This window comes from Furipterus horrens, unplaced genomic scaffold, assembly GCF_987537825.1.
Source record: "Furipterus horrens unplaced genomic scaffold, mFurHor1.1.pri manual_scaffold_9, whole genome shotgun sequence".
NCBI lineage: Eukaryota > Metazoa > Chordata > Mammalia > Chiroptera > Furipteridae > Furipterus > Furipterus horrens.
This window is the reverse complement of record NW_028327179.1, coordinates 31,085,387-31,157,475: the sequence shown is the minus strand read 5'-3', so window position 1 is coordinate 31,157,475 and position 72,089 is coordinate 31,085,387. Positions and strand designations below refer to the sequence as shown.

Genomic DNA, 72,089 nt, shown 5'->3' with positions numbered 1-72,089 from the left:
CACGCTTTAATGCCTATACAAAGACAAACACACACACACACACACACATATCTTGCTTCACCTATCTTTCTCATCTCAAGTAATGACATCAACAGCCACTTAGTAGCCTAAGGCAGAAAATTCTCCATTTCCCATATTTAATTGATCACCACGTTCTATCCATTTGAATTCTTAAACAGCTCTCAGATCAACCCTCTTTTCTCTGTCTTCACTGCCTTAGCCTTGCATCAGGCCCATATCATCCCTGAGCTATTACGACACTTTCTAAGTGACCGCTTGGCCTCCAGGCTCTTGGCAGTGCTGCTTGGTTATCTTACTAAAACATGATTCAGATAGGATCATTCTCCTGCTTGAAACCTTCCAGTAGTTCTACCCGTGGACTATATATTAAAGGGAGGATCCATGAGATAGCACAAGATGCCCTTCATAATTTCTCTTTATCATATTAATAGCCTTATTTTCCCACTACTTTTTAAGTATACCCTAACTTCTAACTCTGCATATATATTGTAAGTTCTCACTTAAAGCCTTTGATGGTTCTTGGAAATTGTGACTTTTAAGTGAAAAGTTGTAAAACAAAACCAATTTTACCATAGACTAATTGATATAAATCAGAGTTAAGTTCCTAGGGCATATTTCCAGTCACAAAAATCACCAAACTTCTAAATAAAGTCCAAAAAAAACCACAAGCAGCACAAAAACTCCTAATATTAAACATTGAAATAAATGTGAGCTATATACACATTTAAGAAAGATGAATAACAAACAAGTATGTTAATTAATTCTTTTCCAACCTGCTTATTCCAATTTTAGGGTCAAGGGTGGCCAAACCCTATCCCAGCAGCTCATGATGCCAGGTGGGAATCCACTCTGGACAGGACACCCTTCCATCGCAGGGCACGCACACACACACACACACACACACACACACACTTCACTCAGACTGGGACAATTGAGACTCATCAGTTCATCTCACATGCACATCTTTGGGATATGGGTGGAAACCAGAGCACCCAGAGACGACCTATATAGACATGGGGAGAACAGCAAACACCATACAGATAGCTGCAATGGCCAGGAATCAATTTGTTTTCCCTCATTAACATTATAATAAAATTACATTGAGTGAAAAGATGTTATTTGAGGACCCACTGTATTTCCCCTCCTCAAACATTTCCCCTTCTCTTTCATGTCTGCATTCACTCCACAAATATTAAATGGGTACCAACTCTGCCTCCAACCATGCTAGGTCCTACTGACACAGAGGTATAATAGGACAGTGAGGCCCAAGCCTTCTTGGGACATACCTTATAGAGCAATGACAATATTGACATTTGAGGTAGATAATTATGTGTCCTGTGCATGTAGGATATTTAGCAGCACCTCTGACCTCTTACTTCAGTAGCACATCACCCCTGCTGCAGTTGTGACAGCAAAAAAATGTCTCCAGATATTGCCATATGTTTCCCAGAGGCAAAGTCAACCTGGGTTGCAAACCACTATTTTAGAGGGAAATTATAACAGAAATTATTTTTTAATTTGAAATTATGATAAAGGTCACCTGCCTCTTCACAAGTTATATACTAGTTCCTGAGAAAGGATGTTTCTTTCCTTTCTGGCTGGTGAATTGCTCCAAGATTCAGTTTCAATGTTCTATCCCCCTACTCAACGTTCCCAAGGAGAATCCACTACTTCTTGCTCTTTGAGTCTCCTTGTGGGATCCCTTAGACCCTCTTAATACACTGTTCACTGAATAAATACAAAACATCTTTGTTTTTGTCTTGTTTTATTTTAAGACCAAATATCTTTATTCTGTCTCTTTACTTGTCCATCAACCCAAGACCTGTGGCATGTTTTTAATACTTGTCTCAAAAACCCTGGGGATTTATTTCTATAATCTTGAAAGCATTGTAAGTTTTTATATTAATGTTTTATTACTTTTTTAAATTGTAATAATAATTGGTATACAATCTTAGGTTGATTGTATTAGTTTCAGGTGTACATAATAGTGATCTTACAATGTGATCGCCTCACAAATTCTAATAATCATCTGTCACCATGTAATCTCATCACAATATCATTGACTGTATTCTTCTCCTTTTCGCCTGTCTCCCAACCCCCAGCCTTCTGGGTTCCACTTACATATAGAATCTTTAAAAACCAAGCAAACAAGCCCACAAACAAACAAAACAAAAACAGGCTCATAGAAAGAGATCAAAACATCTTTATTTTAATGAGCTAATACACCATTTTCTCCTATTAGGTAAAGTAACCCCTCCCCACTAATGAACTGCCCCTAATTCAAATTTTAGTAAACAAGGGATTCCAGTATAGACAGATTTAGTGTTATATACCTTTTTTTTCCAACCACAAGAATCTTAATTTCAGTATATAAGAATTATGAGTCACTCCTATTGGGAATAATTAGGAGAAAAAACTGGGTGTTAGGAATAAAAAAGTAAAGTAAAGCAGATGGCATGGCAGTAACAGAGGTTTCTGCCTTGGGGCTCTAGGCAATAAGGGAATCTGAGGAGACATAAACCAGGACCTTAAAATGGCGCTGCTGCAGCTGCAAGGTGGGAGGCAAGGGACACGTGTGTAAGAGGGGCCTGATGGCATGTCCTCTGGGGAGTTATGTCCGGGACTCAGCACGCAGGAGTCGACAATTCCAAATCATGAAATCAGAAAGGCATTGCGAATCTGGGTGGAGAACCAGGTACAGGGGAAAAGAAACCTTTAATATGTGTATTACCTTCAGCAAAGTAAAGCAAATTTATGGGCATTTTGTTGAAATGGCAGGGGAGAAAGACCCTGAGATATGTCTATTGAGCAAAAGATGGTAAATGGAAAGCAATGGAGCTGTAATCATTATTAGTAATTTAAGACATGAAAAACGACACTGATGCTCCCCTTATTTAGCATGCTACCTTGACAGTTCTGCTTTAGAGATTATACAGAGATTTATAAGTGTTTGCATTTAGTCCCTCTCTAACCTTATTTTCCCCTCTGAAATCTTAGGTACCTCAAACTGAAATATCTCCTTATCCTCACAATTGGGAAGGATCTACTCTATTTATGATGCCTTCTGAGCTTGGATTCTATATATTATCCCTCTATGTATCCCCGCACTTACACCGGGCACCTACTAGGAACACCATCATTGTTCATTGAGCAAACACTCCAAAACAAGATGTGGTTAGAGGAACTGAAAACACCCGACCTCTCCTCTCAGATGGAGATTCTGAGAGAAAAGTGGAGCCTGGGAGCAGGTACCACAGAAATGGACTCAGCTGCAGGCAACAGCTGGAAGTCAAAAGCCAGGAAAGCATGGAGATAACCAGTATGTGCTGGGCCGAGCCAGGACCACCACCCATGAGGTCCTGCAAGAAGGAATGCAGGTGTTACAACAGGTGCCGGAATACAGCGCCCCAGGGAAGCACTGTTACAGGATCCAAGCAGGCGGGTCTGCAATGGTAACAGACATGAACATAGAGACACGGTGCTGAAATTTAGAGGCAGGCCTTCTGTGTCCAGGGTGTTAGGAAAGGGCAGTAAAGGAAAGGTTGCCAAGATCATGTTTCAGGCCAAATTTTCAACATTGTATCTTGCATAGACAGTAGCAGATGTGTTGAGGAATGAAGGAGTGAAGTAGTGAAAAAAGTGAATACAGCCAATCATAGAGGAAAGAGGCACATTATCAAAAGAGGAATTCGGGTGCAAGAATATAGAAGGTATACTATAAGAATGGACATAAAATTCAGGCTGGGTTTTAGATATATGAAGCCAGAAGAAGAGCAGTGCCACAGAATGAAATCCAAGAATAGCAATTAGGAGATTCTACAACTGGAGCTTCTTAAATTCATCATGTACAAGGACAGGACCCATTTCCGGAGTCTGTGCAGGACTGGGTCTGCAGGTGTGCCTAGGAGGCCACAGTTGTAAAATAAGGACTCTGTAAGAAAACTAGTCAGGGACTCATGGGCAAAAACAATGACTTCTCTGATTGTTTTAGTCCAGCATTTAGCACATCCTGAAATAGGAAGATCTATTCTCTTACTTAACCTCTTGGGGGCTTCAGAAGGAAAGTCCATTTTTTAAGGCTCCAGAGACCATTTTTATTCAAGTATCAAAACATGATATGTAAACTACAAGGAATAGAAGCACATGTCTGTGGTGTCAGTATATAACTAAAACATCCTCTGAGCCTTGGGGGGTGGGGAGCATTTTTGTAGAATGAGTAATGAATGGATTTGCAGTAAACCATGGATCTTTCCTGTCTCAACTGAATTGTTTAATTATCTAGGGAATTATGTACCAGGTCCACAGAGTGGTGAATTCCAAAGTACTATAACAGGGAGAAGTTAATTGGTCCATAGATGAACTGAGGCTACAGTCCAGACTTTTTTAGCACTGAGTTCTAACCATTGGGCTAATCACACTCAGCTTTCTTGAAAAGCTAATGTATGTCCTTTGGAAAACATTTTTCCACTGTAAATGTTACATTACCCAAATAACCTTAAATTGCGTTTGGACCAACAAAAAGGGGTTAAAAGTCTTCCTTTGCTGCTACAAATACTGTAAATAATGAACAATTAATAGTCTTTCAGAATATTCAGCTACCTAACCCCTTGAACCAAGGAGAATCAAGAAAAGAAAGAATAAGTCAACATACACATTAGAGAGAGAGAAAAAATGGATATGAAAGGGACTTTTCGGAGTGAAGAATAAATGAAGGGAGTTAATATTTTGTTAACTGGACTATCCCACACATTTTCATTTTATCATACAGCACTCACATCTATTCTCCATGATGTTAACGTTACATCTACCTCATTTAACCATTACTCAATACAAAATCACCTAAAACACAGATTGCTGCTAACCCACAGAGTTTCTGATTTAGCAGGTATGAGATGGGACATATGGTTTGTATTTTTAACAAGTTCTAAAAGGATTCTAGTATTACAGATGCAGGGACCACACTTTGAGAACCACCAATCTGAAGAAAACCTTTAAGTTTTCTGAGCCTCAATTTCCTTCTCTGTAGAATAATAACTCATCTTCAGAATGTTATAAAGGTTAAATATTGAAAAATATTCCAGATACATGCTAGATGTTATTTTAATTGAAAGGAAAGAGCAAGAGACTGGGAATCAAGCAATCCCCTGGTTACAGGTCTACCATAAGCTAGTTCATTACATAACCTCTCTAGGGATGTTTACTCATTTATTAAACATATTAATTCATGCAACTAAAATTTATTGAATACCTGCTGTGTACCTGACATTGGCCAGACATAAAAATATAATATAAAAACAAATTATGATTCCACACATTTATAATTATGTTTCCACACATTTATAATTATGATTTGGAATACATCTAAACTGTCCTCCAACTCTAAAATTTTGTGACTTTATAATTAATAAAATTAACTTTTTCCTATTGTTCAATTACTTTGTTCTTCCTAAGTCTGACTTAATTAAATAACATGTTTATGAGATATCAAGGAATAATTATGCTACTATTGGGTATGTTGGCTAAAATACATTCACATATTATTCAAGTAAAGTTCATGTGTTAATTGCAATTCTTACCTATGAATAAAATTTAAAATATGTAATTGAAATGGTAAACCATCAATGAAAAAAATAATAACCAGAATTTACATTTAAGCTCTATAATCTTTAGTTATGTCATGGCAAATCAGTCTTAATTTACTGAGTAAATTTTTGTTAAGTATCTATTATTCAGCAGGCACTATGCCCAGATCTAAGGTTGGAAGTGTGAATAAAATTGGCATCATCTCCGCTTTTAAAGACTTTACATTCAAGTGAAGTCAGTCCGTAAACAATTGACACCTTTAATTAATTAATCAATTATCATTGGGATAGATAGTAGATATCAAGAGTACTAGGCATTTTGAAAATGTACGACAGGTGGACTTGACCCATTCTAGGACATCTAGGAACCATTAGACAAACTGCTTCATCTCTCAAAGCCTCAGATTTTTACTTGTAAAGTTGGGAATAATAAAACACACTCCCACTAAAGTCCAGATGATTGTTGGAGGTTTGAGGTAATTTATGTAAAATTCCTGGCACAGTGCTTATTATACTATATAATAAGTAGTTATTATGTCACATAAACTAAGTGGAAGATTTTTCATGCACGTAGAGAATTGCAAAGGTGAAAATCAAATTTTAAACTCTAAAGAGTTCATCAGTAATGCCATTAACTTAATTTGTTAGTTTTTTAAAATATAAAATACAAACTGTATAAGTTTTATAAATTCTAAGTATGGTTATCATATACAAATAAATCTTTATAATTCTTTTTCTATAGTAATGTAGGAATGAAAGAGAATGTATCTTGGTTCAATTTAATGGGTAACTCAATAAATTACCAGCACCCAGAACCTTTTTTTGCAACTAAAGTCTTCTTATTTCTTCCAGTTACTTAAAAAGAACTGAAAAATATGAGCCTGGAAAGCAAGCCAACCAAACTACTAATAAGCCAGAGTGGACTTTTGGAATACATTCTGGTGCTCTACAGTTTAAGGATGAATTTAGAACTAGCTTTTTCTTCTCAAAGAAAAAGGTGAACTTAATTTAAAGCTAAAATTTGTGTGCCCTGAGAGATCCCTCTGAAATATGAACTATTGATGATGGAATAGTCAATAACAATATACCACAAAACAACTATATCCATATAATCAATATGTGGACAAGAATACTCAAGTGGTTATTTCATATTCCTAAACTCAAAAAGTGGGGCACTAAATCCCAGATTAATTCCCCAAATAAAACTGAGATTTATAACCAATGAGATAAATTGACTCTGTCTACACATTTTAAAGGACCTCCGAAAAAACTGATCATTCATTACCAAGTCAAAAAAAAGAAAAGTTGCAAGCTCTTGGTGTTCCTTGCTTTAATACTTAAAAGCAAATGAGGAGAGGTATAATGAAGGAAACCTCAAGAAGGAGAACATAAGATTAAGCATCTACTTTGGATGGTGTCAATCAAACATGCAAAATTCTCTTCCACATGGATCCTAACATCATCCTTAAACTATAACTCAGCTCTCTCTTGACTTCTGTTACATGGCCATGTGCAGAATTACAATGTTTTGATCCACATCTGATGATATGCACAGCATGGTCCCATCAGAGTATAGTGCAACTAACTTCGGGGTGGCGAACAAACAACGGAGTATACAGATATCAAATTATATTGTTGTACACTTGAAATTTATACATTATTAACCAATGGTACCTGAATAAATTTGATTTAAGAAAAAAGATTATACTGGAGCTAAAAATTCCCCATCCCCTAGCGGTGTAGCTGTTGCAAAACTGTAGTGCAATGCACTACTTAATGTGTTTGTGGTGATGATGGTGGAAGTAAACCTACTGTGCTGCCAGTCATAGAAAAGTACAGCACATGCAATTACAGTGGTAGCCTATACCATCTAGGTTTGAGCAAATGCACTCTATGAAGTTCACACACAACGAAATCACCTAACAACACGTTTCTTAGATGTGTTTATTACCTTACTCTTCCACATTCTTTCAGCTGAGTTCCATGCCAGTGGAGCCAGCCTCACAGGTGACCTCCAAGTTGCTAATTTATGCCATCGTTTTAGCCTTTACTTGGCCTTTCAGAAACACAAAACACTATGCTTTCCTCCCCCAAACAACTTTTCCTCGCCCTCTATGATGGAGACAATGGTTTTTTCCCACCCCATGTGGCTGCTGCTTCTTAATCGCTGTGACGAATTTTCTTCTTCTATTCACTGCTGACATGATAGAGCTTTTCAGGGTTTTGTGCTAGGTTTTATTATTGTCTATTTCCAAACACACATGCAGCCTGGAGGGTTTCTTCCACTCAAATGACTTCAGTAATCTGATGACTCCTTTATCCATAAATATAGGCCAAGTATAAGTTTTGGGCTTCAGGCTTACATAGCTAATCATCTATGAGACCTATCCACTTAATGGTCTGCAAGCACCCAAAACTGAACATACCCAGATCTGATCTCTTTTTCCTCCCCTCCCTCACCCAAGGCTTCTCTTCCTCAAATGTTTCCCAACTGGATGGACAATACCTGCAAGCAGCCAGTTGCTATGGTCAGAAACCTGACGATGCTCCCCTAGTCTTCTTCATCCAGCAGTTGTCACAGCCAAACTTCAGAGACTTCTTCTTCTACTTCAAAAATATTTCTAAAGCCCATCAACTTCTCTCCAACTCCACCAGCACCTAGTTCAAACATCATTTTCCTTCAGAATTACTGCCGCGGTCTCTTAACTAGTTTCTGTCTCTGCTGTGTTCCTGTTCTGATCATTTCTCTACATGGAAGCCAAAGTCATCTTTTCAAAAGCACTGTCTTGTTACATAATCTTAGCGCTTAAAATCATCCAAATACTCCCCATAGCATAGTTAAGAAAACACAAACACCAGAAGACAGCATAAAAGGTGCTGTTTGCTCTGGTCCTTGCTAAATCCTCTCTAGTTCCTTCCTCTCTTCTCCCCCATCCCTCCATAATGCCACATGCCGAAAGACTTCCATTCCTCAGAACTGCCGAATCTTCTCATGCCTCTGTGCCCAAATCTGTCCCCATCTCTTCCAAATCCTGTTCATTGTAAGGCTTGAGCTTGTTGCAACCTCCAGGAAGCCCTTCTTGATTCCACCCACGTGAATCTAGGTTAGTTGTTCACCTTAAATCCTCATAAACACAGAAGCTCTCTTCACCCCCATCACAGTATTTTCCACACTCTTCTCTCTCCTCCAATAAATTACAAGCCCCCCGAGGGCAAAGACCATGTGACCATGCCATTCTGTTTCACAGTCATACACCCACCAATTCATACAGTTATTGGCACAACACTAAATATTACTTGACTCTGTGTGTGTGTGTGTGTGTGTGTAGTCTCATTTAAATTATTAGCAAGAACTGAATAACCCAACTGATATGATAAAGGGCAGGAATTTCAATGGTTTTCAAAAAAACTTTCATACAGTCAGGTCAATCCTCAAAACTTTTCAGATACCATCTTAATTGTCGGTTTGTACCTACTTAGCAATTGCTTGACCACCAACTCAGCTAGGGCTAGAACTAGAATGAGATTGCATAGTAATAATGCTTTTCACAGAATGGGGCCTTAATAAGTATTTGAAAGAAAATGTCAATCAGATGCTTGCTCTGATCAAAGAAAGGAATCAAAGTAAAAGACAATATAGCCTTATCAGGCTGCCCTGCATTCCCTTAGCAGTCAGGCACCCAGCCATTCTTTCACCAAACTTTAAAGTGTGCCCCAGTTTGTCATCCATAAGTCACAGAGAGCTGAAGAGATCATCTTTTTTTTTTTTGCAAAAGAAACTGATTTAGAAACAGGAACTCAGGTATAACTGTCTAGCAGCAAAATGTGGAAGTCTTTGATCTCTGGTTCCCTCCTTCCATCACCCACTCTCAACCTCTACCCTCCCCAACACCCTCTTCACTGCTTGCTCCTCCCACTGAGCCACCAGGCTTACCCTACACCCACACACTTAATCACAGCCCCCCCAGGATGCTCACTTTAGGCTTAGGGTCAGCTCTCTTCCCTATCCCAACCCCTTAGTCCCCCAAACCTCCAACATCCTCACTCCTGCCTCCCAGTAACCAGGCTTCAGCTACACTCACACACCATCACAGACCCCCAGGATGCTCACTTTAGGCTTTGGGTCAGCTCTCTTCCCAGCCCCGTCCCTATCCACGCACAAAACCTCTGACTGTTTGGAGGCAAAAAATACTAAAGAGCTCTTAATGTAAACATTAAAGAATTCCTCCTATAACACAAACACTTGATTAGTTATTGTTCCCACTGAGTGATGAGGAAGAGAAAGAAAGGGTCAAAATAATGTGTAAAAACTGCTAGAAGTGAAATCTGTCTCACTTGAAAAAAGAAAAACTCCCGTTCAGTTTTCTCCATTTTCATTGTTCCATCTGGAGCCAGCACCTCCCACCAATTGCTGAGGACTGGCTGCTTCAAAGCCTGCCACATCATCAGGGAGAAGCCCAGCAGCATTTGGTATTTGCATCAGTGTTTCCAGGAATGCTTTTCAAGTTATCAGTTGACTGTGAAGTTTTTCCTTAACTTTATAAACGTGTGCTTGAACTCCTATTTCTCTAATTCTCAAAAACTAGCTAAGCATTTTTATGCACTTCCAAAAACTGTTCTACAATTTAAATGATCAAATTGACTGTGGATTCATTCTTCTTTGTAAACATCTTCCTAGAACAGACCTGACACCCTTCAAACTCCTTCACTCCAAGTTACTTCAAGTCTTCCAAAGTTATCTCCCAAGTGAATGCCCTTACTTAGAGTAAAAGAAGAGTTTGTTATACCTTATGGTTGTTCTCTTTTTATTTCCATTAACCATTTTGTTCATGTTCTTAAGGTTAGAAGAAGCAAAAAGTTTAAGAAAATTCAGTCCTTTGTTTTTATAATGGTTGCTGACGAGTTGGGTAGAAATTCTTCCTTAAAGTACAGCCCCCCAAAAAGGAGGGGAGCAGAGATGAGGGGTAGAAAGGGAAAAAGATTAGTAAGGAACTAGAGCCCACTAAATTTCTCTTTGGTGGAGATGAACTTGACCTAAAGATGCTCCTTTTGCGATGATGTTGACTTCTGGAAGAGGATGGCATTTTAATCCATTGGCACCCAATCTCTGGGGTGCTAGACAGGCAGAGGCACAACCTCAGACTCATGGCCTTTCCTCTGGGCCTGCAATGATATCTCAAGAGGGCTCGGGGAAAGGGGGCACCACTGAAGCTGACTGCACTTGGAATTTCACAGTCCTCAGGAGTTCTGGCCTCCCAGCCCCAGTAAGTGTCTCAAGGTTAAGACCCCAGCTCTTCCTCTCCCTGGTGGGGAACAGAGTGGGATGGGGCTACAAGGGGACAAGGAGGCTGAGTTTTGGGGAGAGAGTTAACTTCCACAATGATGGGGTGTTACCAGAGAAGACTGCCCTTATTCCAAATTTGAATCAGAAGCCCCTCATGATGGGTGAGGTGGTTTCCCCAGGCTGTGGAAGGAGCTGGGAGGAGGGCAGGAAGGTGCGTGGGCATTGATTGCCTGTAAGAGTGGGGTCAGTGAATGAGACAGCAAGGTCAATAGGGATTGAGAGGGTCTCGCTAGAGGGTTATTTGAGTCCAGGCTGAGGATGGTGCTAGTAAATGCAGACAAAGAGTCTTCGAAAAACAGGAGGGAGAGACAAAACTTGAAAGGGAGGGCTTGGATTCTCCACCACAACTTCAGAAAAGAGACCTCATAAGAGAGGGGTCCCAGATCTGTCCCAGATCTATTTTGATTGTTTGTTTTGTTCATTAGGTTCCTGTTGTAGGTGAGATCATATGGTATTTGTCTTTCTCCACCTGGCTTATTTCACTAAGCATAATACTCTTTAAAACCAGAGCCATGGATGCAAGGGACAGACTGACAGTGACCAGAGGGGAGTGGGGAGGGGGAAAGGGGGAGAAAGAAGGGGAAAGGACTAGTCAAGGAACAGGTATAAATGACCCATGGACATGGACAACAGGGTGCGGATTGTGGGAGGGGGAGGGGGTGGAACAGTGGAGAGCAAGGGGGGAGGGAACGGGGACAACTGTAATAAACAACAATAAAAAAAGAAAAACAAAAACGAACAAAAAAAGAAAACCGTCCCGGTCCATCTGCTGCAGTCATTTCGCAGGGCCAGATAATCCCCAAAGCCTCGGTTTAAACTTAGCCTCAGCAGAAAAAGCGAGGTGTAAGGACTTCCCATGGCTTGGTCTAGTCTGGTGTGTTCAAAGCTTGTGGGCAAAGCATATCCTCCCTAGTGCTGGGTGCCACGCCGCCCTAGCCTGCTCCCCATCCCACCCCCAAAGGTAGGCATCCTCGAACTGCAGCCCGATCCTCCACGAACAGAGCCCCTCTCTCACTCTCTCCTGGGAGGGGGGAGAAGACAGAGGAAGAGAGAGAGTAAGAGAGAGAGAGAAGAGAGAGAGCGCGTTACTGCTGAAAAAGTGGGCGCACGCACTCGCCAAAGCGAGAGAAAACCTGGGCAGGGGCTGGGGAGGGGCGGGGGGAGGCAGGCTGGAGGGGGCAGGGAAAGGCGGCCCCGGGCTAAGCCACGTTGCGGGGTCCTGGCTCCCTCCTCTCTTGCCCGCTACGCGTCCGCCGGGCCCCCTCCACCTCGCCGGTGGCCCACAGGGCACAAGGTGAGGCCGGAATGGACAGTTCCTGCTTTGATCTACCGCCTCCCGTCCCCTCTACAGCTGCCCCGCTGCCCGGAGATCTGCAAACTCTGTCCACGTCGGTGTCTGAAGAACCCTCCGACGTGCGACGTGTCCAAAAGTGTTTCCAAACTTGGAAAGGGCGGGGGAGATGGAGAGGGCGGAGGTATGCAGACAGCGAGTCAGAGTTTCCCTTGAAAGCCTCAAAAGTGTCCACGTCCTCAAAAAGAATGGAACCAATTTAAGAAGCCAGCCCCGTGGCCACATCCCTCCCCTCTTTGCTCCCTCCTCTGCGCCCCCGCAGTCTCCTCCCAGCTGTGGCTGCCCGGGCCCCCAGCCCCAGCCTTCTCATTGGTGGAAGAGCTTTTGGAGGCACCCTCGGGCCAGGGAAACTTTGGTCGTATAAATAGGGCAGATCCGGGCTTTATTATTTTAGCACCAAGGCGGCAGGAGGTTTCTGCTAAGTTGGAGGTACTGGCCACGACTGCATGCCTGCGCCCGCCAGGTGATACCTCCGCCGGCGACCCAGGGGCTCTGCGACACAAGGAGTCTGCATGTCTAAGTGGTAGACATGCTCAGCTTTGTGGATACGCGGACTTTGTTGCTGCTTGCAGTAACTTCGTGCCTAGCAACATGCCAATGTAAGTGCCTTCAGCTTGTTCGGGGCAGGGGTGGAGAGAGGTCAGCCGGTTGTGCAAAGAGGAGAAGGAAACACTAAGCTAAACTGAAGGTGCAGCTTGGAGGGAAGGCCCTCTGGCATTTGGAGAAACGCAGGCATTGATAAGAAACGTTGAACTTGTCTTAGAAATGAAAACATAAAAGGCCCGACACGCCAAAAGTTAGGGAACTTTTCTCTGAACTCAAAAACTGGTAACTTCATCGAATTCTCAGGTTAGTGAAGCTCAAACAGAACAGGTCTGTTCCCTGAAGATAGGATGTGAACAACTGATGTGATGAACGAAGTCGAGGCCCTAATAGGCCCATTACGGCCCTCATGCCCACCTTGTAAAACTTGAGGCCTGCCTTAGAAAGCCCTCTGACTTAGTAATATAAAACTAAGCCTCTACGGGCTTTTTTCTTCCGCTGTTTCAAGACTTGGTCTGGTTGATGAGGAGGAGGAGCAGGAGACGGAGGAAGAGAGGCGCCCTCTGGAGGGAGTACCTTGAAAGTGCAGGGGACCAGGCCTTAAGCTGAGGTTTACCCAGGGAGGTTATTATCTGCCTTTCTCATTGAAGCCATTCCCAATATAGCCAGTCAGTGGATTGTGGGAAGGAAAATGAATGCTACTTGGAATGGGTACATTCTGAAAAGTAATATTAGCTTCTCAATTCATTATCTGGTCCTGGAAATGGTAACATTATTTAACCGAAAGCTGCTCTGCCTTAGGTTGAGCCTGAGAGTTATCTCTTCAACATGTTTCTGATAACAAGCAGACGTTCTCAACACAGTAAGTTGGGAAATATCAACATTGATCTGAGATTCAAGAGACTGGAGGTTTTCCCATGACTGCCACTAATTTACCATGTAGCCTTGGGCGAATCAAACTGGGTCTTTTCTAAAGTGCAGGACAGAGATTGGATGGACCCCAAGGCCACTTTCCAGCTGCAGGTTTTATGACCAGACTTCCATGTCAAGATAGAGAGTAGAAAATCAGTCTGTTTCTGTCTTGAAAATGGCTGCCCAATTACCAGACAAAGATATTGACATGATGGAGTTTGAGGGGTGTCTGGTCACACCCAACAATTCAAAAAGTTTGCTCCATCCACATTCCACCATGTCTACAATTGCATCATTACAGATGCATATTTTGGAGTGTTTTCTCCCTTCATCTACTTCTGGTATATATACTGTGGATACTAAGGAATAATTGCATTGAACAAATTCACATTATCAAATTCTTTTTTATGAGATCTGACAGTAGGAGCAGAGTTTGCTCCTAGAGATAAGAATGGAAACAGACCTAGGGAAGTTTGAAGGTGCAAAAGGCAACTCACCTTCTGATCCACAGCCAACTACAGTCTGGAATAAATGTTACCAACACACATTCTTTAAAATGGCTTAGTCTAAGTAATTAAAAGTCAAATTCCCAAAATCAGAAGGACTTCCGTTGATCAAGTCCAGGCATAATTATTCTTCTTGCTGATGGGCACAATCAAGGAAACATATCATTTATCTCATTTAAAAATAATTGTCGTAGGTTGCGCTTAAATGTCAGTGCTGGATGTGGTCTACCCTCCTGAGTTGTGACTATTGTAACAGATGTTCTCACTCCAAATGACACACTTCTTGGTCACCTAATTAAAGCAAGTTTTAGGGGTGATTCATCTTATTCCCAGCTTCGCCACACTTACATCTTGTGTTAACCTATAATTTTTATACCATAGGAGAAGGATTCAGTCTCAAGAATTTAAACCAATTATGGTAAAGGTGGGAATATTACTTTAGTGTATTTTCCCCATTATTTTTCAAGATTTTTAATCCACAGTTTTTCTATTTATACAGAGCAATTCCTTCTAAGGGGAAAAAGTGATACATATTGGTAACAGGAACTTGCCTAATTTATGTAAGCCAACTTAAAGCAAAATTCCAGATGTCCGAATGAATCCATTTTCATAGTAACTAATTTGCCAATTAGACCTTTTGAAAAAGGACATTAAAAATCATACAAACTCAATGAAGTACTAATTAACTTTAATGTTTTATAAAAACCAGAGTCTACTTTAGATAACATACTTTCCCAAATTTTCCTTTTTTTAAATAATTTTACATATCAAAAATTATCTAAACCATAAATTATTTCCTCATCAACCTACTGGTCTTGCTATGTGTGCAATTTACTAGCTTAATTACTAAGCATTAGAAATATCCTTCAGACGTTATTATTTCATAGATATATAAAACAGTAAATAATTAACTATTTAATTCAAAATAATTACATGTTAATATTGCATGCAAATCACCCTACTGATTGGTCCCTGCCATACTTTTGACCTGAATAATTTCCAAGTCATTAAAATATCCTTAATAAAAAACACAATTTGGTCTTCAATTAGGTGAGTTAATTTTATAGACTAATATATCTATTTGATAATCACTGCTATTGATCAATGAAATAATACTAATAATTTTTTCCTATTTTTCCCTTTCTCTACAGCTCTACAAGAGGTATGTAAAATTATTTTGAGAATTTGTTATTTTATTCTTTGCCTCAGCCACAGCAATGTCCTCTTTGGAGAAGGAAGGGGGGGCTATATTGGTATTGACTAACCTGGATTCCCAAGAAAATCATGAAGAGTTATGTTGTCAAACCTTTCTGGCTGCCTTAGAAAGTACCCACCCTAATTTCTAAAATGGGCGGGGCTACTGAATAAGACCAGTCTCATAAGAGCGCCCATAAGAAATAGAGAGTAAATAATTCAGTGGACGTTTGGGTTTTAGCATCATCTATTACAAAGCAGAAGGCTTCATAGCTAGAAAATTCTTGACATTCCCCTGGAATCATTTTCAAGAGAATTATGAACAAATTCTTAGTTCATGAATTGAATTTGAGACATAATTACAGATAAGTATATATTTTGGTTCTTTGCATATGTTATTTAATTTATAAAATTTATAGTTGTACTTTGAAATATTAAGATAATAATAATGCACAATATACATATTCTGTAACTATATTTGTATACTACATGGAAATGAGATCCATTTTAAAATACATGCATACAATTTTCCTCATAATGATCTTTTACTTATTTTTTTCTAGGGTACTGCAAGAAAGGTAAGAGTCTAATAATTCTCCATAACATCTGAAATGATCAATGATAACTTTTAACTTTACCAAATTTATAGTAGACTACATAAGAAAAATACTTTGTCAAGATTTGCTCACATAAATATGCATTAGCTAAACCATAAAATAAAATAGCTTTGATGTTTAAGATAAAGTTTTACCTTCCAAAATCATCTCTAATTACACTTACATTATACAAACTAGTAATGTATGCACTAAAGGAAGAAAAGACTTGTTTGTATTCTGGAGATGAAGTGACTATTATGTTAATTATAGGTAATAGATGAAAGTTTATTGTAAAGGGCTTTAACTATAAAAATATTCTGTTAACGATGTAACAAAATGGTAACTTTATCCACAGACATCATCTTTCTGCAAACTATAGTTATAATATTGGCCTAATGACTGGAGACTATAGCCTCCAATACCCCAGTTTTTAAAAATTACATGTAATTATAATAAAAACAATATACTCTTATCTATTGTATTGTGTTATTTTTATAGTTTTATCTAATAACATTGTGGTTAGATCAGTCTTATGAACTAATCTTTATGAAGAATGCTTTGCTTGTTCACTGGAAATTGTTTAGACATTTAGAACTGTGCTATTTATATCTTCCTCATAGGGCCCCACTGGAGATAGAGGACCACGCGGAGAAAGGGTATGTCATTTTTGAATTATAAAAGGCTTTGCTCATAATTGAATAATTACATATTAGAACTACAGGAGATTGACAATGTATAAAAGTATTATATATCCATATAATTGTACCACCTTATAAGAAGATAATGCCCTACAGAAGAGGAGGCGAATGAGCATTATTATATATAATCAAAATTCTTTTCAGGTCAAGATTACCCTTCAAAAAAGCAAAACTATTACAGACAGCCACATTCTTTGCATGGTCTGTCTTTTTTTGTTTTTAGTTGGCCTGTGCAACACAGAAATAATGGAAATGTATCTATCTACCACCATATAGTTCTTATCATTTTAATGCATTTGTTCGCGTTTCAAGTAAGATATCGTATGTAGCCAGGGAATAATAGTGAGTTAGCAGTCAGCTTGTCATAAACGTGCAAATTAGGCTTACACTGTATTCATGGTATGCTTAGATTTCCTTGCTATGCTTATTTAGCATACATGGTTTGCATTATGTGACACTTTTTCCAATATATAAATACTTGTATCTGTTGGAAAGTGCAGACTTAAATGTGTTCCACTCAGACAATTTATTAGAGGTAGCATTTTGTCACTAAATTACTCTAATGCCATATATACTGTCAATGGTAAGAAATCTGCAGGATTTTCTACCCCATGATAAAATTACTTTATTAATTATCATATCTGCTATTCAAACATAACATACCAAAACAAATGAATAAGTTCATCGCAATCAGAAACTAATAGTCAATATACATAGCTCATCACTGTGCACTGTTACCCATGTGATATTTATGGAATCATAGATTTTAGCTATAATTTCTATCTTTATTTGAATAGTAGAACTCCATTATGAATTAATATTCAATGGCTGAGTTCCTCTTCATGGAGAAACTACCCTGTCTTGTGCCTTCAAATATGCTGCTAAATTGCCTTCGAAAATGGACCCATGTCATAAGTCAATTTCAATCAGTGGCAGATATGGCATAGTTTATTTCCATACCACTTGCACATGGAAAGATCTGAACAACTGATTTTACCATAGGTATTCTTAGGTATCCTTTTTCACATATAAGTTCTTATGAGGTCTGTCTAATCCCAGCCTAATTCACTTTTTCCATAACAGGGTCTACCAGGCCCACCAGGCAAAGATGGTGATGATGGGATCCCAGGCCCTCCTGGTCCACCTGGTCCTCCTGGACCCCCTGGTCTTGGCGGGGTAAGGCATCTTAAGTATTGTTAACTTTTTACTAACTTTTATTTCTTATCCCTCTACCGAAAGAAGGCTCGCTGTGGAATTTATTTTTAGCAGTTAAATTTGCTAGGTGGATACCAGCATATTTTACTGCATTTCTTTGGTTTCTTCATTCAAGATTCTGCTTTGCCCATTCTCTTTGTGAGCTCTTGCCAATTATAAGACTGGTCTTTGTGTTCACTGAAGGTAGCTGCAGCCCTCATGACCATTATTTAATTTGAGAATTTAATATCTTTTACCAGCAGGGCACAAATAAGAAGTGTTGCATTATTAAAGAGTTTGATTAGATTGAATTATAACTGAAATCCTTGCTCTTAAGCAATTTCGCAAACACCCTACTCTTTATTCTCCTTGGCTTGAAGTCTGCTGAACCAACATTCAAGGAGTTTTAGGTTTAATTTGCTTGAAACTAACTTGAAAGAAGTACATTTTCCTTTTTCATTATTATCTTCTTTTAGCTTTATGTCTCTAACAATGGTATGAGTGCCAAATGGCTACACTGCAGGAAGGAAAACATATTTGCTTAATTGGTTAGCAATATGAATCAGAAGCCTGATTCCAATACTCAACTGTATGCCAGTAAAATAAGACCTTTCTCCCCCAAAGATCTTATTATGATTGCTTATCTACCGAGTGCATTGAAAAGCACCTTCTTTAATAGATCAACCACTATAAGAGATCTTTAACAGTAAAGTTATTACTGTGAATTATTTTTTTAAAGTTTAACCTTTAAGGGGCATTTTAATTTCATTTTCCTCTCAACTTGAGAACTCCTTATATCTTTTTTTTAAACTCAAGCAAAAAAAAGGTCTCTTAGTCATACTGTGTAGTTCTAGAGAAGTGGAGCAACAGGTGGGAAATGCAGAGTTGGTCTCTGCTTAATTTATCAGGGGCCTTCAGTGCCTTTTAAAGTTTCAAAAGCTCCTCTTCCTCAGTGTACAGGTTGGGTGTGGGAGTAGAGAGAGAGGATTAACAGGGTAGGAAAGGATTAAAAAATAAGGTAAAGAAGCTTCCCAATTCAAACTAAGTGCAGACTAAATTTTAAACTTCTATTTCCCTGACGTTTTAGAAGTTTAGCTTAATGTAGAATTCTAAACTAATAATTATATCAAAAATATTGCTCCCTTTCAAACAACAACAGAAAAACCTTTACAAGTAAAATAAGAAAATGAACTACATGGCTGGTAATGATAACACTTATATACCCATGTTTAATATTATATATATGGTTGCCTCTCCTCTAGAACTTTGCTGCTCAGTTTGATGGAAAAGGAGTTGGAGCTGGCCCTGGACCAATGGTATGCTTCTCTCTTTTTATCTTAGCCAAAAAAAAATTACTGAACAGAGGATCTCTTTCATGTTAACTTTCACATTGCCATTTATTTAGTTACTTAGGTTAGCAGTCAATACTTAGATCACATAAAAGCAGCAACTTTTTTGTATTCAAATCTATAAAAACCTAAGCCTATTTAAGGAGGTTCAATTTTTCTCTACAAACTTGCCTCCTTAGAATAGATCAGATATTTATATCCAAGAAATAATCTCTGGGCACAGTAATCATAACTCAGGTAAATCAATTTAATTCAAAGGAGAGATCGCTCTGATTAATATTTTTATGTCCTTCAACATCGTCAACTTTAAGCAACACTTAGAGAACAGAACTATTAAGTTTTATAACTGGAGAATTTAGACCTTTTCCCTGGTTCCTAAAAGTGGTTAATGACAGACTAAGACTAACCTCCAGACAAGATGTCTGGTATTGGATGGCACCGTGTATCTAGTACTTGAGTAAAATATTAATTTATTCAACAAATATTTATTAGGTGCTTTCTATGAACCCCAAACTGTATTATACATTGGGGATATAACAGTGAATAAGATAGATTCTCAGCTCTCTCAAGGAGTTGGAAATGTAGGAAGTGTTTCTTTTTATTCATTTTAGTAAAAATTCCTTTTTTAGTCTATTAATTACAAATCAATATAGGACAGAAAGTGAGTAAATTTAGCACTTTATCACTCAGCACCAATAGTCATCAATATATCCTATAACTTGAGTAACATTTAGAAAAGTTTCCTATATGACTACGACAATAATGGTCTATCTTTAACATGTGAACCATTTAATAAGCATTAGTGAGAGGCGTTAAGAAAAAAACTGATTGAGCATGTAAAATATACACTAGTATGTATAAAATAGAAGGAAAACATGTTGAGGTAAAAACATTGAGTTGATTAACACTACAGTGTAAGACACACATATAATTTAGTGATTTCAATTAATTGTTTCCAAACAAAGGTATTTATCTGCCCAAAGTTAACATGGTGTTTGAAAAATAAATCTTACCTAGACAATGTATTCAGTGCTCTATCTTCAAAAGAAGATGTTTTGCTGGAGCTAATGGTCCATAATAAACTAATATACTATAAGGGCAAGGTAATATTTTCTATAAATTAAAACTCTCACTTGAAAGTAATGTGCCTTTAATTGATGGTTTGCAATTTCCTGACTTTTCCTGGTATTTTAAAACATTCATATAAGAAATGAAGAATTAGAGATTTTCTTTGGCTTTGTTTATATTGGATATTTGAAATTAGCCATTTCAGCTAAGGCTGGACATTAATCAGTTTTAAGCAGTACCTATATTTCAAGAAGAAGCTAAAGGGAGAAAAATAAAACACTAATTAAAAAAAGCTTACATAAGCCCAGAAAATTAATATGGATTTCAGTTCCCCTGACTTTGGAATACCTCTCCGGGGGGCATAAAGCAGAGTGTTTTACTTTTAAATATCAATAAAATATAATTTAAGCTTGCACATCCACACACATTCACAGACATATGTAATCAACAGATATGTGTTTCACAAATAGGAAATATAAGCAGCAATAAAGTATTAAAATAATTTTCCATGTTAGAAAATCAATAACTATAAAACCCCACAGGGCTCTTCTCTGAATTAATGAGTAATCATTGTCTGTCTCATAGCCTCCACAAAATAAACTACTTTTTATGTAAATGAAATTGTTGCAAATACATGGAAAAATGAATAAATATAATTAAAAATTCATGCTGTCAAAGAAAATTATTTTTTAATGTATAACCTAAAAATTATTTGGATTGAAAAGTGACAGTTTCTTTTAATGTCTATGCAATTTCCAAAACCAAATAAATAATTCTTATAATTAAGATGATGTGCTTTTTAATAAAATTCATATTATTTCACTCTAGGCATTAATACAATGGGACAGAGTGACAGCAGAGTCCCCATGTGTCATGAACAAATTACCCAAGACTTGTCTGTGTGATATTTTCAGCAGTACAGGAGCAGGCCCCTACAGAAAAGTTTGCATGGGCATTGATTACTGCAAAGGGGAGTCAGGAATGGATATTTAGCCTGCAAACTAGTAACACTCTGTTTTACTCTATGTGCTACAGAGTAAAGAACAAAGGGGAGAAAAACTGGCTGTCATTTGGGCCATATTTTCAATAATAATATTATACAATAAATACTTCCAGGAAGATGTCTCAATAGTATTTTACTTTTCCTTTACCTCTCATTACACCCCCTTTTGTTTAACATTTTTATCAGTCACCAATAGCCCTTAAAGGGGCTATACTCTCATAAAGTTATAACAAATCACCTTCTAATCATTAAGAAGGATCTTTTTTTATCCTTTTCAATTTATGCCTCTGTGACAATAAAAATACCAATTTCCTAGCTAAGGATCACATGGGGAGATGACATATGATCAAGGGAATCCAAATGAAAATGTTTGGTCAACTGCATAGAAGGTAGTTGTGTATTCCGACTGTGCAAAGACTGATTCACTTCATTGCATTCCAACAACCTCGGGATGCCGCCTGAGCACAACTTTAAGGACCCTGTGGCCACCCCATCCAATTCACATTGAATTCTACTGATTTGAGTTGATAGAAGATAAAAGGCAAAGGCAGAGTAATAGTGGAGGAAATGTGGGTCCTTACCTCCTTCCTTCAGGAAAAACAAAAGCTGTAAAATAAAACCAGGACAATCCTGTTCAGCTGTCCATCACAAGATGTCTATGGCACTGCTAAGCTGGCTCCATCTAACCCTAACCAAGGCCATGACAACTTACCAGCGCTAACTCTGTCTGTCCTATTCACAGGGTTTGATGGGCCCCCGAGGCCCTCCTGGTGCAGCTGGAGCTCCTGTAAGTACCCAAAGCTTGTAATCGCGTTTGTGTAAAAAGACAGAATTGAATAAAGGCTTGGAGTATAACATACTGTTTTCTCTTAGGGCCCTCAAGGGTTCCAAGGACCCGCTGGTGAGCCTGGTGAACCTGGTCAGACTGTGAGTACCTTCTCCCCCTTTGTGATAGGTTTTCTTTTCAAAAAATGTGTTAATATATCCTTAACAAAATGATGGGTTTCCTATTCTCTAGGGTCCTGCGGGTGCCCGTGGTCCAACTGGCCCTCCTGGAAAAGCTGGTGAGGATGTAAGTATTTACCCTTAAGCATTTCCAAATGCTATTTAAACCCCTTCTGCCTCAATGAGAATTTCTAGATTAAAATGTAGTATTCTGCCAAGAGCCAAATATGCCCAACATAACTGTCCCCATATGGAAAATAGCATTTTAATGAAATATTAATTAATTGGATTGTATTTAAGAAAATATGATTGTTAATTAAATTTATATTTGGATCCACACTTCTCTGTGATGGCTTTTTCCCCTGTTGCAAAAATCAAGATGCCCCACTTTCATCTGATAGTTTGCCAAGGAAAGATTAACCCTATGATGCTTTTGTGTTTTAGGGTCACCCTGGGAAACCCGGACGACCTGGCGAGAGAGGAGTTGTTGGTCCACAGGTAAGATTTTTTACAACAGTTATATAGTCCAAACATCAGAGGCACCTCACATATAAGATAGTTACTAAAACCAAAATCGGTCCATATGACATCATAGATATCTGCATACTCAAAACAGTTATTGAAGGCATCTGGCAAATAAAAATGTGGAGTTTTTATTAATGCAAACAATGTATTATCAATGACAGCAAGCATACTATAAGCAACTAAATGGTATTTTCTACAAACACCATAGTATTGATTACTCGAATAGAGCAAGTTAATTTACTGCTCTGTGCTTAAAAATATATTAGTCTTTGAGTCTAACCTTGAATTTCGATAAGAAGAAATATTTTGGAGGGAAGAAATAATTGTCTTTTAATTTGAAACAAAACGTTATTTATCTTCTGTGTTTGTTTTTTTCCCCCCCAAGGGTGCTCGTGGTTTCCCTGGAACTCCTGGACTTCCTGGCTTCAAGGGCATTAGGGTGAGCTCATTCTTTTCCCCAGGAGAGAAAACGTTGATTTTTTTTTTTTTTTTTTTTTTTTAGGAAAAACCTCAACTATATGTAAACTCCTGTGGGGCACATATTTGCATCCTAAATCCTGGAGTTTGCCAGAGTGAAAAGAGAGTCAAAGAGTTAAGGATCTCTGGAAAGTAACATAGTGTGTAGTTTTTTTCAGTCTGTTCTTAGCTTCCAAGAAACAGGGATCCCTGCAGAGAAAATTGTATAAAATGGCTTAAGAGGTATTTACAATAATCTAAAGACAGTCAAATTATTAAAGATGGAAAGGACAAAAGGTATCATCTAGTGCTATATCCTCGCCTTTCCAATGCAGGGAGCTTTCCTGGGGCGGTGGAGGCAGTGTGCCAGGGACCTGGAGCCCTGGGACTGTGTTCTACTGAAGCCATCACAGGGTTCACCCAGGAGACAGTGACTGCAGAGTCAGAAGATGTTTGATTTGACTAAGCTCTATAACAGAACAACATTTTAATGATACGGATTTGCTTTTCAGGGACACAATGGTCTGGATGGACTGAAGGGACAGCCTGGTGCTCCAGGCATTAAGGTAAATACTTAATCAGAAACATTGTTTTTAAAGCAATTATTATAATTTCCCATCACCACCAGAAAGTGTATTTTGACTGAAGGCTACTCACAATCTAAAGAGTATCTTATTCCCTCTTCCATACTTTAAATCTCTCAATGATGAGAACTATGGGATTCTATGACAAAAGGCCAATTATTAATATTTATTTAATATCTATTACACGATTGATATAAAAATGTCAATAATTTTTTTTCTATTTCTTCTCTTCCTCATCATTTCAGTCAATCTTTGCAGCCAAAATAAAAGCAGATAAACACACAGTCAGATATTAGGACACTCTTATGTTATTTTCAATTGTAAATTCTCCTTTGCCATGCACTAATTACAAAGGTACATTCATGTCACAATACACTTTTCAACCTCTTTCCTATGATTTATCTGTGCATTCTGAAAAATGTTTTAATTAGGTAATTAAAGTCTCAGAAGTGTGTTATCTCTTGGCTAGGTTCTTCTCTGACAGCGTTTTCAACTACAAAATGTTCTCTCTCCTATTAAAGAGATAATGTGGTATTAAAGTGAATACCAATGTAATTACAAATTAATGAGTAATGAATACTAGAGGGACCAGAAATGAAGATGAATATGGAGAATCTGTTCTAACTTTCCAGCTGCCACACGAATGGATAAGGTCAAACTCATTCTCCCTAGAGCCTAGTATAATAGCTCAAACTACTAATCACAGCATCATAAGATGTTAAAGTTTGTAAGGAGCTCTGGGAGTCTTCCTCACTTTGCAGATGAGGGAAACTGAGGCTTAAAGAGAATGAATGACTTGTCCCAAATCACACATAGTGGTTAGAATCACATAGGCTAGAATTCCTGACTCCTACTCTAGTGCCTATTTCCAAAGAATACACGTCACATAGAATTCTAGAAATGAAGGGTCCTTAACTGAACTCTCAAAACCTGTTTCTTCAATATCTAAGTCAGATTATCTAGAAGGAAATTTCTTTTTGCATGTACCATGGTACCAAATTAAACCACCACTACCATCACAACTATGGTTTTCACTCAAGATAAGAACATAGATTGGAAATAAATAAGATATGCTGAAAAAATATTATCAAGTTTAAATTTTTATGTATATTTTACAAAAATATTAAGTTAAAATAACTTTAAATTGAAAGCCAATTTATTTTCTACTATCTCTTTTCATGATATTATTCCAAATATATAAGCCTAATCTAAAGGATATCCAAGACCTAAGGGGAAAATTGGGGAGGGGGTAACACTCAACCATATCTCCCTAGTGTTGTGATATTTGGTATCATCCAATAAAAACCCATACTTTAGAAATGTTTAAAAGTTATGTATTTGTCATAATTAAGAAACAGTCTATATGTATAATGGAAATAATAGGGTAAGAATTGCCATATATATATATATACACAGAACCTCAATTGTTTTCTTAGGGTGAACCTGGTGCTGCTGGTGAAAATGGAACTCCAGGTCAAACAGTAAGTAATAATTACTTGATTGTAAATCTAAATCTGTACATTCTTTGCAAGCTGGAACTTCTTTAATGTTTTTGCTAATTACTATTTCCTTCAGCATTGTACTCTTTGATAATTTTCTAATAGCCATAGTAGCCTTCTGCATACTTCATTGAAATCTATTACATTTTGCTTGGAATTAGAATGAGACCTATTTATTTCTAGTGGATTCTTGCACATGTTGGAAATTGGATAAAGCAGATGATATGACTTTTTTTAAAGCTCACATTCTGGATTTCACTGAAAATATTTCTGCTTTTAGGGCGCCCGTGGGCTGCCTGGCGAGCGAGGACGAGTTGGTGCCCCTGGCCCAGTTGTGAGTGCTTCCATTTTGGCTCATTTTTATCCTTTTAAAAGATCTTCTAATAATTGCTATTTAACTTTCTACTTGACTTTTCTCTTTATTTTCTTCATAGGGTGCCCGTGGAAGTGACGGAAGTGTGGGTCCTGTGGGTCCTGCTGTAAGTTTTGACACTGAAGAGTGTGTGATGGGAGTTGTCTTCTTTTTTGAATCCCTGTGAAATAACACCATTTTAGGTAGCTTGCCAGGGGTTGTGTGGTCTTTTTAAAGGTTCTAATTATATATACTATCCCTGGGACTTTTGAATGGTACGTAATATAAAGTCAAATCTACTCTACCTTGGATGCCTTCAGTGTCTTCCCTTTGCTAAGATACTAATGACAACAGACTAGCTTGTCAGTTTTTTCTTTGCCAATATTAAATAAAGCCAAGCCCCTCTAAACTCTCCAATATTCTGTTGTTGTGCTGCTAATTTACTGAAAAGAAATTTCTTACCACCTTCTACTTTGATTTCAGGGTCCCCTTGGGTCTGCTGGCCCTCCAGGCTTCCCAGGTGCCCCTGGCCCCAAGGTAAAAACTGAGTGACCTCTGTCATTACCTTGATAAACCTGTGTTTGCAGATAGATAATTTCAGAACAAATGACTTGACAGATACAGAATGACCAGTTTTCTCACTCCAGCTTTGAAACCCATCATCTCTCTGCATTTGAGCACTGTGAGCAGAGACAGAGATAGCAACATAGAAATTGATTCCATGGAGCTCTCTGAGATATACTCCCAAACCAGTCAAGATTGACTAGCAGAGAACCCGAGTCTCTATCATCAGGAGACCGAGGTAGTGCAGGCATCAGTGGTAGCCAGGATGGCAGGCCCAGACCAGGAAAAGAAAAACCCAAACCCAGATCTTGTGGTGCCAGACCAGATAAGAGAAATGATTGCAATTCTAGAGAAAATTCATAAAAATGGTGATATACTGTTTCATTACTTGCTGGTTAATGCCCCAGCATCATTCCCTCTTTTAGGGTGAAATTGGACCTGTTGGTAACCCTGGTCCTTCTGGTCCTGCGGGTCCCCGTGGAGAAGCAGGTCTTCCAGGTCTTTCTGGCCCCGTTGGACCTCCTGTAAGTAGCCATCGTCATTAACCTCACTGAGTAGAAGGGGAAGAAAAAGGTGACAGTGGGGTCAAAAGAAGAAAAGAAATATTCCTATTTACTGATGACTTTCTCTGTTCCTTTTTCTTGTAGGGTAACCCTGGAGCCAATGGTCTGACTGGTGCTAAGGGCGCTGCTGTGAGTAAATGGGGATGGAGCCGGGGAGGGGGATGGCCGAGATCTGCTGTTGTGGGTTTTAAAGGCATTCTAGTGAGTGCTGTAGCTCCTGTCCATGGCCTCGTGACTGACCACTCTGCATCTTCCTTCCCAGGGCCTGCCCGGTGTTGCTGGGGCTCCTGGCCTTCCTGGACCCCGCGGTCTTCCTGGTCCTCCTGGTGCTGCTGGCGCTACTGGAGCTAGAGGACTCGTCGTAAGTGGTCTGGCTGCAGCTTTCATCATCCTGAAATACTATCTCTCCTAGCATCTCATCACCATCTGGCCTTCCTCTTACAGTGTTAGGGTTCTTATATTTTCTTCCTTAGCATTTTCAGCTTGTATTTCTTTTATCAGTACATATACATGCACTTATACAGTCTCTCCCTCTCTCTCACCAGTACATACAGACTCACGCCTCCTGCTCTCCTAGAGTATAACCTGAAGGTCAGCGAGGCACCTTCCTATGCTAGCAGTCTTGTCCTTTCGACCAAAATAATTCCCCTGTAAGCCATTTAAACATGAACTGGATACATATCTTAAAGAACCTAAGTTTCCCTTTACCTCAATCCAAAGACATTCCAAGGTATTCATCTGCAAGAGAGTTCTGACAAATGTTTATCATGTGACCACTGTCTTGTATTCAACTCTAGGGTGAGCCTGGTCCAGCTGGTTCCAAAGGAGAGACTGGTAACAAGGGTGAACCTGTAAGTAGTTCTGTACTCACAATTTTATGAAGTTAGTACTTTTTCAGTACAAAAAAAGTAATACTTTAACTTTTTTTAAAAAATTATCACTTTTTCTCTACCTGGATATGACATAAAAATTATTTTTCCTATTCTTCCCTTCTTTGTTTCTTTTTCATTAAACAGGGCTCTGCTGGGGCCCAAGGTCTTCCTGGTCCCAGTGGTGAAGAAGGAAAGAGAGGTGCCAATGGTGAAGCTGGACCCGCTGGCCCCCCGGGACCTGCTGGGCTGAGAGTAGGTTCCAAATGCTCTTGCCACCCAGACACAACAGAGGCAGATGATGACACCCTTTCATTGGGAATTGGTTAGAATTGTTGAGTGCATTTTCTGACAAAGGAAGCGTCTGCTTTCCATCTGCTTTATTAAATCGGTGACTCATTTTGGTACGTTATAAAATTGGTCTGGAGACAGTGTTGACCTGCTATTGCAAAATGCTTTCTCAACACATTCCTTCAGGGTTTTAGGTGAAGGTTTTTGACTTGGTTTGTGTTCATATCTCCCCCTTAAGGGAATCAAGGTTTCTTGCATCATGCCATGTTTTAATAAACTCTGCCCTATTGGATTCAAAGATTGTCTCCAATTCTCTTCTGTTTCATGTACTTTCTTACAGGGAAATCCTGGTAGTCGTGGTCTTCCCGGAGCCGATGGCAGAGCTGGTGTCATGGTAGGTTGTCTATCACTTGCTTCCTGGAAGGAACTTGAAGCTTCTGGTGGAAGGTGTGTTACTCAGTTGAGCCCTGTCCCTCCCCCTTCTTTTTAATAGGGCCCTGCTGGTAGTCGTGGTCCAACTGGCCCTGCTGGTGTCCGAGGTCCCAATGGAGATTCTGGTCGCCCTGGAGAGCCCGGACTCATGGGACCCCGAGTAAGTGTCACATTGATTGTGAGCAAGTCACACACAGCACTAGTTTTTTTTTTTAAAGAGATGAATATTTAAAGGAGACAATTAAAAAAACAAAAATAAATTCATTAATAGGCTTGCTGATCATTGCCCTTTTAATTTAACTTTATCAAAGCCTAGTAGATATTTTTACAAATTTGATTACTTCATAAATGTCTCATTTATTACCTAATACAATGGCTATGAGGTTTGGGGAAGAATAGATTTATTTTAATATATCCAAATTAGGTTGGTTCTCCTATCAGCATGAATCTCTTATCTCAATTTGTGAGTTTTATATAAGGTCTTCATGAAACATATTAAGACTATACATTATCTTTTTATTAGATTCATATTGAAATCATTTTCCCAACAATCACAAAGTGCTATAATGTATTCAGCATCACACTTGCTATGAAGAAATGACCTTTAGATCCATAGACACTCTAATCCATAGCAATAGAGTAATTTTTTGCCTCCATTATCTCTTATGGATAAATATCAACTGTAATTATACCATAAACAATAAAGACACCAAATATAGCAACAAAAAATTCACCTTGAAAACTGCTTACTAGAAGTATTTGTTTTCCTAGTATTATATTTTGCCCATATAGTATGTTGTTTAATAGTTTCTTGAGATATCTACAAACAGATCAGTTGTACTAAAATTCAGTAAAAGGAAAAGCACAAAAAATAGAAAGAAAATAATTTTGAGGCTCTTTACATATTTCCCAGCTAGTGGCTATAGTCTAAATGATTTACCCTAGGCAACAAACAAAAAGTGAGGGGAAAGTGCTTTTGTGAGATTTCAATTAATTGGAACCTCATGCACATACTAATTGGAGTATATGCCTAAAATTGTCAATATGAAAACATCTTCATTTGCTTTATAGGGTTTTCCTGGTTCCCCTGGAAATGTTGGCCCAGCTGGTAAAGAAGGTCCCGTGGTAAGTATTGTTCATTTTTCATTATATTTTCAAGGACACTTATTGTACTCTTATCAAGTCTATCCTGTGGCTTATTTATATATGAACATGTTGCAAATAAATATCAGCCACATACATCATCTGGGAACACAAAGTAACGGATTGTAATTACGGAATCCAAATGAATGCAGGGCTGAAAGGAGAGAAGGAAAAGAAAAACGTGGTAGAGAACATTGAAGAAGGTAACAAGCGTTTGAAAACAGAAGAGGGAATTGTGTACATATGAAATTGGCTGTGTGTGTACTGGCATCCTTTTTAGAAAAGGAAAATGGATTTATAATTCATTGACACTTTATACAGGAAGGTCTTTGCATTCAGAAAATGATTGTTTCATCCTGTAGCAACATCACAAGCTTGAGGTCGTGAGACCCTGCTGATGCTGAGTAAAGTTTAAATAAACTCTGGTTGCAGGGTCTCCCTGGTATTGATGGCAGGCCTGGACCCATTGGCCCAGCGGGAGCACGAGGAGAGCCTGGCAACATCGGATTCCCTGGACCCAAAGGCCCCACTGTAAGAATCACCACAACCTCCTCTCCTTTGGCACTTTTTTTTTTTTTTTTTGCCACATTTCATCAGAACTCTAATATTTCTCTCTTGCCTCAGTTCACTCCACTTCAAGGGGATTCCTTTCAACATGGGACAATTGCAAACCACATACCACATTAAAAGTAGCACTCTGATGTTTCATTGTACACTGCTGAAAATCCATCTCCTGAGTCATGCTTTGCAGATACAGGTGTACCTCACTGTATACAGAGCTGCAGGGTGGTGGTTCACACGTTAGATAGAAAAATTCAAGGATTAGGCATCTAAAAAAAAAAAAAAAAGACAAGAAACCAACATTTCAAAATTGTTGTGGTTAATTTGACAAATATGTAATTTTTAAAATATTTATTGTAGGGTGAACCTGGAAAAAGTGGAGAAAAAGGTCATGCTGGTCTTGCTGGTGCTCGGGTAGGTGCTAACTTCTGTGCAGATTTATCCATGTAGCATTTACCTAGGAAACCTAGTGATACCATTGCATCACTATCTTGCCAAGATGACATCCCCTATGGAGGACTATTCTTTTACCATTAAAAAGAATGTTTTTCTTTTCAAACCACACTTATAAGGAAGTGAGCTATAACAAAACAGAATATATTAAGTCTAAAACATGATGCATTCCAGATTCTATTTAATTCATTTTCTGGCCTTCATTAACTGCCCTCCATCCATGGACTTCCTGTGAACCATATCAAAAGTTAGTAGGCAGTATTTGGACCTTGGCAGGAGACCCCCAATAAATTTAATTCATCCTAAAATTACAAGCTTTATTTTGAGCAAGCAAGGCAGAAGGTTTTGAGACATCTTAAACTGCCTGGCTTGTGGGTAACTCTGAGACTTTCTGTTAAACATTTCAGGGTGCTCCAGGTCCTGATGGAAACAATGGTGCTCAGGGGCCTCCTGGACTACAAGTGAGTATTTCTCCCACTCACGATCTTTTCTTCCCTAAAATAAATCTAGTCCCACAAATAATCATCTTCTTTTTTCCAGTCCAAAAGCAATGTCACTAGATAGTCATGGTGCCATGGACCATTAGTGATGCTGTGTTTCCTATCACTTTCAGGGTGTCTCAGGTGGGAAAGGTGAACAAGGTCCAGCTGGTCCTCCAGGATTCCAGGTAAGTCATCTAAAACATGCAGATATTGCCTTTGGTCATACTCTCCAGCTTAAATCACCATACTGCTCTTCACCACCACAGAGCATGTGATTTCAGAATGGAAGCAAAGAAGCTGTATTTTTTTCAAGGCAAATTTTGTGTAATGCTTTATAATAACACACAGTAGTTAGTGAACATGTTGATATTAGTTTTCCCCAAAACCTAATTATCAGCAAATCCCCTGAATATAGGCATAAGATTGAGATTGGAATTTCTTTCATCTAGGGACTGCCTGGCCCCGCAGGTACAGCTGGTGAACTTGGAAAACCAGGAGAAAGGGTGAGTAATACAAGTGATAGTAAATTCACCCAAACTTGGGACTTGGCCCCTGTCTAACACCCTACTGCAGAATAATTATAATATGCAAAAGGAAGCTTCATATTTTCTGTTAATGATAGTATTCTACATATGTCAGTACTGATAAAGAAAATGAGCCAAGTTACCCAATTTTGTTCAAATTATTTTGTTTTAAGGGTTGAATGAAACATTAACACTATGGAAATAAAATGAATCAATGAACATTTCACTTAATAGCCTTATTTTTTTGTATTGCTACTGGTAATGTTAAAATATAAATTATGTCCTTCTCTATAGTGAAAAAAGTAAATGCATTGATTTTTCATCAAACTAGACAATGAAAAATCATATTTAATGTTTTTCTTGGCATTCATACATGATACTGTGATCCACAATCAGAGCATGAGTTCTGAGCCATTTTCTCTGTAATTGTGATGAATGTTTCTCAGTTCAGTTACATTATGTGGCCTGGTCTCCTCTGTCAACAGTGGGGCACATTAAGGAGACAGCTGGTTAGTCATAAAGGAGATACACTTGGGTATGGGCGTGCAATTTACCTAGGTAATGTGCGTAATATGGTCATTTCAATTTTTAAAAAAAGTCAGTTATATAACTAAAAATAGGCAATGTCTGATATTGCTCATCATTATTTATCATATTATCAAAGGAGATAGTCTGTTCAGCCACTTTTTTAAAAGTAACAAACTAAATAATGGGAAACTTAAATTTCCAGGTACCAAGTGCTAAGATAAATAAAGCTTTGATCAACAAGATTCTCATTTTTTTTAATAGCCCATGAACTTTTATACTCATGTAGATAGGGTTTATCATGTTTTATTTTACTCTTTCAAAACTTTTCTGACTCTCATATTCAAAAGTAGATTTAGAGAGTATACATCAGTTTCATGCTTTATTTATTTCCCTGTTTTGTCTAGGGTCTCCCCGGTGAATTTGGTCTCCCTGGTCCTGCTGGTCCAAGAGTGAGTATTACTTAACTAGCTTTCATAAACATCTGGATATGCTTTTTTAAAACAAGTACTGTTTTCTCCTGAAAACTATTGATGACCTTGCGACAAGTTCCTGACATTCTTCGGTAGTCAAACATAATCTTTGGAGAGCATTTGATTTCTGAATTGATAGTAGACTTTTTTATTTAATTGATCATATTTCCTACTAAAAAAACCACACAGTTATAAGAAACATAAATAAACTAATATATGTATTATATTCAGTGATTTATATAGACAAGCAGGATATATTTATGACAGTGGCTCAAACTTAGCCAAGGAAAATAAATATCTTACTAAGATTTAAAGTCAATTTTTGCAATGTGCACTGATGTTCAAAGTCTAGAGCTGAAATCGGGAGTCTACTTTTCCAAATAAATAAATAAACAAGTGTATTTAGTTTGTCTGTGACCGTTAGAATGACTAGAATGATTAACTTGCCCCTGAAGTGACCTGTGATGTGACTAGGATGCCCAAACAAATTTAATATCATAGAACTAAAGTAGCAGAGGACCAACTTAGAACAAGTGATTTTGAAACAGTTGCAATGTGGACTTACTTATTAAATGTTCTGGACCATAGAATGTTATGTCATAATGACATGTACATGCAAATTGGGAGATATTTATATAGATAGATAGATATACGAATACATATACATGTGCATATCTATGAGTACTCTGTTAAATATTGTAACTGTTACATCATTAATGTGTGCAATTGTAAAAAGAGAGCATATATATGACACTATCTAATTTTATTTACACCTAGCATTGCTACTCACCTAAAACAACACAATATTTCCCTTTGAATACTATGCATAACTGGCACCTCTTTTTGCCTATGGATCTATCACCAACAAAAAAAAAAAAAAAGAAAGAAAGAAAAAGGCAAACAAACACAAAAGGAAATTAATTCCCAAGGTTGAATATTATACTCTAGGAGCAGCAAATTTTGGAGTTATAGTCACAGAATATTAGAGCTGAATAAGACTAGAAATTATCTAATCCTATCCCTTCATTTTACTAGTAGAGAAACTATGGGACAATAATTCTAATTTGCTCACCAGTGGCAGAATCAGGATTCAAAAGTTAAATAAGTGTGAACTCTGATATGTAACACAAAATCTCTGAAAATCGTGAACAGTGCAACACTTCTTCTAATCTCTTTCTTACAGGGGGAGCGTGGTCCACCAGGTGAAAGTGGTGCCGTTGGTCCTTCTGGTCCTATTGGAAGCCGAGGTCCTTCTGGACCTCCAGGGCCTGATGGAAACAAGGTAAAATTTTGTGTTATAAATTACTGGTTTGGCCCTTTACATTCTAGAATACATAGACCCTTTAAATAGTAAATTAAATGTCTTACAAATGACTTACTTGTGATGATGTCCATCTCATTATATAACAGCCGGATTCCAGTGGGCCTGGATTATTCTAAAACAGGGAAATCCCAGTGTTCTGCACATATAAATAGATTAGTATGGGTTTTCACTCTTTTTTCATCACACTGTTTATACTGCTGTTTTAATCTAGAAACATCAGATACATTTGGACACTATTTTTAGAGAAGAAACTTATCTTCTCAATATCCTGCTTCCTAACATAAAATTTCAAAAAGGAGTCTAAATTTTAATAAGAGAATTTATAATGATAAAAATTAATTGGACAGTACATTCACCCCAAAAACATAAGCCTGAAAATTTGTGTTTCAAAATAAAATCTGTGGTTTAGAATTTAAAATAAGTGAACGTTTACATTTCTGAAAAACAGATCACTTTAACCACAATGAAGAGAAGGTAACTGATATTACTTTTGATTCTTAACCTTTAAGGAAAAAAGTGTAAAGATGAACTGCAAAAAAATCTATTTTGATATATGAAAGGATATTGGGGAAAAAATAAAAACCAGGTAAAAGAGGGAGTAGAAAACAGGAAGTAAACATGGTCTGTGGGGTACTTTTAGACAGTTTCATCTCAGAAGCTAGTCAACAGGTTTTAAGTATGTGGAATTGTTAAACTTTATATAAAAAAATTGGAAGCTATAGTGCCACTCTTAAGGAGATTAAAATATAAACATGTCTTCAATTGGCAGGGTCTCTTTCCATATTTCCTGTCTGGGCTAGGAGACTTATTCTTGAAAAATGTTGGTGGGCAAGTATTTTTCACTGTCTGCCTTCCGTTAGCCCACCCTTTCCTTTCCCCTGCCTGCCGCCTTGAAGAGGATTGGGAGCAGGTGATAGAAAAATCACAGCACCCACTCTTGCGACCTTCTTCTCAATAACAGCGTCTTCCTCCATTACCTTGTCCTTCCTTTCATAGCTCTCCTTTGTGTCTCTGAGTAAGCAGTAATGCTGTCTATTAAAGGCTTAAATTGGAATCCTTCAAGAGTTTGAGTTTTCATTTTCTCCTTTTGCCACAGAAATAATTGATTTCACATGTGTCTGATTCAAGGGTGAAGCTGGCGCTGTTGGTGCCCCCGGCACTGCTGGTGCACCCGGTCCTGGTGGGCTCCCAGGAGAGAGGGGTGCTGCTGGCGTCCCTGGAGGCAAAGGAGAAAAGGTACTCACTTTCGGTGTTGAACTTTAATGCAGGAACTCTGGCGAGAAGACTGCACAAGGTTGCCCAATAGTTTACAGTTCTTGGCAGGCGGTCCGGTAGCATTTTGATATCTGCGTATGCATGTTTCCCTCTGCAGCCTAGCACCTACGCATTTCTAAACTCACTAATCTGGCAAAATTCCTTGCTACCATGGAATTTCACACAAGCAGATGGTGTTGAGTAATACATGAGGCTCATTTTAATGCCACTAACAATAATGCCTCATCCTGCCCTAATTAATGGCAAGAAACTATATTGAACAGCTGTCAACCGTGCTGCTGCATTAGTTTTGCCATAGGAGTGATTGGGCACCGAAGCCCAACGTGGTGTTGCCTTAGCATTCGGTCCACACAAATTTGGACATTGCTTCGGGGGAGTGGTATAAAAATTAAAAAAGAATATTTAATGATAATCTAAAAAGTCCCTTAATTATTTTTCCTCATTTTTAAATTCCTCATTCAACATCCTGTAGAATGTTAGGGAATCAAGGCATTACTAAAGACTTTAAATGACGGAGGTATTATAGCATCTTCTGTGAAAACACTTCAGATGGATTTTGATTCAAAAATTTGGTCAGAAAACAAAAAGATGCTACTGCTTTGTGTTTTCAGGGTGAAACTGGCCTCAGAGGTGAAGTTGGGAGCACAGGCAGAGATGGTGCCCGTGTGAGTAAAATTTTGTTTTCGTTTGTGTGTTTGTACTTAGATAATCTCCTTTTACCTCTCACTCAGAGTTGAGAAGCTTTCCAAAACAGAACTGACCAAAGAAGGACTCAAGTTTAGTAAGAGTGTATTGCATTTCCTCCTGGATCTATGACTAATGATGTAATTTCATATGTTCCAAAAGAAAAATTCAACAGGACTTTCCCTTTTGAAAATCATAGCCTGAATTTTCTACCTTCTTCATTATTAACTGTACAAAGTAAAAACTACAAACCAAAAGTTCTGGGATTAATGGAACTTTAAAGGATTGCTCAAGTTATTATAGGACTTTAGAAAAAAAAAAAAAAAACAATACATTTGAAGAAGCCAGAACCCCTAAGAAGATCCTGTGTATTTAAATGTATGGCTTCAAAAGTTAAAACTGAAAGAGCAGCCTCAAAGATTAGCTGTCAGTGCCATGGAGATGCCAAAGATAATCCAGAAAGGTGTAATAACCACACATACGGTGTTGGCATCGTGGTCTTTCAGGCCATAAGCTACTTTGGTCCCTTCTTCTCTGTTTCTCAGAGCTGTTAACTCGCTGTGGCACGTTCATCGTTCATCATAGTCCTTTCTCTGAATCACACAGTCCTAACAGTTCCAAACAAGGCTACCCCTGCTCTCCAGGGAACTTGACAAGAGCAGAGAGTTCAGCTCTCCCCAATTCCTAACCTGCTCTTGCCTTACACGTTTGCATAACCTTCACCACTGGAGGCCTCTCCTCCCGAGGGTGGCTTCTTATAGTCTTGATCATTAGAACTGAAATGCATCAACGGCTTTCTTGATGTTCCCCCAAGAGTGTGCAGTAAAAGTGTTCGGTCACTGTATAAGCACAGCAAAAGAGAATAGCAAGGGTCGCTTTTGATGGTGTGGGAGCGTTGTTACTAAGACTTGTTTCCTTTTTGGTACTAGGGTGCTCCTGGTGCTGTGGGTGCCCCTGGTCCTGCTGGAGCCACTGGTGACCGGGTAAGCATGCATTTCCCGCTGGGTTGGAACTCTCTGAGCCAATAGCAGTGCCTAAAATTTCCTGCCTGCCTTGGCCCCACCACCAAAACCCCAGAAATTCTTTTTTTACAGTTTGGTTTTAAACCCACTTATTGAAAAACTTAGGTGTTGTGATGGGGCAGCAAGAAACAAATGCTGTGTGTTTCAAGTTCTCGCTCCCTGCCTGTAGAAATGCCAGCTATCTGATCTACACTTTAATCCCTATCATTTGTTTTAAAGTTATATTCTGTGCCCATTAAAAATATCCTAATGCACTGAGTCTTCTCAAAGCTTTCAATTGTTAAAAAAAAAAATCAGTAAAATACATAGTGTGCTCATTTGCTCATTTCACATTGAACATTTAAAATAGATCTTATTTATTGCATTGCACAGATTGCAGCAAATGGCTCAGCTCTGTGTTGATCTAAAAATTAAAAGGTCCCCCTCCCAGTATTGTAGGTACTGATTTATAGAGGTTTTACAAATGTATGACCAATTCCACTTCGACCTCCAGAATGAATACAAATATCAAGCAGAATAAGAATCCACTTCATTTTACTCTGTGAGATGTGCGTTAGTTATCTCTCCTGATGCAACTGCAAGCTCTGGCAAGGGACAACTGTCTACCACTGTCACCTCTCCCTCTATCTCTCTGAGCATTTGTGTGAGGCACATTAGCAAACTCATCTTTGGTCTTATCATAGGGTGAGGCTGGTGCTGCTGGTCCTTCTGGTCCTGCTGGTCCTCGTGGTAGCCCTGTAAGTAGAAACCTTGGTTGTTTTGGATTCTCATAACTTTTCGATGTTGATGAATCTAGGAGTGCTAAGACATTTTTAAATCCCTTCTCTCACCTAGGGTGAACGTGGTGAGGTTGGTCCTGCTGGTCCCAATGGATTTGCTGGTCCTGCTGTGAGTATCATATAATGAAAGTTAATCTGAAAACATGCCAAGTTGACAAGTCAGTGAGTTGGCATATCTGAACTATAAAACTGTTCCCTTCCAACAGGGTGCTGCTGGTCAACCTGGTGCCAAAGGAGAGAAAGGAACCAGGGGGCCCAAGGGTGAAAATGGTCTTGTTGGTCCCACAGGCCCCGTTGGAGCTGCTGGGCCATCTGTAAGTTGAATTCACTGGTGATCAATACAGTCTATATAGTTGCCCATGAAATCTTGTAATTCCACATACATCAATCACGTACCTCCTATACACACCAGGGAATATGCCAGATAGAAGATGATTCTAAAAATAAGAATTAACATTTGCATACTGCTTTACAATTTTTAAGTCTCATTTATATTACCTTACTTTTTTAATAATTCCATAGGGTGGTGATATTGAAGCAAGAATATTTATTTTATTTTATATGACACAGATAATTATTTTTAATTTCTGGATTTGCTTCTAATGGGAATGACCCCTTTAAAGAAAAGAATAACATTTGTAAGAATTGACCCTCTCTTTTTGTTTGTTTGTTTCCACTTAGGGTCCAAATGGTGCCCCTGGTCCTGCTGGAAGTCGTGGTGATGGTGGCCCCCCTGTGAGTATTTAAAATGGACTCTGATGACTTTTCTTTCCTCAAAATCTGATAGGGACGACTTGAAAGTTTGGAAATTTTTGGTAAATTTGGACTAAAATAAGGAGATGCTTGAGATTCAAATTAACTCATTCAGAGAAATTCTGATATTAAAGTTCAGGTCAGGTCCATGGGATGTGAACTTAACCTCAGGAGTAACTCAGTGTCATGTACGTTGCTACCAGCTCACTTGAGGTAATAACTAAAGTTAAGCCCTGGCAGTTGAATTGTGAAATGGGTAAAACATTTTCTGGTACCTTTTATTCTCTGGTTGATGCCTCCCTTCCTCTGCCTGACCAAATTATTTTCCTTGGCATCCAGTGCTGGCACTCCAACTCCCTAGAGACCCAGAGTGCCCCAAGAATGAACGCCATTGACTCCTTCCTTCTTCTGCTGGACAACAATTAATACTCAGTCTTCTGTTGTGTTTTCCTCTGTAAACAAAATTACTTATTCAGCGTCTATTCCCCGAGCACCCAGCCAGGTGGTTACGATAGCTATTAATATATACACATCAATGTGTAATAATTGCATAGTGGCTTATCTTCTTGCTCTTATGATCATCAGATAATATGTTAACATTTCAAAAAGGACCATCAGAACTTTAATGCAAAATATGGGTATTGACACTGGGGGTATGCTGGTGGGGAAGATTGAAGAGATGGAGGGTCTTGGGGTCCTGATTAAATCATACCTTATGTGAGGATGCCACTGCCTACTCCTTAGTCCATCCTTTGTCGCATGTATTGGGGATTTGTCAGAGGTGAAATTTCCATTTCACCCGTGTCTTTGAAGCTGGTGTTGATTGTAGAATTTTAATGTGCTTGGTTCTTAGGGCATGACTGGTTTCCCTGGTGCTGCTGGGCGCACTGGTCCTCCTGGACCCACTGTAAGTAACTCGCTTCAAAATATGTCTTCATGTACTCTGGTCAAAAGACCTGGCTTCTGCTGGGGAACTAGTAACAAACTCTGTAGAAAAATATGCTACTAAGGTTTAGCTATTACTTTCCTAGTCTGAAATAGTTTTTCTGAACCATTAAAGCAAAATCATCACAAATTATATTTTATAAGATTAGTTTAAGAGAATTTTATTTCTGTGAGCACAAATACCCTTTTAAGGGCATGGCTTTTTTTCCCATCATCGTTGTTGTTATTAAAAATTTAAAAACAGAACAGTTTTAGTCACATATCAGATAGTTCTATATCTAATTACCCTATGGACAACATTCTGCGTCCATTGTTAAGGTGTAACTGTCCCTGAATTTAAAGGTGGTTTGGCTTCTAATTCAATTCTGATTCAAACTCTTCTGTCAGGACTCAAGAGAATTTAATTAATTACCAAGGCTTAAGTCTTCCCGTTAAGGTTTCGGGGGGGGAAGGGGAAATAGCAAAGATGTTGATTTCTTGGAATCCTTTTATAGGTTCATAACAGAAAAATCTTCAGTCCCTGTAGGCATTTAATTAAAGCTAGTTGAGAGCACATGTGATTCCTCATTTATGAACAAAATACCAGTATTGGTTTTCATTTTTTTCTTTTTTTTTAAGTATATTTTATTGATTATATTGTTACAATAATTCCAATTCTTCTCCCTTGCTCCCCTCCACCCAGTACCCCCCCTCCCCCAGCAATCCGCCCCCCAAGTCCATGCCCATGGGTCATACATACAAGCTCTTCCTCTTCACCCTTTCATATATTCTTCTTTTTTTAAATAAATAAATGATTAATTAATTATTTTAACAATAAAAAATAACGATCCCTCCCTCTCAGACTTAAGACCCTTTATAATCTTACAAAGGACAATGGGAAGGTCTCTAGCTCCTCTAGCTGCTTCAAGCTGGACATGGTCATCGTCCTACCTACCCTTGGGTCCAGAAATCCCTAATAAGAGTGGGGGTGCGGAGGGGAGGGTGGCCTTCCCACATGGGGAAGGATCGTGCAGACTCCAGGTCAGTTGGCTGTCCCAGTACTGGTTTTCTTTAAAAAAATGGCTAGAGTCCTCCAAAACCTGAAGTCCCCTTCATTTATGACTAACTTTTAGAACTCTTACATAGTTCCAATCTGCCAGGTTGCCGGTGCTACAGCAAAGCTTTACCTCACAGACATTTGCTGCAGCTTCTGCCTCTGTTCCCTCTATTACAGCCTCAGGGGAAGCAAGATGGAAGTTGCTTCTTTCTACAAGAATGAATGTTAAAAAGTCTAAACATCTCCCCCCAATGGCCAGGATGTTATTTTGTTGCTTCACCCTGCATCTTAATATCAAGAACCTCAGCTGCTCTCTTCCAGGCTCATGATGATTAACAGAAAGTAAATGACCTTGTACATTTGCCCAAAGGGTATCACTGGCCCTCCTGGTCCCTCTGGTGCTGCTGGCAAAGAAGGAATTCGTGGGCCTCGTGGTGACCAAGGTCCCGTTGGCCGAACTGGAGAAACAGGTGCAAGTGGCCCTCCTGGCTTTACTGGTGAAAAAGGTCCTTCTGGAGAGACTGGTGCTGCTGTAAGTGATTTTAAACTCCTCTTTCTTAATTACCTTGTGTTGAATTAAAACCAAGCCCTTACACAAATCTTTAAATGGTGTATATTTGTTGATGAGTTTTGCAGGCTCTCAAGTAGAGCTTGATGGAGCCAGGAAATCTGTCTAACAGATATTTAGGTGTCATAGCTTCAGCAGATGCTTTTAAGGCACCAGATGGGCATGACAATAAATGAGAAAACTCACTCGTTTACCAAAACAGCCCTTTACGCTGTTGAGAACACCTTGTTGAAAGGGGGATTAAACAGAATCTCATTGCAATGAGAATCCTACCATATATTAATTGATCTCAGTAAGCTACCAGTTCTTTAAACATGCATTCCCCAGTACTACTGTTACTCTAAACGTGCCTTTATTAGACCTGGTTCAATTAGAGGTCAAGGTCAAAATTTGCTTCCTGGCATAGATTCTATATAAATTCTGTTCCATAATCCCAGATGGCTTCATTAATTTCAACCACATATTTTTAAATGTTGTTCCACTGGTTTCAAGAGGGAACTAGTTATAGAAATATACATGCCAAGATGGAAACTCATTGTCATCACTAGAGAAAAGACATCCAAAGACATGTCCTACTAATAGGAGGACTTTTTCTAAACTGAGGACAGCTCATTTTCAGAATCCTCAAGCCAACCTGTGTTATTACATATGGTCTTTTCCAGTAACACTGTATTTTTCATCTCATTCAGGGACCTCCTGGTACCCCAGGTCCTCAGGGTATTCTTGGTGCTCCTGGTATTCTGGGTCTCCCAGGCTCTAGAGGTGAACGTGGTCTACCAGGTGTTTATGGATCAGTGGTGAGTGTTTTGACACCATTCTTATTCTCAATAACATAATAAAGGATCTTAAAAGCTGCCATTTCAAATGTGACAGATTGATCATGAAATAACTCTGCATAAGATTTTTTATTCCTGGCATTTTCTTTATACAGATCACGTGTCATTTATCTAAGAAGCATTAATACCACCTTCCTTAGACACACATGATAGACACAGTTAACATTATGCAGAATGATTTTTGTTCCTTTTATATGCTTAAGAATGATATAAGCTCTAATTGCATTTATCCTCTACAATATAAAATGCTGGCATCATTTATCCCATAGGAAGAATGAAACTCGGCAAATTCCAAATCATTCCATTAAACCTTATACATGACAGCAACTAGAAACCATATCATTTCCATAAACTCTCTCAACTTCATGAACTCATTTAATTTGGGCTATCGACTCAAACTAGGCCCACCTTATACAGAGAACACTCCAAAACTACATAAATCTTGACCATCTTAAGTGTGTAGGAGAAGGGATGGCACCAATGACAGTACTTGACCATTTTTGTGGCCTATTCATTTTCATTCTTTCTTCAAACTGAAAATTCCTGGCTAGGGTTGTTCTGGGAAGGTGAGATTAGCCCTCAGTTCAATGAGAGCAATGCTGTTTTGTCTTCTCGCCTTTTTAGGGGGAACCTGGTCCTCTGGGCATTGCAGGTCCACCCGGTGCCCGTGGTCCCCCTGGTGCTGTGGGTAATCCTGGAGTCAACGGTGCTCCTGGTGAAGCTGGTCGTGATGTGAGTCCAACACTTGGTTTGTAAAATACAACCTAGCAATATTACATCATGTGCAACTTTATATCCTGAGCTGAGGCTCACTTATTCCAAGTTTCTAAACATGGTGTCTGTTTCTCCATAATACCTACATATAGTGACCATGCCTCGTATTGAAAATAAGAAAAAAATAACTTGGAACGAGAGGATAGGTCTTTAAATAGCATATTTCAAAGTTGGCCAAAATATTAAAAACACCTCTAAAATTATCTAGGTTGGCAAGTTCTTGTTCCTATTTTTAAGAGTCTGAAAGGGGATTCGCTATTGAGTGCTGAGAGTGATGAAAGCAGAACAGATGAACTATAGGGGATGTGGGCTATGGAACCCCACTAAATGTCTTTATTGGCATGGTGTCTTCACAGGGCAACCCTGGGAGCGATGGTCCCCCAGGTCGTGACGGTCAACCGGGACACAAGGTTGGTATACCTCTTTATCTTCCTCTAATTTAAAAGTGACTAACCTACAGGCCAGATTAGTGCTAAACTTTATTTTGCCTTTGGTAGGGAGACCGTGGTTACCCTGGCAATGCCGGTCCCGTTGGTGCTGCGGGTGCTCCTGGTCCTCATGGCCCCGTGGGTCCTGCTGGCAAACATGGAAACCGTGGTGAACCTGTAAGTTGTAAATACAAGTTCCTTAAAGTTGTCATCCTCATAGGCTTCACGTCTGACCTATGCACACTTGAGAACTTTTGGGGGCCTGGGAGGAAGATCTTGCTTGTGCTGATGACTTATGTTTTTCTTTTCCAATTCACAGGGTCCTGCTGGTGTTGTGGGTAACACTGGTCCCGCTGGTCCAAGAGGCCCTAGTGTATGTACATGGTGAAGAATTCTTTACAAATTAACATTTAGGAGCAGTCTAGACTGTCCATTAAGAAAAATAAATAATGTATAGGCTAGATATTATATATTATTTTTAAAAACTTAATCCATGTTGAGAATTGATAAAAATAGCTTTTAAATCTCTTCTATTTTAAATATCTTCTGCTTGTTTGTATTAGATAATCAAGATGACCTAGCCAACATTACAGACAGCTCTAATAAAGCAGACCAACACGAGAGTAGCATCCACATGGCTTTTAAACCTTTGCATGTCTTGGGTTACCTTTGTAAACAGGTTAAACAATTTTGTTGAAAAGAGAGCCTCATTTGTCTAAAAAGGTAAATGTCCTATATGTCCTTCTGTTTCTTTACAGGGCCCGCAAGGTATTCGAGGTGATAAGGGAGAGCCTGGTGATAAGGGGCCCCGAGGTCTTCCTGGCATAAAGGGACATAATGGATTGCAAGGTCTTCCTGGTCTTGCTGTAAGTAAAATGTGGACATCCAGAATATATGCTGATCTTAAAGGCCTTCAACTCAAAATGATCTTCCTCAGATTTTCACTGCTATTGTTTCTCTTTGTTCCTAAAATGTCCTCTTTCTTATTCATTTCCCACTCTCTGGCTAACTTCATTTCTTGGAGATAATGCTATTTCATCCCAACAAACAAAGGTGAGGGTTAAGGGAGATAAAAATATACATATATTAAAGTCTCCTGGTAACAATGTCCTTCAACTCCACTTAAAATAAATATAATTAGAGGAATGACTAATATTGCACTGCTGGAATAGCTTGCAGGAAAAAAAATAATTGAATATAATAGACATAATGGGACAAAAGAGCCCCGTTTTACATTTTCAATGTTCTCAATCCAGAGTTTATTAAAACTAAAGTTTTCCATTCTGTTTTTTAAAATCTACTTATTGACACATGTTCTGAAAATGTGATTTCACTGTTTTCTCTTTAAAGGGTCATCATGGTGATCAAGGTGCCCCTGGCCCTGTGGGTCCCGCTGGTCCTAGGGTAGGTCAATCTCAGAGACATTTATCCCCGAAATAGAGCCTATGCCGGGCAGTGAGCCTCAGGCTCTGCTCTCTTATGAGGTTTTCACTGTTTCACACAGTCCTTCTTCCCTAGGGCCCTGCTGGTCCTTCTGGTCCTCCTGGCAAAGATGGTCGCAGTGGACATCCTGGTACCGTTGGACCTGCTGGCATTCGTGGCTCTCAGGGTAGCCAAGGTCCTGCTGTAAGTATTATCTGGAGAAAGAATAAAGAGCACCACTGACCTAAGGAATGTTTTATTCAGTTGAAACCAAGATAGTCATGTCAACACATTAAAGTAGTCCCCCACTTCCATATGCTTTCTAAAATATGTAAAAGTGGTCTGTATATAATGGGTTGCTTAAGCCCATCCCTGCAATTAGCCTGGGAGCAAGTTGTTTATTTACATGAACTTGATTCTTTTTTACTTATTAAAACATGCTTTTGTGGGATGCCCATCTGGAAACCTGCTGTCGTTGATATCCCCCAGTGTGACCAAATACAAAACCTCCCCCTCCTCACTTTTCACCTTTGCAGGGCCCCCCTGGCCCCCCTGGCCCCCCTGGACCTCCTGGCGTAGGTGGTGGTGGTTACGACTTCGGTTTCGATGGAGACTTCTACAGGGCTGACCAGCCTCGCTCACCACCTTCTCTCAGACCCAAGGATTATGAAGTGGATGCTACTCTGAAATCTCTCAACAACCAGATTGAGACCCTTCTCACTCCTGAAGGTTCTAGGAAGAACCCAGCTCGCACATGCCGTGACTTGAGACTCAGCCACCCAGAGTGGAGCAGTGGTAGGTCACGATGTCCAAGCCGGACGGACCGTTCTCACAAGTTGGGCTTTTCAAAATCAGTTCCCACTGACATTTGGAATGAAAAGTACTTGGGAAAAAATTGCACTCCATAAAGCCATACTCAATTAATGAAGCACTTTCCCTTGCAGGCATCACCTATTCTCAAACTCCTCTTATTATATATATATATATATATATATATATATATATATATATATATATATATATATTCCCTTTTCATGTTAATATGTAGTCTGATTTAATTTTTCATGGAGGAGATGGAAGGAGGAAGTGTGTAATCCTCAAGATAGCCTCCTTCTTCCTGTTAAATGGGGGTGGATAGTATGACACTATAATCAAAAATGATACGTATGAGGATCAAAAATTGTTGACTAGTAATTATTAGAACTTATGGTCCACTCGATGAGAAGTTTTATGCTCAGGGTCTTGTTTTAATAAAAGGTTACTACTGGATTGACCCTAACCAAGGATGCACTATGGATGCTATCAAAGTATACTGTGACTTCTCTACTGGCGAAACCTGCATCAGGGCTCAACCTGAAAACATCCCAGCCAAGAACTGGTACAGAAGTTCCAAGGCCAAGAAGCACATCTGGTTAGGAGAAACTATCAATGGTGGTACCCAGGTGGGGAATTCTACAAACATTCCTTCCCTTACTCAACAATATTTTGTTAGGTTTGTAGCCCTTTAATCCTTTATCAAAATGGGTTTATTAAAAGAACTTGCTCTTTTAGGGAGTTTCAGTTCTATATTGGATTACATGTTAAAGATACATTGATTGGACATATCCATATAACTCGAAGTTATTATTCAAATCTGACTTAACTGATAATCACCAGAGAAACCAACTAATGTCATTAGTATGAAGGAGTACTGGCTATGCATATGTATTTTCAGAACATGAGCATTTCTAAATTTTTAATAAACCTTTTCACTAACTTTATTGAATGCCGGCTGGTGGAAATTACAAGAAAAGAAAGAGGTCAAACTTCTATCTCCTTGCTCTCTTATTCTAAATAAGAAACATACACAAAAAGGCTTTCCTGAAAGAGGTACCTTTCTGAGATGACCTTGCCTCAGCCTGGTTGTTTCAATGTCTCTTCTAGGTAACTAACACTTCACAGACAAGTGAACTTTGTTTCCTTCTTCTTAAGGTTCAGATCTGACTCCATTACTTTTCCCTATACCAGACTTTTTTTTTTTTAATTTGACTCTTAGTATCTGAGTTCTTCTCCACTTAACTGGAATGTCTATCTCTTTCTCTGTAGTTTGAATATAATGTTGAAGGAGTAACTACCAAGGAAATGGCTACCCAACTTGCCTTCATGCGCCTGCTGGCCAACCATGCCTCTCAAAACATCACCTACCACTGCAAGAACAGCATTGCATACATGGATGATGAAACTGGCAGCCTGAAAAAATCTGTCGTCCTGCAAGGCTCCAATGATGTCGAACTTGTTTCTGAGGGCAACAGCAGATTCACTTACACTGTTCTTGTAGACGGCTGCTCTGTAAGTAATAGTGAAATATGGGAGTAGCACTTACTTGGGGGTGGGGGTGGGGGTGTTCCAGTTTAGACCAGTTAATGAACAGATAAATGAGTGACCTAACTGATTCAATCTTTTTTTCATGAATGTACTTATTTAAATTCAGATGGTAAATTCAGAGTATTCTTATCAGGTCTTGCCTTCTGAAATACTGAAATATATACTATGTCCATATATTAATTGTTTTTCTTTTAACAGCTGTTTCTCTTTTATATTAGTATTTTTTTCTCTTCTTAAATGATAATGTATGCCCACAACTTAAAATTACTTGGGGTTAAAAGGACCCAAGCTATAATTTATAATTATATGTATTTTATTTTATTTATTAGTATGGCCTACATTTAATTTTTCTTCATTCTTTCTCTACAATATGCTATAAATGGAGGAAGAATTTAAATGTACTAATAGCAATATGGCATACCCTCCAACTCCCCCCTCCCCCTGAGACACACACACACACACACACACACACACACATCCTGAAAGTAATAATGTAGCTGTAATCACTTGGAATATATATTGCATTTTAAAAAATTATACTGGTAGGAAGCCTGTTCTGCTAAAACACCCTTGATGCTGCTCTTTTAAAGACAAACATGTTGATCTAGGACATGTGTCTTTAGAATGACATGAGCCAAAAAGTGGTTCTTATAAAATCTAAGGTTCAGATGATATTAGATTCCAAAAGTGTTGCTTTATGTATATTTTTCTTCTTTTTAAACAGAAAAAGACAAACGAATGGGGAAAGACAATCATTGAATACAAAACAAACAAGCCATCTCGCCTGCCTTTCCTTGATATTGCTATTTTGGACATTGGTGGTGCTGACCAAGAATTCGGTTTGGACATTGGCCCAGTCTGTTTCAAATAAATGAACTCAACATAAATTAAAAGAAAGGAAATCTAAAAAAAAAACTTTCTCTCTTTGCCATTTCTTTTTCTTCTTTTTAACTAAAAGCTGAATCCTTCCATTTCTTCTGCACACCTACTTGCTTAAATTTGGGGCAAAAGAGAAGGATTGATCAGAGCATTGTGCAATACGATTTAATTAATTCCCTCTCCCTCTCCCCCTCCCCAAAATATTTGGAATTTTTTTCACCAGTTCTACACCTTTTGTGGAAAATGTCAACCTTTGTAAGAAAACCAAAATAAAAACTGAAAAATAAAAACCATGAACATTTGCACCACTTGTGGCTTTTGAATATCTTCCACAGAGGGAAGTTTAAAACCCAAACTTCCAATGGTTTAAACTACCTCAAAACACTTTCCTGTGAGTGTGATCCATACCATTAGGTGCTGAACCAGACAGAGATGAGCTGAGGTACTTATTTTGTTTTGTTCAAAATACAAAGGTGCTAATTAATAGTATTTCAGATACTTGAAGAATGTTGATGGTGCTAGAAGAAATTTGAGAAGTGATACTCCTCTGTGTTGAGTTGTAATGTTTTTTTCATTTGATTTTACATCAGTATTTTACATCGTATCCCTGAATAAAGTATGCAGATCATTTGCCCAACGTTGTCCTTTTCTTTAAATCAGCATTTGTTCTTTGCCAGTCTCATTTTCATCCTCTCCCATGGTTCCAAAGTAGCCTTGTTTCTCAGACAAGCAGAAAATTAAGTTGTACCTATTTTGTATATGTGAGATGTTTAAATAAATTGTGAAAAAAAAATGAAATAAAGCATGTTTGGTTTTCCAAAAGAAAATATTGAGTAAAATTCCTTGCTTCATTGCTCTTTGCAGTATAAATATAGATTATGGCATCTCTACCTGCCATTACACTGAGTGTTTCTCATGAGATATAGAGACTGTGCAAAAGGGCATTTTGATTTGGTAGAACAGAGAGCAAGGACCCAGGAGATCTGAGAGCCATTGCCTGCTGGCTCTGCTCCTTTTGACTGATTGTCCTTGAGCGGCTCACCTTTCTGTATCAATAATACTGGGAAGATGCCTTCTCTGAACTATCAAACATTTGCTCTACTCAAAATGCATAATTCCTAAGCAACATGGCATTGTTGACCTAAGTTTATTTCAAGCAGAGAACCATAGAATTTTTTAGTTTATTATCCTTTAAGCACTTTGAAAATGGTGCCTGAAAGTTGGTCTATGCACAATTAATACTATTAACTAAAACAGTTTCAACTATTCAGTAAAAATGCCACACACTTAAATCTGATGCAACTGAGTACAATGCCTGTTAAGAGGTAATATGTGTGCTGTCAATCAGCACAGACAGTCGTGGATAATAGTACCATGAACACCTACCTGCCAAATCAATTTCCTTTTCCCTCCCTGCACCTTTCAATGACATCTTTAATACACTTAAACATAGTAATGTGTCAAGTAAAATGTTAAGATTCATTTAGAGCTTATTTCCTATTGCAGAACATAATTGTGATTGTAATATTTGCCTCCTGTTATAAGTCATCTCAAGATTCAGTTAGTTTTAAAAGCAAAAGGCTGAACATGATGAAAACCTAACATTAACTCCAAGGAGTTAACAAGGTCTACTAACCAAATTGTAACTTCACATGATTGTCCTTCTGCTACCTGAACCAAACTCTGGGATGCTGAGTAAAATGCAGCTTCTCAGTCCTCAACCACCAAAGTAAGTCTTGTAAGCAATCAGTATTATAGAGCACCTTGCAAAAGTGTGACATGCAGTAATTGGGAAACCATTGGTTAAGGTGATTTCCATAATCCTTTATAGCTGTAATATTTTATGTCTGGCAAGACTGACAATATACCTTAGCAAATAATATAAAGAAAAACCTCTGAGGTCATAATACTAGTAACTCCCCATAAACTAGTAATTGAAAATAGCCATGGCAAAGTTACATGATAACCAGTTAGAAATCTCTGGATTAAATGTATGCTATGCCCCCAGACTCACAGTACAAGATACAACCATAAGGTTAATATAAAGAGGGGAGAAAGATAAGAAGAAGGAAGAAAACTAACATTTATTGAATACCAACAGTGAGACAAACACTATGCTAGATGATAATAATACTGATATTTGTCAAACTGAATCCAAACAGGTAAATTTCTTAAGTCAACAGTCTCTTAATGATCATTTAATCATTGGTGTGAGACTATAAGAAAATAGTTAAATACATAATGGTATATCTGATAGGTAACAAAGAAGAAACAAGTGATGGTATATCCACTACCTATACCAATGAGTAAATAATGGTATATCTAATAGATAATAATAGAAAAAAAAGTGAAATACATTTTGGTACCACAATTACATAATTAAACAAGTGATTAAACAAAAGAAAAATGCTTATAATGGAATTTCACAATCTTTAATATATAATATTCAAGTATATGTTCAGAAATATATTAAAATGCTAAAGAGTAGGTAATAAGAATAATTTTCATGCCTAAATTTTCCAACTATGCTATGATGTAGTTATATCACTTTTATCATTTACAACAAATTGACTTTTAAAATATTATGAAAAGAAATAAGCAATCAACAAGTGAAAACAATACTGGTGGAGGAGCAGCAGCTCCAGGTAAGGGCTCATCAACCCCCCGACCACCTATTTTCTAAAAGAGAAGGAAACCCCAGCCTAAGAGTCATCATCATTCCCTGTGTTCCAGACACTCTGGGGACCCTGCGGAGGGATGTGCAAAGCCATACCTCCTCAGGGACAGCAGGATCCACAGGGATCTCTCAGTTCTGTTGCAAAGAGAATAAAATAATGTGTGCACCCAATTTTAAGCAATGTGTCCTTTAAGGATGGCAGAGGACACTGTTGATTAATGAGAAGGAATCTCAGGAAATTAACCCGAGCCTCATACAGCAACAGTGATATTTGGATTGAGCTGACCAGCTCTTGCCAGAGATATCAGTTCACCTTCAAGCCCTCTGTCTGGCTAAATGCTTTTCCTCTGGAGGCCACATAGTAGAAGTCTAGTGCCTACCAAGCAGGAGGTCTACAGGGAGTGTTCCCAGGGCCTGGGAAATGTAGTGATGGCTTGATCCTTGCCCGGCCAGCACCCTCTTTAGAGGCAAATTAACAGGCCCGAGAGACCCTCCTCACAACGTCTCCTGACCCTTGGTGACATGAAGGTCAGCTGTCTCTAAGTTGTGCCAGTGTGATGTAGAAGATCATGCCTGAGAAAGGAGGGAAGGAGCAAGATAGCCAAGAAGAAAGGAGTAGATATTAATCAAATCTGGTCAAGGAGTCATTTAAAATTCTAAAATCAATAGAACTAATGCACTGGCAAAGAGCAAAGACACCTGAGCGATGTTGAACACATTTGTTATCGTTAATGCCAAAAGTCTTTTTTATGCTATTCCACTTAATATCACTGAAAAGGAAGTTCAGAAATTGGATTATATAAGGAAAGTTGGAAATGTCATTTTGGGTCAGAACAACAATTCATCTAGATGAGTGCTTCGCCTTTGACAGTGGCACCAGGGGAAATTTGAGAGAAAGAGTGGTTGGCACTTCCCGCGCAGCCAGCCTCAAAACTCCCATTTAATAACCTATTATAAATCTTTTCAGTACATACATGTATCTAAACCCTTCCAGGGCCCTCTTATCTGCTTTGAAATATATTGGTGTTACAGTACCAACAGGAGGGAGCTAATTCTGACTTGTTAGCTCAGCTTCCTGGCCTTCTGATCAAGTAGCTAAAATATGTTTTCTATCCTTGTGCCTGGATCAGCCAGGGATTCAACAACTCAGTGTCCTCAGGGGGCACCAGTAACTGCAGCAAAGGGGCCATAGACAGCCCATTACCATTGACTTCTCTCTGCAGCTCAGTGAGATGAGCATGTAACTTGTGGTCAGCAGCCAATGTTATGAGCACCAGCTCTATCACTGGCTAGCCAAGGGCCCTTGGGAAAGTGCCGTAAGGTACCTGAGAATTTGGTTACTATACCTGCTCTCAGAGATTTCCATTAGCCCACCTACGCTACCTGTCCTACAGTGGGAGGATGGAAGGGGGCAGCTGTGAAAGTGCTTAATGAAGTGTGGACACATGTTACTTGTCGTCATTAGGTCAAAAATTCCCGGTCATTGAGAGTCACCTCTTGATTAATTCTCCTATCACTGGCTGCCAATTTAAGAAGAGAAGAGACTATAATTTAAATTTAATTAGCATCACTCTCTAAACTGGTAGTCTATCAATTTTGAGTTATGCTGCCCTGTCAGTAAAAATGTAAGATCTTACAACTAATGTTGTTGATCTATTTATATGTAAATGTCATATGTGTACTATGGTACTAATACACTATGTGCAATATAAAACCTACACGGAATAAAAACATTTACAAGACAAAAAGTAAATACAAATAGAAAATTCCATACTCCAGCAGATCATTTTGTGCACACCCTGGGGTGCATGTACCTCCCCACCCTTCATTTTAGAGACTACTGCTTTATATAAGGATTCATGAGGGGCTTCTGGGGAGGGGGGAAACATCAATGAAGTCCTGAAATAGTTAAATTCTGTGTATATGTGCATTTTCCTTAGAAAGGGCCCACAACTTTCTTCAGATATTCCAAGGGGTCCATGGCCAAAAAAAAAAACATGTTATGAATGACTAACCTAAAAAGGTATTACTTATTTCATTAAACTCTGGACTTTTCTGAACTATGATTTCCATATTTCATCTGAACATGCTGTTCCTCTTATTCTAAGACCTGGGAGAACCAGCCAGCTCCGGCTCAAATTAAGGAGATTTGTCTATCCTTCTTTCACTTTCCTGCTGTGGGGCCTCTGTCCTATCCTTTAAGAGGACATGGCAGATGCTTTATGAACCAGCCTTGTGCTCGCAAAATCAACCTGTACCTGCCCACAGAACTTTCCAAATAAGAACAAACTTAATAATGGAGATTGATTAAGGAGTTGGTCCTTTTAGGTAAAATGTTCATATTTTAGTTATAGATATATTTTTAAAAGAAGATTTAACATAAAAAGATTGCAATTTCTCTCACCATAAAAGATTCTAAGAACAAAAGCCGGAACATGTTTTTCAGGGACCCTCAAATCACCTCATACAACCAAATGTCTCTTCCTCGTCCAACTGCTTCCAAGCAAAGCTATTCTTCTGAACCCAAGATACAAAAATTATTTTGGCCAGAATTAATGATCCTAATGGATTCTAGAAAGGTATCCTTAAAACTGCAATTCACTACATATTTAAAGACATTCATGAACACAGAATGCACTTGACCACTACGGTGAACAGTATTTTCCCAGTGCAGCATGGCTCTTGGTGTTCAATGTCTTAATTAACCATAAACAGTATTTAAAAAAGAAACAATTTTTGTAAATGGAATCTATTATGCCAGTCAGGATAAGAACACTTACTCATAAACCACTGTGCTGACTAGATAGATGGTTTTTCTCTCCCTACTCCTTACGGGATATCACTTCAAGTTCAGAGCTCCCCCTGCTGACTGGATAATAGAACACCCCAGCCTTAAAACACTACCACCCTGCACCGTCACAGAGTGAAAATTCAGTTTTAAGAGGAGAAAATTGAACGACAGCTTCCTCTGCCCAAGACACACAGCCTTCTCTTCACCTTCCATGGTGGCCTACCTTCATGTGGTCAATGGTCCTGTTTTTTCTTACCCTCTCTAGTCCATCCTTAATATCTCCCTAGTAAGCAGAAGTCACAGGGAGGCGAATGTAAGTTCAAAAGGAGAACGGACTTTTCGGTGAATAGAACTGTCCAATGCTGTAAAATGTTGCCCCAAAATGCAGTGAGTCACCCTTCGGGATTTAAATAAGGAGTTTTAGGGATTATATGAAACAGACAAAAAGGATGGTGACAGAAAGAACAGAAGCTCAGGAAGCAGAGCCATCTGGATTTGAATCCTGGCTCCACCATTTCCTCACCTATAAAATGGGAATAACCATGACACAATCCACAGGGCTGGTAGCATCAGAAATAGGAATACTTAAAAGCCTGTAAATCTGGGAGAAAGTAGGTACCCAGCACCGCTGCTGTCATCCCCACAAGGCTGGATCTTCCCTGCAAGCCATTAACTTCATGGCTAAGAAACGTAATCACCTTCCCACAAGTACTATCTTCTCTGACAGCAGTGGCCTAAAATGATATCACATCTACAATTCAATTACACTTCAGTTTGTTCTACCACAAACAGATTCCAGCAAAAGTCCAAACCCTCTCAATTTTTGGTTGAGTCCACATTACAATAAAAAGGCACTGAGCTTTTATTAAAAGCTTGGAAATGTCTTCATTTGATTTATTTAGAAAAACAATAATTTTACCTTAACAGTCAAAAAATAAGTAAAGTTTCTGACAAAAAGAACAAATCTGCATTTCACTGGTCTCTGCCCTGTGCCATCAGGTGCATCCAATTTTATAGATAAAGTTTTCTGAGCTTAGAAATGGTCCTTTTGCTTATTTGAAAGCTAGTTCTACATAAACAAACTATAACTTATACATGTTAAATTAGCCAAACTTCTGAAACTTAATTTTCACAATTGATTTTCTAAAACTTTGGTAGTGGAAATCCTAACTCAACAGTTATCAGCACAAGAAATGATCATAATTATTACATTCATGTCCTCAGGGAAATTTCTTGGCCTATTACATTTATTCAAGAGCTTTAAATATCATTAAATCACCTATTATTGCCAGTGCTCTGAATGACTATATGAGCAATATTATAAGTGGATCCACATCAAAGAAACATAGAAGCCGCTTTGATTATAGTTATTTCCAACATAGTTGTTCTGTCACTGATTATAGGTCTATTTCTCCCTATAATACAGAAGTCTAAAATAATTTCAAAAACTTTTATCACTAAAACTAAATTAAAGTTTCCATTTTCTGGTCTGCTCATCATGATATGTGTCTAATCAAAGAATTTTTTAAAACCTTCCTCAGATAACATCTATAAAATTACCCATTTAAGCTTGTCTCTGGGTTATTCATAATTAGTATTTACTTTTAGTTATTGTTGGGCATGCTATTAAACTATAGGAAACTTGTGGTTACTTTGAAGCTTCACATGTTTTCTTAGATTTTCTTCAACAAAAAATGTCACAATAAACAGTCACCTTGCCACAATAAATTATAAAAAGTGTTGCTTTTCTTCTCTCAAGCTCGGGATAGCTATCTATCAAACAGAGTATGAAGTCCACTAAATCCTTTGAACCTTTGAAGAGAGAAAGACAAGTCAATGCCAAAACTGATGTGCCTTCTCATCCATACACAAATTTAAGCTGTGTATTTTATAAGACTTATAGGGTAACTGAGCTTCTTTTTATTATCACTTTTGCTAGGTTTCTGACAAGTGAGTCCAATTCAGTAAAATGGATTGAAACATTGGGAAAAATCTCTAGTCTCTACTCTGCATTGGGGGAAATAGCATGCAGAAAGATAAGTCACCCCATACCACTCATATTATGATTTAATTGGTCTAAAATATTGTTTTAGAAATCCCTTGGTGATTGTAATATGCAGTCAGTCTTTGAGAAAAAAATGTCTTAGACTAAAGCCATAGGATTCTGGAACCCCGCATTAAGGTCACTATAAAGTTGGAATTATGTGCATAGATGCCTTTTCCTAGGAAATCAGTGTGCAATATTTCTCAAAATTTTCAAGACCCTACACAGAATTGCCAAGGCCTCTGCATTTTCAATGGATGCACTGAGGTGATTTTCATGTACTCCTGAAGATTGCAAATCACTCATTTCTTGCTGTGATCATCTTATTGACATATTCTTGGATGATTCTTTGCCATTCTCCCCAAAATGTTTAGGACCATAGCTTTAAAATCATGGGCTCTCTAAGCTGCTTAAATGAAAACATGGAATGGCTCATTGAACACGTAAGCAATTAATTTGTGAACAGTTGCAGTATTATAAATGTGATTACTTATTGCAAACCTAATTAATCCAGTCAGGAGGAATGTTAATTACAAAGGAATATGAAAATTAGCATTAGTGCATGACTAAATGCCTAATTCTGACCTATTATATTATCTTTCTGATAATTTCTTCAGAAACACTTCCATGGGAAATCTCAAGTACATATAGGTGTGTGGGTAATAAGGTAAGACTAGTCCACACTTCAGGGCTGATTAACTAACCTTGGAAATACCTTAATTAGGAAAATCTACACCTTAGAGGTGGCTACTCTAGTATTTCAAATCATAGTATTGAATTGAAATCTATACTAGAGGATATATTAATTAGCATAAAAATGTTAAAATATAAATTTTCCTTGTTGAAATCATGGTCTTGAAGATATATGACTAGCTAATAAATATTTAATATTACAAAATTTAGGCTAAGCCTTGCTCTGCTTGTAGCATACCACTTAAAAGCAAAATTGACCATAAAAAAAATACAGTCCAATCTATGTTCAGCCACCAGAGGCTAGCTATATTTACCTATATTTACCTAAAACTTTTGACTCATTAAATTGGCTTAGATTGGTTCACACAATGACTCAAAAAAAAAAAAGAAAAGAAAAGAAAAAGAGAGAAAGCAATCTACTGTTTAAAAGAAATGAAATAATGCTCAGAACAATAACTGTACATCTTTTATGAGCATTGAAATCTCAGGCAAGCAAATCCAGATGTAGTAGAAAGCAATTGGGAAGGCTTCTAAAGCTCCCAAGGATCTCTCCTAATTTAGGAACAGCCAAGGTAGAAGGCCTGTGCATCGACAGCCCTTCTTGTTGGGCATAATGAAAAGAAAGAGGCAGAGCCTTAGCCAAGCTGGGCCATTCAACAACTCTCTTCTGAGAAATTAGAACTTAGAGTGGAAAATGACAGAGACTAGGAGCTGCTGAACTTGAAGCTTGCTAACGATGACACTCTGGAGATAAATTCTACTTCTGATAAGGTCCCAGTGCAGTACTATGTTCTTGGTTATTCTCTGAATTATGAAATAACCCAGTATTCTTCCACTAATTTTATTTTTGCTTAAGTTAGAGAAAGTTGGTTTCTGTTACATAAAACAAAACAAACAAACAACAAAACGTTAATACACCTATAAACATAAGATGCCAAAAATGAAGGCATATAGGACAATCTGAGATTAAGTAGATACCTAGGATCTGTAGAAATAAGAACCAAATGTTTCAATAGTTTAAAAATGTAGCCAGTGAAAGAACACTGTTGGATCACAATTCCCCATGGGTGTTGGGCGTTGCTGCAAAATGTGTTGCAAGCAAAGGCACTGAAGACCTTTGTTTTAGACTATCTTTTCGAGGACGTTTCTAGTGATAGTGAAGAACAGCCTTGAGAGAGGGAGGGTGTGTGTGTCTCTTTGCAGAGGGGAGTGCAGATACTGCCCACTATAATAAAGACAATGTTTCACAGGTTACTGCCCACTATAATAAAGGCAATGTTTCACAGGGCAAATGTCAGGCTGGTTTTCCTGTAGTCCATTGTAAGAAACCTGGACTCCCTTTGCTCGGTGAACCTCAGCTGGGACACAGCCACCTGGGTCACTCTGCATTGCCCCCACGGGCAAGGGGACCAGAAACAAGCATAAAGCTTACGTTGCTTGCTTTGCTGTAATAAAGTCCTTTGTCTCTGACTCAGAAGTCACATGTCTTCTGCCAGCATCTATTAAATTGTGACAGGCTAACAGCTCTAAAGTAGAGAAAATTTCAGACCCTTCACAGTTCTTGACAAACATTTCAAAGAATTCATATCAGAATAAAGCTGCATCCGTTCTGTATTCTTGTCTTTCAAAGTTGCCTAGCAACTGGTTGGTCACCATTGATCTGACAATCTGCAGTAATGAAAAACCACGCTATGTAGAAAAGTGTGATTGAACTATATGCTTCTAGATGACTGAGATTGTCTGATTCATCACTGTATTTCCTTTACCACCCAGCCCAATTCCTATTATAGGCTGTACGCTCAATAATTTTATGTTGAAGAAATTGCTGAAAGAAAGAATTAACTATAAAAATGACTGTTGAGATTTGATTCGAGTCATAGTAACTAAGATAGTTTTAAATCTCTATCATGTGTACTTTTCCTCAGAATCATTCTGATCGTAAAGTTCACTTAAATGGAAATAAGAGATCCACACAAGGAAGCTCAAGAAATAGGAACATACATAGAAGAAGAAGAGTGGGAAAGGTAAACAGCTTTGCTGAAATGGAGCTGGAATGTGACTCTTTACTGCAGGTAGTTCTAGAGTTCTCAGGAGCATGAACATGTGACCCCTTTCTCTACAGCTTCTCCATGAATCTAGTTAATTCATATTCTGCATGTTTGTCCTTTCAGATCTGCTATTGATTGGCAATCTTTTTTCTTCTTTTTTTTTCTTTCTGCTTTCTATTCTAAATCTCTCCTTCGGGAGAGATTCCGGTGCAGTTCATAAATCCCTTGGCAGCCTATTAACCGGTGACCTTTGAGTAGACATCCCACCAACCATGATCATTAAAGTTATGAGATGTAACACGTGGCTACCTAGGCACCACAAGCCATAGGTGGGGTGATTTTTTTTAAGGTGGAGAGGGTTTGAAAAGCCATAGTAACAGCTCCACTGGAATGTCTGCTGCTTAGCTATCCTTCTCACCCTTTTCCTATTCCTACTTCCTCCTGAAAACATGAACCTTATTACACATGGTTGGAGTATTTTGTCTTTAGATAAGAACATAAAATACAAAGAGTTCTTAGACATTTATTAAAACAAAAATTCTTACACCAAAACTTATGGGAGGTGGGAATGAAGAACATGAATAAAAATATAAAAAACAAAGAGTCACTGAACATGCAAAAAAAATGTTTGATTCCTTTAGTAATTAAAGAAATACAAAGTGAAACCTTGCCTGGTCTCTGGCTATGCTTCTTTTAAAAATAGTGTTTTAAACAAAAGGTCAGTCTTATATACAGTTGGTATGAATATAAATTGCTAAAAAATTTCTGGAGAGTAATGTATTAGCATGTATCAGAAGTCTTAAAAATACTTATATGTTGATCACTTGTAATTCCACTCCTGGCACTGTATCCTAGGAAATGAATCCTTGATTTTTCTAAAGATTTTTGAACAAGGAGAGCCCATCTGGGGAGTTTCTCATGAAGCTGTGAGACCTTGGTTTTCTTTCCACTGCCCAAGTCAGAACAACACACAGCTACCCTGCTAAGCAGCTGTCCGGAGCAGACTAAGCTCGGATGGATAGCTATGTTGGTCCAAATGACAAGCACATGAGTCACAAAAGTCTTCACACTTTGAGAAATTCCATGGCTATTTGCAGCATGAAGCCAACAGAAGGAACCAGAACACTGCACCTCTCAAAGAAAGCCACGGCAAATATACTCTTTGAACTGGTTCACATGAATAAGTGCTAATCCAACCCTCTGAACAGAAGGTATCATGGCAAGAAGTCTCAAGAAAACACCAAAAGGTTGTATTAAGAATGTATATTTTATTGCCTCCTCTTCCATGGAAGGCAATCTTCAGTTGGTTATTGTGCAGTCACAAAGTCTCTCTCCTATATCTCATCAGCATGAAAATGGTAAAAAACAAAAACAAACAAACAAAAAAAACACCTGAAGGAAAGACAAAAAGACACTACAATAGCAGTAAAGTACATGCACAAGAATGATTGACCATCACATCATATCATGGGCACAACAGTTGTTCATGGCCTTATTTATAGCAAAACATTGGAAATTAACCGGGTGTCTAAAATTAATGGAATGGTTAGAGTAGATATGACATATCCATGTGTCAGATCACAATGAAGTTATTAAAAAAGAAAAATGTTCTCAAAAAATACTTGATGTGGGAAAAATTAATAACTATATACTAAAAGTAGATTACAGTGAAGTTGCAGCTCATGCAGAAAATAGGTTTTAAAATCAGCAACTGATGAAAAAAAGTCTCGTTTAGTTAACATTACCCTTAAAAACTCCAGGTTGGACACCAAATACACCATAAATCCAACACAGTTTTTTTTTTTCTTTTTAGTAATAGAATAGGCATCTGTTTCTGTGGCTGAGCATGAATGCTATTGGCTTGAGTTTGGATCATGTTATAGGGAAAATATTTATTTTTACCATTAAAATCATAGTCATTGCAACAAGCTGTATATACTATGAGAAACAGCAAAATTGGGACTGATTCAGGAAACAGCAAATTCCTATCCCACATCTCATACTTCTTACAGGGCATAACCACATGAACAAATTGAAGGGGAAATTTTTAAAATCTACTTAAATTGCAAGCAAAGGCACTGACGACACACACAGAGTAAATTCATATAGGTTAAATATTTGTAGGAATTATCTGTATAAATCATTATATACAATACAAATCCAAGTTTATTTAAAATTTTTTATTTTATACAGAGACATGTTAAAAATCCAGAAAGAATGTATGCAAAAATTTTCACAGACGTCATCTCTAATGAGATAATAGGATGGTCAGTACTTTTCTTTCATCTATCTATATTTTCCAAAAATTAAAAATAAACTTTTATTACTTTCATTATCAGAAAAATAGTGCTTATTTTAAAATGGCATTCACAAAACATAGAAGATACCTTTAAAACAAAGCCTTATTTGATTACAAATGCTTAACAGTATATAGTTTTTTGGTGTGTAATTCCTGCATCAAAAGAATAAGCATTTGGTTAAACTACTAGTAAGCAGGGCAGAAACATGAGAACACATCTCTAATGCAGGAAATTCTAATCAACAGAAATCTATTACTCTACCTTGCTAAAGCAGTGCTGTTAGGAACTATTGAAGAGGACATGGAAACAGCCTCTTTCTATTGAACTGCACATTAAAAAGTACTTGTCAGAAGAAGAAGAAAAAAGGTTTTATCTAGATGTGTATTATATATACATGCAAAGTCTATTGTAAATTACCTAAGAAGATGCCTTCTGAGCTTCCATGAATTCCTACCATTTATGTACTTCCCTAAAATACCATTAAAATACCTATTACGGCAATACTTTCTCTGTTTCATTCATAAAAGATGCATAGACACATTCATGTAACAGAGGCAATTTCTTACTGAAACACATATCTAACTCTAGTAAGTCTGACTGAAAAAAATAAATGTCTCGTATGAGAAGGATTTAAAAGACAGGTCAGTTCAAATAGTTCTTGATTATATAAAATTACTGGTGGTTGATCCATTGTGTCAGATGTGAAGTGAGATCAAACTGTCAGAGTAAGTTTTAAATTCTCAGTGTTTAACTGAATTAATAAATTGAGCAAAGACATGGTTCAAGTAGGACTGAAAGGTTCTGCTAAAACCAGACTGTTCGGATCCATTAGCAACACAGCTACAAAGAAAGACTATCTTATCAGAAAGCAGTGTAGGCTGTGGAAAATTAATAAAGAGTGCTAGACCCAATCTTGGTGTAGAATTACATGGAAGGGATTAGGAAGTGAGGGGAAGGTAATTAAGTAGAAAGAACAGCCGGAAAGAACTAAAAAGCAAAAGATCAGATGGTCTGAGGCTGAGTCCCTCACCATCTGTTGGCAATCATCAAAATTTATTTGATCTTATTATGTATTTACTTTGTAAAAGGGGAAAAATACCCCATTCTAATGAATGAATAGGTGATATACAAGGTGAATGCCCATTATAATGGAGCTCTTTATTATAGCAAGTAAAATCATTCCCATTGCAACATAACAAGTACAATTAACGCAATCTAATTGTTCCATCTCCCTAAAAACGTTTTTATGTTTTCCCGGTCTTTTGTGATTTAGTTGGAGGGCTTTGTCTGTAATTTTCCTGTCATTGTTTATTGTGTATCTGTCCATACAATTTGCTCTTGTAAAATTTCTGGATGACAAAATAGAAGCAGACACATAGGTACAGAGAACAGAATGACATCTGTCAGAGGAGAGGGTGATTGGGGGGCTGAGTGAAAAAAGTGAAGGGATTAAGCAAAAGAAAAAGAAAAAAAAACAAAAAAAAACTCTCACAGACACAGACAACAGTATGGCAATTACCAGAGGGAAAGGGAGTGCGGGGAGGTAGTAGAGGGTAAATGGGGCAGTAAATGACTTGGGGTGGTGAACACACAATACAATATACAAGATGATGTATTATAGAACTATACACCTGAAACCTAGAGAATTTTATTAACCAATGTCACCTTAATAAATTAAATAAAAATGTAAAACATGTCTGAGTAACTGCATGTATCCACTGGGAAAGTAGCTCAGCCAGCCCCTTATGTTTCCCTTTCTAATGGCCATCAGCACCTGTGATTTCAGCATCAGTCAAGGGCGCTGCTATCAGTTGCATAAAGAAAAAACCTCAACTCTTGCCTCTGCTTTACCTCTGGCACCCACATCCACCCAGCTACTGAGGTTTTTCCTACATGCTTTACCTTTTAAATACTTCTGTGCTTCCTCCCCTCTTTCTGCAACTCTTCACTTCAGGCTTTCACCATCACTCACCTTCACTACCACCTGCCTCTTTCACAGCTCCCTCAAATCCATCTTCCATCACACAGAGAAAATATAAATCTGACCTTTCAATCTCCTGTTAAAAGATTTCTGTTTCCACGGCACTGGCATAAAGTCGAATGGCCTTTTTGTGGTATATGAAACCCTTAACCACAACATACCCTGACAATTTCACCTCTCTAGCTCTTCTCTCCCCTCTCACAGTTTATATCCTTCAGCAAAATCCAAGTAATGTATAAAGCAACTGTTAATAAATAATTAAGCAATTTGTATTACAACCTACTCAAGACATGCTTCAGAGATGAGTATGTTCGTTCATTCTTGATCCCTGTGCCATGTATTATTATTTTTAAGTTAGCTGCTTGGGTTTGAGGGAGCAACTCTTGCAAGTGAGGCAGAAGGAACCAGACAGCCAGCTGTGACACAGGAGCATCTGTACAAAGGGTCTCCGATCAGCAAGACTAAGAGATACATCATCGTATCTCTGGGTACATATTAGTATCATCCACCAGCCAGGCAATGTGCAGGCACACAGGAGAGCTATCTGTTTTACTTTATTAAAAAATGATTAAGACAGTGTCATTCTTTGTCTACTATCATCTTTCACAGAGCCGACAACACACTTTTAACACGCCGGATATTTGAAAGTTTTATAAGGAAAGGCTGGCTGCCTCAAATCCAGGGTTTTATTTGATTTAGTCCTGAAGCTGCTTGATGAAAAGAAATTGATGTCAGGTTTCTTCATTTTAAAGATACATTTGCATTGAAGACAGACTATTTAACAGTTCACACAATCAATAAGATCACTGCTGAAGCCAAGAATGTGTTAACGAAAGGCTCTACTATCTGAGTAAGTGGTTTCCTTTGGAAAAGTTGGTTCACTTCTGCTTGCTTGTTTGTTATAAAAAATAGTTTTCTTCCTTTTTTCTTTTTGTGTCCTCACCCAAGGACTTTTATTCTTTTTCCATTGCTTTTAGTGTGAGAGAAAGGGCAAAATAGAGAGAAACATCAATGTGAGAGTGCAATATCAATTGGTTTCCATCTTGTACATGCCCCAATTGGGGATTGAACCCACAACCTGGGTACATGCCCTAACTAGGAATAGAACCCACAACACTCCAATCAAGTGAGCCACACTGCCCAGGGCAAGAAATCATCTTCATTTGATGAAAAAATAAAAACAGTTGATTGTTTCCACAAGGAAGTAGGCTACTTATACATGATGTTAATTTCCTTTTAGGAGCTAACATGTATTAATAAGTGGAAATATTCTACACCACTCCCTCCTACTCTAGAAAAGAATGTGTAGATCCAAACTCATGTAAACTGGTTTAAAGTGCTGATTCATTACTGTGACAAATGCCAGTGAAGAAATATTTTTTAAATATCTTGGGTATCTACATACCTATAAATAAAAAGAAATACCATTGAGCTAGTAAAAAGTTAACACTTCATTTTTAAATATTTATATTTCTCTTTAGAAAGAAAATATGAAGGTCAAATTGATTTTTTATTGGATAGCGCACTTTTATACTATATATTTTAACAGCTTTATTGAAGTAATAATTAACACAGTAAGCTGCATGCATTTAAAGAAAATTTGATGTATATATTTGACATACACGTATGGACTTTACTGTTTCTAGTTTAAAAGTTAGAAATAAGTAAAGAAGAAAAACATCATCTATATCCATAGTACTGTAGATAATCACAATAAATCTCTAGGACATGCCCTTCCAAGTTTTAAAAAATCATGTATGAATAAAATAGATATATGCATGCACTCCTATCAAATTGTGAACAATGGCATCAAATTTGTTCAACTGCATAATACTGAACATACATTTTCCTCTTTTTACCTAGTTTACCTAAATATATTCCACATCATTAATATCTTCCTAAAGATGACTTTAATATATATAATGTATATTTTTGTTTATTAGTAGTAAAATTATTTTTAATTGAGTGTCAAGGAAAATAAACCCCTATAACCACAGAAATATAACCACAGAAATAACAATACAAAAATACTATTAAAATTCTAAAATAATTCTGTTCTACATATGTGAATTATAAATATATAATATATAATATTATTATTATATATCCCTTAGTTTTAAAGGAATTTTAATGAGCATTTAATGTATTTAGAAGTTTTTGCTTTCAAAAAATTTTAAAATACAGAAATGAATTCAGAGGGGAATTTATCTCTAATAATTCTAGTTACACAGATAATCGCTATTAAAACTTTGGAATAATATCAGTCTGGAGAGATAGATATAGACAAAAACATGTTATTATTTAAACATTATTTGTAATCTAACTTTGATATGAGTATTTTTCCATGTTATTAATTATCTGTTAAAGGAACAATTTCAAATAAGAGAATAGTACTATAACATGGAGTGCTTTTGACAATGTTGAGTATAACAAAATTTTATAAATTATGGCCAATTTTATAGCTAAATTTTTCATTTAAAAACATGTGTAATCTTTAGATTAGTAATGAAGTTAACCCCTTTTTTCAAATGTTTATAGGTTTCTTTAAAATAAGTCTTATTTATATTACCAGTTCTGTATACAATAAATATTGTTCTCAGTTTATCATTTGCTTTTATGGTGATATTCTTACACAGAAGTTTTCAATATATTCCTTTTTAATTCTTGCCTTTATATTTTTGCTTAGCTTAAATATTCATGTATATATTTTTAATTTATTTCATTTTGTATTTTTAATTTTTCACATCTGGAATTTATTTGATAAATGATATAAGGTAACCAAGCACCCTTGCACATGAATTTGAAATGGCATCTTTATCACATAATAAATTCTTATGTATGCATTTGAATTTAAAATCTGTGCTAGTGGAGTGATGAAAGCTGCAGTTCAATCTCCAGGCTTTTGTTCCTTTCGTATCTATTTAGTTAAATATGGCATTGATTTGGGAAGGTGGTCTTTTTTTTTTTTTTTAACACTCTGTAAAATGTCGTTATTGAAGACTTACATTTCAGTTTGTATACATACATATAGATATTTTTCCTCTTCAGCCTTATATTTTCTTTTAAAGTAATACAAGCTTTCTGTAGAAAAAAAATGTAACTAAATAAAAAGTGTAAATTATTTTAATCCCTCTTACTGTTAGTACTCAACAGCAACCAGTAATAACACTTTGGCATATTTGATTCCAAGATATTTTAAAATCACTTCTCCCCTTTGTAGAAGCAACAAGAAATGTAAAAATAAAGCTTTTAAACTGTTTCATAACAACAATTAAATTTTTTTCTCAGTATAGCTTTCACTATTTCGTAACAATGAAATTCTATATTCTTCTAATGACATTCAAAATGTATATTTTTAAAACCAAATGTATAAATTTATACTCTGGAAAACAGGAAAAAAAACATGTTTTCTTACAGTCCTAATTAAAATGGAAATTCTCCATCTTACCAGCGGGTGGCAATCTCAACATATATACAGACTGGAATTTTCAGCAAACCCGGTTCTTGCAAAAAGGACAACTGCTTAAAATGTCTGACAGCTGTAACTCCAGCCGCTATTTGTTGCCCTTTAGTTGCTGTGATTAAAAAAAGAGAATGAGAAACCTCCAGGAATAATCACGAGTGAGAACATTTCACAACACGGAACAAAATTATCTTGGCTTACTGGGGGCTCGGTGAAAATAAAAGCTATGTGGTAAAACGCTTTCATCATGTGCTCCCAAAGAACAACAAAGTATGTTAAATCTTTCCAGATAAGACTAAGAGTTTACCTCAAACAAATGTCCTGCAATGACATGAGTTACAGTTATTGCTAAACAAAACAAAACAGAAAGTAATGGAAAATATTATTGTGATGGGAAAATGGCAAATTTGAATTGTTAGCAAAACATCCAAAACACAGAGCTGAGCCACCATTGCAGTTAAAAGGAGTCAGGGTAGTAGAAGGCTGGAAAGGGCAGGAGAATCCACACGGGAAGTACTTGCAAATAACAGGCTGAAATTGACTTACCTCCAATTTTACAAACAAAAATGAACATAAAATCAAAGCAATTGGCTTTGTAAGTGCAAAATTTCAATGGTAACCCCAAAGATCAGATCATGAAAGACAGCAGTTCTTGAAGCTTTCCTAGAATAGTTTTGACCTACGTATTTATATATACTCAGTTTCCAAACAAAATGTAGTATAAATATGACAATTACTTTTATTTTGTAGAAAAACCATACTCTGTTTTTTGCACTGGCCATTTAAAATAAACTAAAGAGAAAAATCTCTTGAGAAAAAGTGAGGAGGGCAGAGAGAGAGAAAATCCTCAGAGTAGAGGGATGTCTCAAATAAAAGGTAGGGTTATAGAAACAAAGTCGTAGAGTTTGTCTTCAAACCAAGTGCATGCTGTGAGACAGAGCTCTGAATCCACTCTGCCCAGCCCAGTTGTCTCCTGTCTGTCTACAGTGTGTTAGTTCCAGTTTCTGACTTGGTCCTCTTCCACTGGTCTAGAACATAAGGAGCAGGGCACAATGCAAGTTTGACTCAAGATTCAGCTATGCTGAAGGCCTCTGGGAAACTGGCGGGTGCTCCCTCAGGAAGCACATAAAGATTGTGAAGGCTACAGGGAGAACTTTTGAGGCAAAAAAATAATAATAATAATAAAAGGCAAGGACAATAAAGCTTACTTAGAAACAAAGCCATAGTAGTTGCAAGACTAAGGGCTTCCAAAGTGTGGTGGCTCTTCCCACCTTTAGAGCATTGTGCCAAGGTTGAGGGTTGGATCTCCGGTCAGGGCACACATAAGAATCTATCAATGAAAGCATAAATAAGTAGAACAACAAATCAGTGTCTCTCTCTCTTCCTCTCCCTCTCCCTTTCCTTTCCCCTCTCTCTCCCCCTTCTCCCCTTCCTTCTTCTCTTGATGGTAACTACCCCCAGTTCAGCCTTAGGAACTGGTGGCTTGATTATAAACAGAAACCTAAAAACTGTAAACCTCTCCAACAGCACCTATCCTAACACCAAAGAAAGAGACATTCTCATCCACTGCACCGTTTAGACCTTTCAACTATTTCTCATATAACATAAGGTTTCTGGACCCTCCTCTACTTCCTTTTTATCAGTGTCATTCTCAGGGTGTAGATTCACATAATTAAGCCCAATATTCTAACAATGAGGAGTAAAGCAGCTTCTATCAGATGATGCTTTTTCTCCATTAATAGAACACAATAATTCTTTAGCTTTATTAGTATTGAATTAAAGCTTCGAGTAAATATTTATTAGAGGTCAGTTTAATGTGAAAACACTAAAATAAATAAGCAATCTGCTATCTTAAACACTATGCGAGCCATTTTTAGCAATCCAAGGAGGATTAAAATCACCTCAGTAGATGGCGGTAGATGAATAAATGCATGATCAAGTGTCAAAAGGAACTCTGCAGAGTCAAGGACTAGTTATGGCAGACAGGTCTTTACAGCTAACATTCACTGTGTTCATTCAATGCCAGGCTCTGCCCAATGTTCTCTTAGTAGCATGATCTCATTTAATCCTCACATCAACCCTGTGTGTTAGATACTATTATTATCTCCACTTTACAAGCAAGGAAACTGAGGCTTAGCAATATTAAATAATTTATCCAAAGCACACATTAGTGACTGGGAAGCTCTGGTTCTTGAACCTAGACAGCTTGACTTCATTCTGCTCTGCATTGTCCCTACACAGCTGTGGCACCATCCGTTTCTCAGTCACGCTCGAAAAATCAGAGGTGTCTCATTTAGCTTAGTTCATGGTGGCTGCTTTCTAATCTTCGGGGACTGACACTTCTAGGCTCCCTTCTTTATGTGAAACCAAGCAAACTGGCCATAATGAAACAGTCTGAAGATTTGTCGCATCTGAATCCACTGCATTCATGAGGACCCAGCCCACGCTGACAGGTTAGGGTTCCCTGAAAAGGAGCAGCATAAACATCAAAAGGACCCATAACAGAAGACGTCAGAAGAGAGTTGACGTTATGATCCACTTTATATTTGCAGATAGTAACACAGATAATTCAAATCTATTTCCATCTTATTCTATCAGATAATAAGCAAGACAGAATAGATATTGTGTGCAAGGAGCTGCAGTAGATACTCCGGGTATTCACTGCAAGGTTTTGGGAGATGTTTATGCACCTTTAGATTGCTTCTTAAGATTCTTCATTGTGACTTAAGTTTGTCATTCTAGGCACATAAAATTACAGTGAGAGAGGCGAGTGTGGAAAGTACTACACAACATGAAAAGGAAATATACCAAAAGAAAAAAAGCCACTCCCTTAAATTACTTGGGAATATTTATATTAACTAAAAGCCAATAACTTTAGACCTACTGTGATCATATCAAGCCTCAAGAAGACAGTACTATTATTAATGATAAATAAAAGAAAAAAATTCCTTCTACAGTAATAAAATATTTGGTCTTTTTGTATGGTTCTAGGAGGGAGAGCAAAACAAAAATATTGTCAACTAACGTTTGAATAATCCCTATTAGACTAATGAAAAGTTTAAAAAAATAAAAAAAACCTACCAAGAAAAAGTAACTTAATGTCCTTTGTTAAACAACTTAAACATTTATCTAAACAAGTATTATATTTAAGGAGCCAAACTCTGCCTCAAAGGGAACCAGCTGGCCATGAAATATAATCTCTTTAGCTGGGTGGAGGATAAACAAAGTTTGGTCCTGCGTGCAGAACATGCAATGAAGACAGAAAGCACAGTGCCCCAGGATTTGTCCGGAGCAGGTGTCAGCAGCCTCTGAGCGGTGGCTGCCAAGTCTTTATTTATTCAGGCTCCCAAAAACTGGAAGGGGGAAGGTTTCTAGGATCTTTAGGTCATTCACACACACATGCTCAGAGTTGATGCACTTGGAGGCAGCTAGGTTAAATCTATAAGCAGAAACACTGAGAAAAACACCTGGTTTATGTTTGCTGCTCCACTGAAAATGGGGTAGTGCATCCCTCCCGCCTACCATGAAAATCTGTTCCCACAATTCCAGTTACCCTTCCTAAGGCCTCTTTTGAGTCCTCAAGAATTTCCTCTTATCATGCAAATAGTCTTTAAGACAGACCACATCTTACATTTAACATTGCAAAAGCTTTAGTGAAGCTGAAACACAGACAACACTTGAGCATAGTTAGGATCCCATGATCGGAGGGGAGGACATGTGTTCCATGTGTTTATCTGGTCTCATAGGTGTGGGTGTTCCAGCAGTGACAGGCGAAGCGAAGAGTACTGTTGGTTAAGAAAGAGAGTAGCTGCTTATTTTCTTGCCGTTCTATTTTTATCTGTGTTAAGATCTCAGAGGAAGGTGAAATAGATCAGCTTTGAGGATAGAATTCCAAATTACAACCGTATTTTACATATGTTTATGCTACTGCATAGGTCAATAAACAAGACTGGGTTCTGACAGAAGCGGCATACTAAATCTGGGGTTTGGGAGAACAACAAACAATATAGTTGGTTTACCCTAGTTTGCTAGCAAACAGAATTCTTTACTGCTATTTATCTACTCACCAGAACCAAGTGGAGATATGTGATTAAAGTCTTCCAGATCATTATAATAAATAAAAAAGGTCTTAAGTGCACTTCAATCAATTAAGAAAACATTTACTTTTTTCAGTTCACTCCTATGTATTTCTTTTTTAAAAGTTTGATCCTAAATAAATTTTCTTTAGTCTATACATAAGAACAGAAATATGTAAGAATGATGACAGAATACTAGAGACCTTTAAAAGTCTTTATAATTTGATAAATTCTATAATCAAATAGAAACTCACAGCCATCTTCAGACTCTCTATATTTGGTATTTTTTGTTTGTTCTCTCTGTGTCTTGCATATCCAACCACATCTATAAGACATTTTGTTGTTCTTTTTGACTATCCAATATCCATCTGCTGCTTCATTAAGTTAAATTGCAGTTTTCCTTGGCAAACTATTTATCCACACACACCCCCACCTCCCAACTCCCAATCTGTGTATTTTATACCATCCTGGTCCCTCACCAGTCAGAGCAACAGAACCATGAGAAAGGGTCAGGGACCACATGACCCAAGTTGGTCCCATTACAGTGGCCACCAGGATTTATGTGACAACCGCCGGAGAGATTCTTTCGCCCCTTTCCTCTGGACTGGAACCTTGAGAAGCCAGGCATAGAGCTAGCCTGAGAGTGAAGCTAACACAGGGTATAGCAGTATAAGGAGAAATGGCAAAACTAGGTCCTGATATTATTGGAGTCCTGTAACAAATGCCGAGATTTTCTGCTTCATGAGCCAATATATTCTTTTCCTTAAGCTATCTGCAGTTAACATTCCTTTCCCATGCAATCAGGGGAGGCCTATCTGATACAAAGACCAATTTTGTTGCTTCTTTTTAACTCCATGACTGTTATGTTCTTTCTGCTTCTATTCTCTGACTCATTATATTAGATATTTAAGAAAAATACCATTTTTCCCTAACTAAAGCATACTTTTTTTACACTTTGTGTCCAAAGCAACTTTGAGGAGTAAGTTGTGATGTAACTGGCATTGCCCACACATAGACAAACATATCAAAGTAAAAGTAGAAGTCAGGCAACACAGCTAAAGACAATAGATATGACCAAATCTTTTTAATAGATTATCAAATTCTCAAAGCTAGGAGAGATTTGTGCAAACAATACATATTTATAAAGAACCACAGTCGGGTCCCCAAATAGCTATCTGTCAAAAATCTCTGGCTGACTTTCAAGAGAAGCTGTTTAACGTCCAGAAACACTCAATTCAATTAAAAATAAAGAGAAAGTAGGAGTTTAATCAACAGAATTGCAGACAAAATCCCAGGGCTCTCCCATGTTATAGTGTCAATGTATCAATCCTAAATGTGTTAAAGAAGTTAGTCTCCTAGGAAAGTGTTTTCTTATAGTGCTATATATGACTGCCATGGATGAGAATGATTCAAAGAGCCTTTAGACTCCAAATATAGAGAAGAGTTAGATTCCATCTTTATAAAGCCAAAGATATAAAATGTCATTGTTTACATAAATTTATTAACACACAGGTACTAATTTTTATTTATAGATTCTGATTATAAGATGCAGACTAACACTTGCTGATATCTCTTTCTCACACATAAACCCAAGGAATAAGAGAAAGTAGGAAGGGAGGAAGGGTGAGAGGAAGGGGGAGGGAGAGAGAGGAAGGGGAAGAGGGAAAGGGGGGATGGGAAAGGAAGGAGAAGAAAGAAAAGAGGAAGGAAGGAAGGAAAGAGGGAGGGAAGGAAGGAAGGGAAGGGAAGAGAAGGGAAGGGAAAAGAAGGGGAGGGGAGGGGAAGGAAGAGAAGAAGAGAAGAGAAGAGAAGAGAAGAGAAGAGAAGAGAAGAGAAGAGAAGAGAAGAGAAGAGAAGAAGCTTAAGAAAAGACAGACTCACAGATGGAGAGCAGGATGATAGCTAGTGGTGGGGGAGAGGAGAGGGTGGAAGGATTGAGCAAAAAGGAAAAAGGACTATGGGCAACAGTGTGGTGATTTCTGGGGGGAGGAGGATAAAAGGGGACTAAACGGTAATGGAAAAAAATACAATAAAGATCAAAAGAAAAGAAAGGAAACTCATGATAGACATGAAATTCTGACATGTCATTGAGAGAGAGACTGGCAGCCATAGCAGTGAGCCAAAAACTACAGTCATAGTTTAAGAGGCGTCCATTGAGTGGGAAGCCATCATAATCAGATGTCATTACAGGCAGGCAATTTTTGGAGCCTATACATGCGGAGCATGTTACAGTTGCTGCACTAAGTCAAAACAACCATCTTGAAAGAAAATGCTTTCCCTTCTATAGCCACATCATGTTGTATCACGAGAACTACATCATCCCCT

General features: G+C 37.9%; 1 protein-coding gene across 1 annotated transcript; it reads left to right on the top strand.

The window, feature by feature from the left end:
* Positions 1-12,495: 12,495 nt before the first annotated feature.
* On the top strand, positions 12,496-47,996 carry COL1A2 (collagen type I alpha 2 chain). The gene is made up of 51 exons (XM_090287223.1): positions 12,496-12,914; positions 16,017-16,031; positions 16,670-16,705; positions 17,831-17,923; positions 19,204-19,257; positions 22,104-22,148; positions 22,235-22,288; positions 22,380-22,433; positions 22,751-22,804; positions 23,217-23,270; positions 23,800-23,853; positions 25,308-25,352; positions 25,651-25,704; positions 25,805-25,849; positions 26,206-26,259; positions 26,712-26,810; positions 26,934-26,978; positions 27,112-27,210; positions 27,647-27,700; positions 27,866-27,973; positions 28,350-28,403; positions 28,503-28,601; positions 29,513-29,566; positions 30,017-30,115; positions 30,506-30,559; positions 31,006-31,059; positions 31,212-31,265; positions 31,530-31,583; positions 32,537-32,581; positions 33,786-33,884; positions 35,055-35,162; positions 35,813-35,866; positions 36,815-36,868; positions 37,591-37,644; positions 37,742-37,795; positions 37,893-38,000; positions 38,368-38,421; positions 39,293-39,346; positions 40,791-40,952; positions 41,678-41,785; positions 42,449-42,556; positions 42,955-43,008; positions 43,096-43,203; positions 43,346-43,399; positions 43,785-43,892; positions 44,377-44,430; positions 44,545-44,652; positions 44,985-45,243; positions 45,706-45,890; positions 46,534-46,776; positions 47,537-47,996. Exons 1-51 carry the CDS (start codon positions 12,828-12,830, stop codon positions 47,681-47,683), a joined length of 4,107 nt encoding a protein of 1,368 aa, XP_090143349.1. The 5' UTR covers positions 12,496-12,827; the 3' UTR covers positions 47,684-47,996.
* The last annotated feature ends 24,093 nt before the right edge of the window (positions 47,997-72,089 follow it).

Coding starts and splice junctions, on each gene's coding strand:
- COL1A2 (XM_090287223.1), top strand. CDS start 12,828: ATGCTCAGCTTTGTGGATACGCGGACTTTGTTGCTGCTTGCAGTAACT. Junction 28,404..28,502: donor ATGGCAGAGCTGGTGTCATG/GTAGGTTGTCTA, acceptor TCTTTTTAATAG/GGCCCTGCTGGTAGTCGTGG. Junction 44,653..44,984: donor AGGGTAGCCAAGGTCCTGCT/GTAAGTATTATC, acceptor TCACCTTTGCAG/GGCCCCCCTGGCCCCCCTGG.